At 39.8% G+C, this 72,089-nt stretch overlaps 1 protein-coding gene across 1 annotated transcript; it reads right to left on the bottom strand.

Annotated features, from left to right (window-relative positions):
* Positions 1–37,101: 37,101 nt before the first annotated feature.
* LOC131486231 (cystatin-C-like) lies at positions 37,102–41,157 on the bottom strand. Its single transcript, XM_058686354.1, has 3 exons — positions 40,930–41,157; positions 38,181–38,294; positions 37,102–37,314 (listed from the first exon to the last, which is right to left on the bottom strand). The coding sequence occupies exons 1-3, from the start codon at positions 41,155–41,157 to the stop codon at positions 37,231–37,233; spliced, it is 426 nt and encodes a 141-aa protein (XP_058542337.1). The 3' UTR covers positions 37,102–37,230.
* Between the last annotated feature and the right edge of the window lie 30,932 nt (positions 41,158–72,089).

Raw genomic sequence — 72,089 nt, 5'->3', positions numbered from 1 at the left:
GCCCTTGGAGAAAAGTATTTGGTGTGACTGAGCAAGAAGGGAGGTGTTTTAGTTTGATGTAACAAAGTACCACATGCTGAGTAACTTAAATCACAGAAATTTGTTGTCTAACAGTCTAGAGGCTGGAGGTCCAAGATAAAGGTGCAGGAAGTGTTGGTTTCTTCTGAGGACCATAAGAAGGACTCTGCTACTGGCCTCTCTCCTTCATTTGGCAGATGGGCTTCTTCTCTCTGCCTCTTCACATCATCTTCCCTCTATGTGTGTCTGTTTCTGTGTGTCAATTACACCTTTTCATAGGGATATCATTCATATTCTATTAGGGGTCATGCTAATGACCCTATTTTAACTTGATAACCCCAGTGAATACCCCAGATCCAAATACAGTTACATTCTGGAGTAATGACTTTGGGGATTAACATACAAGTTTGGAGTGGAGCTCATAATACATGTAAGGGAGTTGGGGTGGATCCATCTGCTCCAAGACTCAGTTATGTGTGATGATTCTGCTGTGATCCTGGGCAAGTAATTAGCTTCTCCAACTTTCAAAGTATTTTTTCTGTAGTATGACCTAAACATTTATATTGGTCTCAATTCAGTTCATCAAATAATCTTTGTATGTGACGATGAATTTACCAAAAGTTCACTCTTTGTTAGCTCCAACTCAGAGTATTTTTTCATTTTAGCATTCTTTTTTATGAATTTTAAGGTAAAACTATATAAATATGCCCCAACATTTCCTAAACTTCATATCTATATTCCCAGCTCTCTGTTGGACATGTCCATCCAACTATCTGAAGCTTAAATCAAATTCAAAACATCCACAAATGAGCTCATTATCTCACTTAATAATATCATCACCAGCCAGGTGCAGAATTGAAGCTGTAATATTTAGCTATCACACATAGTTGGCAGATATGGCCTCCAAGTATTTTGCATCTGTCAGGTCCCCTTCCCTGGTCCAAGCACTAGGCTCTTCTATACCAAGTTTATACTGTTACCATAGCTCAATAGTGAAGCACTCTGAATCTCTGCTTACTTTAAGGTGTTGGGATGCATGTGCCCCATTGAATCAGCATTTTTGTATCCTTTGGATAAGTACCTAGTAGTGCTGGGTCATAGGGTAGTCCTATTTTTAATTTTTTTGAGGCTCCTCCATACTGTTTTCCAGAGTGGAGGCACCAGTTTGCATTCCCATCAACAGTCTAACAGTCTAACAGTCTACGAGCCTTTCTTTGCATCCTTACAAACATCTGTTGTTTCCTGAGTTATTAATTTTAGCCATTCTGAGAAGTGTGGGTTGGCATATCATTATTTTTTTTTTGATTTGTATTTCTCTGATGATGAATGATGTTGAACATCTTTTCATGTGTCTCTTAGCCATCTGGATGTCTTCTTTGTAAAAGTGTCTATTCATGTCTTCTGTCCATTTCTTAACTGGATTATTTATTTTTAGGGTATTGAGTTTGATAAGTTCTTTATAGATTTTTGATACTAACCCTTTATCCAATATGTCATTTGCAAATCTCTTATCCCAATTCTGTCATTTGCCTCTTAGTTTTGTTGACTGTTTTCTTTGCTATGAAGAGCTTTTTTCTTGGTGAAGTCCCAATAGTTCATTTTTTTGCTTTTGTATCCCTAGCCTCTGGAGACATTTCTAGTAAGAAGTTGCTGTGGCTGAGGTCAAAGAAGTTGTTGCCTGTTTTCTCCTGTAGAATTTTGATGATTTCCTGTTTCACATTTAGGTCTTTCACCCATTTTGAATTTATTTTTGTGCATGGTGTAAGAAAATGGTCCAGTTTTATTCTTCCACATGTCGCTGTCCAGTTTTCCCAGCACCATTTGATAAAAATACTGTCTTTTGTTCCATCGGATATTCTTCCTTGCTTTGTCAAAGATTAGTTTGCCACATATTTGTTGGTTCATTTCTGGGTTCTCTGTTCTGTTCCATAGATACGTCTGTTTTTATGCCAGTACCATACTATCTTGATGATTACAGCTTTGTAATATGGCTTGAAGTCGGAATTGTGATGCCTCCAGCTTTGGTTTTCTTTTTCAAGAAAAGTAAACTTTGGTTCCTTGGGGTCTTTTGTGGTTCCATACAAATTTTAGGATTGTTTGTTCTATCTCTGTGAAGAATGCTGGTGTTATTTTGATAGGAATTGCATTGAATGTGTAGATTGCTTTGGGTAGTATAGACATTTTAACAATATTTGTTCTTCCAATCTATGAACATGGGAGTTTTTCTCCATTTCTTTGTGCCTTCTTCAATTTTTTTTTTCCATAAGCTTTCTATAGTTTTCAGCATAAGATCTCTTATCTCTTTGGTTAGGTTTATTCCTAAGTATCTTATAGTTTTTGGTGCAATTGTAAGTGGGATCAATTCCTTGATTTCTTTTTCTGCTGCTTCATTATTGGTGTATAGAAATGCAACTAACTTCTGTACTTTGATTATATACCCTGCAACTTTGCTGAATTCGTGTATCAGTTCTAGCAGTTTTTTGGTGGAGTCTTGGGTCTTCCACATTGAGTATCATGTCATCTGCAGAGAGTGAAATTTTGACTTCGTTGCCAATTTGTATGGCTTTTGTTGTTGTTTTTGTTTTTGTTGTTCTTGTTGTTGTTGTCTGACTGCTGAGGTTAGGACTTCCAGTACTATGCTGAACAACAGTGGCGAGAGTGGACATCCCTGTCATGTTCCTGACCTTAGGGGGAAAACTTTCAGTTTTTCCCCATTGATGATGATATTAGCTGTGAGTCTTTCATATATGGCCTTTATGATGTTGAGGCATGTTGCTTCTAACCCTGTTTCCTTGAGGGTTTATAGCAGCACTATGAACAGTAGCCAAATTCTGGAAAGAGCCCAAATGCCCACTGACTGATGAATAAAGAAGATCACATCTTCCTTATCTCACACACACACACACACACACACACACACACACAACGGAGTGTTACTCAGTGATAAAAAAGAATGAAATCTTGCCATTTGCAACAACATGGATGGAAACAGAGTGTATTATGTTATGCAAAATAAGTCAGTCAGAGAAAAACAAATGATTCCATTCATGTGGAATTTAAGAAACACAGCATATGAACATAGGGGAATGGAAGGAAAAATAAGATGAAAAGAGAGCGGGAAGCAAACCATAAGAGACTCTTAAATGCAGAGAACAAAGTGGGGATTGCTGGAGGGGAGGTTGGTGGGGGGATGGGCTAAATGGGCAATAGACATTAAGCAAGGCACTTGTTGGGATGAGCACTGGATGTTATATGTAAGTGATGAATCACTGGGTTCTACTCCTGAAATTGATACTACACTGTATGATAACTAGGTTGAATTTAAATAAATAAATTTTTAAAAAGATGTTTTATTCGTCTTAATTTAAGAAATAGAGAAACGTATAAGAAATGTTTATATACCCACACCAAAGAGAACTTTATGTCAATATCCATCTGCATGCAGTCGATACAACCGAGTCCACCTCTGGACTTACATACCCCAGAAAATAAACCTCTTAAGTCTGGTGCAGGGATCTGTGGATTCATTGTTTCTTATTCAATTTGCAACCAAACGTATTTTACCTTTTTCCCTCCTTCACTCCAGAGGTAACTGACACGATCAGTTTTCATGTTGTAAAATTGTGTTGTTCTTTTTTTTTTTTTTTTTTTTTAACATTTTTCTACTTCTGGCCAGGATTTTGTTTCCTGTGGAGTAAGTCAATTACTTTCATACACTTTCTTCTCAGTTTCCAAAATCCCTTGGTACTATTTTATCTTCTACTCATCCTTGTGGATTTATTCTTTAAAAAATATGTGGGGGACATTGTTCTCAGTTTTTGGGGATTCAGGAAGGAGCAAGATTAGATGCATATTAGTAATCTCTAATTTTAATTCAGCAGTTGGTTTACTTTCTTACACAAATAGCATAAGATACAACACAAGAACTCATCCACAATCATAAACAGTCTTCATCAACCATTAATTTTGACTCACATGTCTGAGGGTGGCTGACTGTTCCAGCCTAATCTATTCTGAGTGTGCTGGGCAAAGTTTTGAGGTGCTAGTTGGACCCATATCAGTGCCTCTGTGTTTCTCAGCCTCTTTGAAGCATTGGGATACCCAGGGCATGTTCTAGTGACGATGGCAGAATGTGTGAGAACATTTCAAGTCTTTGCTTGCACCATGTGTACCTACACATCATTGGTCAAACTCAGCATCCTATCTCTGGTAGGGGTCCTTTAAATGTCACATGGCAAATGCTCAAATATAGGGAGGAGTGAAGACTTGGGAACTCAGTACAATCTACTATGGATGGTTGGGAAATCATAATACAATCTGCTCACTATGATTAAGAATCCATGATACAATCTAATATAGAAGATCACATCATACCTGCTCTGTTAAATGACCTCTGATTATTGTCTACTTCCATGAGCTGTCCCCCCCCACCCTAGATATGATCCAAGGAATTTTTATTTATTGTTTTATTACACTTAGTGCATGCTTGCCAATAAGTTTTATGTAAATGAAATCTCTTATGATCATGGGTTTTTGAGAAATGTTTCCATAAACAAAATAAATTATCTTTCATTCCTGTAGAAGATCATTGAGAGCTTTTAGTCGTTGGGGAAAGTTTGGTGACCCTACAAAAGCGGGGAGGGGGAATAATGTACATTATTTCTCACATTTGGGGTGTAGATTACCCTTCTCTGAATCATTGCACACCGTTGGTGTTCCAATGAAAGCATCTACAAAGTGAGGGTTGCATGCTGATATTCAAAGCCATTGGTGTGGAATGAAAGTCGTGTCATTATACCACTCCACCTACATGTTCCATGTTATTTTTTGTAGCTGTCACTGGACTACTTGCTCAGATTACTCAGAGCAGGCCAAGTAGGCTGGCTTAGACCATGGGACAGGATAACTTTATAGATAGCTGCATGACTCCAACCAATTCCCTTGAACCTCAAAGTGGGGCCATGATCTGGAATCTGATCACTTGCCCCTCTCTCTTTCATTTCTCCAAACCTCACAGTGCTGTCTCTTAACTACATGTTTAAATAGTTTGTTTCTTTGCTTAAAAGTTGTTTGGGACAACAACCTCTGACCTCACTGGTGTGGCTTATAGACCTACTGTCACACATGCACTGTTCCTTCTCCAGTATGACACTTCCTACAATGGAATCCCTACAGGTCCCTGTATACTGTACTCTCCCCAACCTCTTTCTTATCTTGGGCGGGAATATCTGCCTTGGTTCTCTTTGTCATTATATCCCCTAGCCTGAAATTGCAGCACAGGTGGGATAGGTGCCCCATCTGTGGCCCCTGCCACAAGGGGAGCTCAGGACCTTGTAACTGTTGCTGTCTTCAGCTTCCCCAGAGCCATGCCTGGCACACAATAGGTAGGATTTCTTAGAAGGGAGTATGAACTGATGGCCAAGATGTGGGACAAGAAAACAGATTGTGTCTAGTGTTTATTTTTGCATCATTACTATATGGTTTAATTATATAATATGACACGTTATGACAGATATTTTCTAAATGTTCTTAGCTATTTCTGTTTATTCTTCCAAGTGACTCTTAGCATCTTAAAAATGGTTGAATGTATTATGAATGGAACAATTTGAAACAAGTGAACATCTTTATCATATTTATCCTTATCATAAAAATATTGTGAAGCTCTAGTTATATAGATCATTTTATCTTTCTTCTCAGTGAAGAGTTATATAGATCATTGTATCTTTCTTCTCTTATTCTTCATAAAGAACTCACATGTTTCTTTAAGAAATTTTATTATGGTAAAATATATATAACATATAACTTGCCATTTTAACCATTTTAAAGTGTATAGCTCAGTGGAATTAATTACATTCACATTGTTGGGCAACTATTACTACCATTCTTCTATAGAACTATTTTCTTCCCCATCCTGAAACTATATATCCACTAAACACTAATCCTCTATCCCCCTTTAACCTTCCTCCCCCAGCCCCTCATGAGCTGGACTACTCTAGCAACCTCATATAAGTGGAATCATACTGTAGTCATCATTTTCTGAATGATTTATTTCAGCATAATGTCCTCAAGGTTCAGCCATGTCACAACATGTCTCATAATTTTATTCTTTTTAAGGTTGAATAATATATTCAGTGTACATATATGCGCATACATATATGTATATCTGCTGGTATACACCTGGGATGTTCCCACCTTTTAGTTTATTGTGAACAGTGATGTTATGAAAATTTCTGTGCAATGAAGATTTCTTTTTAAGGATATTGCTAGGCTTTTTGTTGACTCTAAAAGTAGATTTTTTTCCTTATAAATTCTAATTTTTTTCTAGTATCTAGGAAAGGTGTTTATTGATGTCTAGATTTTTGTTATTGATTCAGCCATGTTGCACAACAACTACATTAATTCTCATAATTTTTAAGTTGATTATTCTGAGTTTTCCAGACATAGGAGAAAAAATCTTCTAAGATAAGGATCATCTATTTGTCTTTTCATTTCCCACATTTGTAGCTAACTGTGTTATACATTTGTTTGCATTTGCAGAAGACCATGCCTTATGTGTCTATTTATTCCCAGGACTTAGAAACACAAAAGGCAAGTAGAGCCAGTTAACAAGCATTCACAGAGTAATTCTGTGCCTCACATGGGGGCATGTTAAATGTCATGTGATGCCAATTTTATTTCTTTTGTCTTGAGCATTTTTAATTAACAACAACTATATAATATCACTTATTATTCAATTCCATTTTCAAAAACATTATTTCATTTTTTGAAAAGTCTTTATTTATTTTGAAAGAGAGAGAAAGCATGAGCAAGGAAGGGGCAGAGAAAGAGAAGAGATAGAGAATCCCAAGCAATCCCTGCACTGCCAGGGCAGAGCCTTTGCTGGAAGTGCTCAAACTCAGTAACAGTGAGATCATGACCTGAGCTGAAGATGGATGCTCGACTGACTGAGCCAACCAGGTGCCCTTCATTTATTTCTTAAATGACAATATGCAGTAATAGTTATAACTGCCTTCATTATACAGATAAGTTGTGGCACTTGGGTACCTCAGTAGGTTAAGCATCTAACTCTTGATTTTGGCTTAGGTCATGATCTCAGGTTTGTGGGGTTGAGCCCCACATCACACAACACGGAGCCTGCTTGGGGTTTTCATTCTCTCCTTCCCTCTACCACTCCCCACTTGCTCGTGCTCTCTCTCTCTCTCTCTCTGTATCTGTCTCTCGTGTTGCCCTCTCTCCTCATCAGCCAGTCTTCATTCTCTCAGCTGCTGGGAGTGTGGCTACTGGTTACTCACAGCTGAATTTTTCTGTAGGCATTGATCTGAGCTGAATAAAGCTGCTTTGCCAAGATCATGTCTTTGTCTCCAATGAGTGGTCTATATGGGGGAACAAAGCCTGACTCTTCTGCCTGCATATGTAACACGTCTGAGGGTCCGGTTCCTTGAAGTTCTAGACTCTCTGTGAGGCTAGCTGTGGCCTCTGTGGAGCTGCATCCTTGGGTCCCTGCATCCAGAGCACACTCTGCCATCAGCCTCCTGATCATTGAGCTCCACCCCAGAATCCATCTCCAGGGAACCCTGACAGTGTGGCAGAGTCGGAACCTAAACCGTGTCCCACAGCCCTTTTAACTACAGTGTGTATTTGGTCTGTAAACCCTTTGAGTAGAGGGTGATTTTTTTGTAGGCCATTCCATATTTCCCTTCTAAGGATGATAGGTGTGATGATCCAAATGTTCTCACACTTGAGACTTGCTCAAGGGAAAGTGCCTCATCTGGGAAGTTACCTGTTTTTAAGTCACTCATTCTGGATGTTTTCCCCTCTTATATCCTCTGTAAAACAATAACCAAAGCTTCCATCTGCATTGGGCTTTGGGGACAATTTCACTTACCTAATCTTTGATCCATGCACAGAAGAAGGCTGGATAGGTACCTCAAACCCCTTTCACTCATGAGGAAATAAGTGCAAGGGAGGCTGAGGCAAGGCCTGTGATTTTAAATTAAGACCCTATTCCCCCACTGCACAGTGAGTTTCAGTGGAGTCTCTGGCACTGGGACAGTAACCTAGGGTGTGTCACCTTCATCTTTCATAGGAACATCCTGGCTTCCGAGGGCAGGAATTTTGGAAAAACTGACTTCTTCCCTGAGGACACTGACCATTGACCAACAGCCCATGGGAATGCATGGCCACAGAGCTGGGCAGAAGGGGCAATGAGGTCAGTAGAGTCCAGGCTGTTTCTTTTCACCTACTCCAGCTTTCTTGGTCCTCTGCCCCTGACACAATGCACATGGCTGAAGGATGGTTGTCATAGCCCCAGGCATCCTATCCACAGGCCAGGAGGAGGAGGAGGGGGTGATCATGGGGACACAGGGAGGGAAGAGAAAAAGATTTACCCCAGGGCCTCTCTCTCTTTTTATCCAGAATAGACACTTTCTTAGAAAAGCCCCAGAAGACATCTTAGGTGTCATTGGCTGGAACTGGATCCTAGGTCCCTAAGAGAGAGGAAAGCTATAAATAATTGTCTCGCGCTTTCAGCCTTTGCACTAGGAGGCAGGCAGGAAAAAGGAACTTGGGAATGGTTGAATTGTTTTCAAAATCAGTTTCTTAGTATTAAGGTCCACAGAGTGCATCTAGAAGCACCATTGAATTCTGAGAATTTTGAATGTTTGTGAGTGCATGTGTGTGTGCACACATATATGCACACATACACACGGTTCAAAGATGATGTCCCACAGCTTTAATCAGATTCCTGATAGGATCATGGCAACAAACTATGACCATTTTTAGGTAGCAATACTGAAATGTAGATGTAACACCTTAAGCCTGCCCTGAAATTAAATGCAGACCTCATCTGGAGATGTATATCCTTTATTTTCAAATTCATTGGGCAACAGGTAATTTCCTTTTAACATTCAACATAAGTAAAAATAAGGGGATAAAAAAGGATGAAATTGAGCATTGTGGAGTCATGTAAGAGACTACCTGCTAATTCCAGCCATTTAGCCAGCAGCAATTATGTGCTCCTTGCTGAGATGGGCAATGTGGGGATTGTGAACAGGCTCCCTTTCCCCCAGGGACATATAGGATCAGCAAGAAAGGATATACCCTAAAACATTCAGTGCCACTAAAACAAGAAGAGTTGTATTGAACACTAAATGGATGCCATAATTTAAGGAGCACATTATGTAAGGTGTAAATACCTTATGTTAAAAACCAACCCACAGGTTAATTTCTAGCTAATTTAAGACACTGTTAAACATATTCAGGCATATCAAACATGCAAGACAGAGCATTCAGCTGCAGCATTGTTTAGTTTGTAAAATACAGACATGCAAAGAATAAGATGAACAATAACATATAATGTCATCACCCAAACACCATGGTTGAATTAAAAATACATATACATTCCAGCTAGGTATTATGCTGAGTGAAATAAGTCAGTCAGAGAAGAAGAGGTATCATATATTTTCACTCATATGTGGATCTTGAGAAACTTAACAGAACACCATGGGGTAAGGGACGGGGAAAAATAGTTACAAACAGAGAGGGAGGGAGGCAAACCATGAGACTCTTAAATTCAGAGAGCAAACTAAGGGTAGAAAGAGGAGGGGAGGGAAAATGGGTGATGGACATTGAGGACGGCACTTGTTGGGATGAGCACTGGGTGTTGTATGTAAGCCAATTTGACAATAAATCATATTAAAAATAAAAAAAAATACATATGAATTGCTATAAATTTCAAAGAAGAGCAAAAAGGGCAAAAAATTTGAAAAGAAAATCTTGCCACCCATTCTCCTACCACTCTACCTGTCTTCAAATATATGCACTTTTGATAATTCCATCTGCTTTCTTCCAGGAAATGACAAATGCTATTTTACCACCCCTGCCCCAGCCCACTCTCTCAGATATGTTATATTAACACATTCTATGCTCTTTGGATTCAATAAAATATTTAACAATTTTTCCCAGTTTGACATGTATATTGCTATCTAATTCTTCCCAATGGCTGGGTAGTGTTCTAGCATATGTGTGAAGCTTCATTTCCTTAACCAGGCCCCAGTGATAACGTCATTTTACAACGATGTTGCGGTCCTGACCCACAGGTGTTATTGAGTGCTGGTGATAATATCTATGATGTCATCCCTAATAGTGATTAATTTAGGGGGCAATCATGTGACCCAGCTCTGGTTCAGGAGACACACATAGTTTCTTTTGCAAGCACCTGAATGCCTCTCACCTGGTCTGATGCCTGTGAGCTTCTCTTCTGCAAGGTTTTTTCCTGCCCTTACTTCTTCCTCAGGTCTCTTCCCACTTTTGTGGCTGGTGGATATGCATCATCACTTGTATCTCCACTGCTTGCCCCACTCTTGCAAAATAGCGGAGTCTGTTATTATTGTCACGGCAGGATGGTCCATGAAGCTAATGGTGTTGAAGGGCATGGTTCCTCACAAACCTCAGTGAGGCTGAGAGGGGCCTGAGCAGCAGATTTCCTCCAGCATGGGTTTTTGTTGTTGTTGTTGTTTGTTTGTTTGTTTGTTTACAATTTAAAAAGGTGAGATATTTCTACTGCAGTCAATTAAGAACAGTGTATTTCCATTTTGACTTCCCCCATCAAATTCTCCTCTCCTGAGGTGGTCACAGGCATTGTTGGCATCTAGTTTCGAGTTGAGTTGGGGATGCATTTAACTAAGGGTTATTAGAATATATTTCTGTGTTTCTATCACTCCTGTTTATAGTTATGTATCTTTAGCTGTCCCAATGTAGGGATATCCTCCAGACACAGGGTTTTGACCCAAAGGCGCAGGGTCAGAAGATGGATCATGATGGGGAAGTACTCTGTAGCACCTCATAAAGGAAATATAGGCTTCCTGGTATGGGAAAATAGAGCATTGCTACAGAAAATTTTGTACACAGAAAAGGTGATAGGACCTGGGTGCACCCAATACAGATGTCTTTACATGCCATGCGTTGCTCTGAGTCCCTCAAAATACTGCTTCAAAGCCCCTTCCCCATAGCCTTTAATAACTCTCTTCTCCTGGGCTTGGTGAGGTGTTCCACATTCTTCTGGTGCAACCTCATTCGCTTATTGGAATATGTCAGTAATTGTGACTTTGTCGACTCTAAGCCAGTTTTTGGTGAGCTGATTGTGCTACAACATATTATTATTTTTCTGGATGTGGTGACGTTTGCGGTATTTATGAGCATTTTAGAATTTGTAATATTCTATGATTTATTTTATCCTCTATATTAATATAACTTTTGAACTTAGTTTTATATTGGCAATATTGTGGCATTTTTTTTTAATCAGGTGAATATTGATGCTATTAACTTCCCTCTAGTGCCTTCTACTTTCATGCAGGAATTTTGAAAACTGTTGTTGATATCCTGAGCCATAGTGAGATTAACTAACATTAAATACTCATTAATTAATTGAGAAGGTCACCAGAACAGAGGAACCAAGTGCCCGGGCAGGGCCCAGGATGTCAAGGTCTTAACTGTGGTTCAGATCCAGATAAGGTCCTGATTTCAGGTGTGTGAAGGTGGCTCTGAGCTGGAGGGTCCTGAAGGAGGAGCTGCCTTGATGCAGTCATCCTCCCTTCCTAACAAAGTATTCTGTTTAGATATTTGAGTTTTCAATTTCCAACCCGGATGGATGTGACTAAAAACTGGTGCTGCCATAAGTATCAGGGCTGAACAATATGATGTCTTCTTTATCTTCAGTTCCAATCCAGGGGTACCTTGACTTCAATGTCAACATCTAGTTTGTTCAAGGGAGATACATTTTACTTTGGCAGCTTTTCTCATCTCCCAGAGAAACAAACAGACTTCAAAGGGGCTTTTTTATACCTATGAGACTCCTAATCATGTTAGGTCATCATGTTCATGAGTCATCATTAGGGATGTGAACCACTCCTGTTGTTAGAGTTCATGCACAACTTTGTAACTGGTGGTTTTGTAGTTTGTGATTGTGTGTGAGAAAAGAATCAGTGCATGGTAGATAATTTTAAATTTACATGTTGCTATAAGAAATAATATGGAGAGTTCCATGTTCCCTGCATCTATTGTGCTTATGGTACTATATCACACTCAGGATCTTACATTGATAAGGTCAAGATACAGAATATGTCATGATCCTGAGGATCCCTCTTGTTGCCTTTTTGTAGCACACTGACTACTCTCAGTCCTTCCCCTCCTCCTTAACCCCTCGCTATCATTATTTCATTCTCTGATTTTGTCAATTCAAGAATGTTATATCAATGGAATCATTATATTATAAGGGATATGGTATGTTTTGGGATTGGTTTCTTTCATACAGCACAATTCCCTTGAGAATTTATTTAAATTGTTTCATATATCAGTAATTGCTTCTTTTTATTGTTGAGTAGGAATTCATGTGGAGTTGTCTCAGTTTGTTTAAACTTTCACCTGTTGAAGGACAGACTTTTTTTTTTTCAGTTTGGGGATATTGTGAATTAGTAAGTCTGCCATAAATATTCATGTACAATTTTTTTCTGTGAACATAAATGTTTATCTATCTAGGATAAGGGCCAAAGAGTGCAACTGTTGGATCATATGTAAGTTGTATGCTTGCTTTTATAAGAAACTGCCAATCTGTTTTCCAGAGCAGCTAAATTATTTTCAATTTCCACCAGCACTGTATGGGTAATCTAATTCTTATGCATCTTTGTAAACACTTGATATTGTCAGTAATTTTTTAAATGTTTATTTATTTTTGAGAGAGAGATAGTGTGAGCGGGGGAGGCGGGGGGGTGGGGACTGAGGACCCAAAGCTGGCTCTGTGTTGACAGCCGAGAACCCTATGAACCACGCGATCATGACCTGAGCAGAAGTTTGATGCTCAACCAACAAAGCCACCCTGGTACTATTGTCTGTAATATATTATAGCTGCTCTTATAGGTGTGTAGTAATATATCATTGTGGTTTTAATGGGCATTTTATATGGTTAATAATTTGACCATCTTTACCTGTGCTTTTTTGCCTTCTAAAGATGCTCTTTTGGAAGGTCGGTTCCGGAAGATGGCGGCGTAGGAGGACGCTGGGCTCACCGCGCGTCCTGCTGATCACTTAGATTCCACCTACACCTGCCTAAAGAACCCAGAAAACCGCCAGAGGATTAGCAGAACGGAGTCTCCGGAGCCAAGCGCAGACAAGAGGCCCACGGAAGAGGGTAGGAAGGGCGGCGAGGCGGTGCGCGCTCCACGGACTGGCGGGAGGGAGCCGGGGCCGAGGGGCGGCTCGCCGGCCAAGCTGAGCCCCCGAGTCTGGCTGGCAAAAGCGGAGGGGCCGGACGGACTGTGTTCCGACAGCAAGCGCGACTTAGCGTCTGGGAGGTCATAAGTTAACAGCTCTGCTCAGAAAGCGGGAAGGCTGGAGGACAAAGGGAGGGAGAGCTGCTGAGCCCCCGGACGGCAGAGCTCAGCTTGGCGGAGAACAAAGGCGCTCGCCAGCGCCATCTCCCTCGCCCATCCCCCAGCCAAAATCCCAAAGAGAACCAGTTCCTGCCAGGGAACTTGCTCGCTCCGCGCAAACACCCAACTCTGTGCTTCTGCGGAGCCAAACCTCCGGCAGCGGATCTGACTCCCTCCCGCTGCCACAGGGCCCCTCCTGAAGTGGATCACCTAAGGAGAAGCGAGCTAAGCCTGCCCCTCCCGCCCCCGTGCACCTTGCCTACCCACCCCAGCTAATACGCCAGATCCCCAGCACCACAAGCCTGGCAGTGTGCAAGTAGACCAGACGGGCCACACCACCCCACAGTGAATCCCGCCCCTAAGAGAGGGGAAGAGAAGGCACACACCAGTCTGACTGTGGCCCCAGCGGTGGGCTGGGGGCAGACATCAGGTCGGACTGCGGCCCCGCCCACCAACTCCAGTTATACACCACAGCACGGGGGAAGTGCCCTGCAGGTCCTCACCGCTCCAGGGACTATCCAAAATGACCAAACGGAAGAATTCCCCTCAGAAGAATCTCCAGGAAATAACAACAGCTAATGAACTGATCAAAAAGGATTTAAATAATATAACAGAAAGTGAATTTAGAATAATAGTCATAAAATTAATCGCTGGGCTTGAAAACAGTATACAGGACAGCAGAGAATCTCTTGCGACAGAGATCAAGGGACTAAGGAACAGTCACGAGGAGCTGAAAAACGCTTTAAACGAAATGCAAAACAAAATGGAAACCACGACGGCTCGGATTGAAGAGGCAGAGGAGAGAATAGGTGAACTAGAAGATAAAGTTATGGAGAAGGAGGAAGCTGAAAGAAAGAGAGATAAAAAAATCCAGGAGTATGAGGGGAAAATTAGAGAACTAAGTGATACACTAAAAAGAAATAATATACGCATAATTGGTATCCCAGAGGAGGAAGAGAGAGGGAAAGGTGCTGAAGGGGTACTTGAAGAAATTATAGCTGAGAACTTCCCTGAACTGGGGAAGGAAAAAGGCATTGAAATCCAAGAGGCACAGAGAACTCCCTTCAGACGTAACTTGAATCGATCTTCTGCACGACATATCATAGTGAAACTGGCAAAATACAAGGATAAAGAGAAAATTCTGAAAGCAGCAAGGGATAAACGTGCCCTCACATATAAAGGGAGACCTATAAGACTCGTGACTGATCTCTCCTTTGAAACTTGGCAGGCCAGAAAGGCTTGGCACGATATCTTCAGTGTGTAAACAGAAAAAATATGCAGCCGAGAATCCTTTATCCAGCAAGTCTGTCATTTAGAATAGAAGGAGAGATAAAGGTCTTCCCAAACAAACAAAAACTGAAGGAATTTGTCACCACGAAACCAGCCCTACAAGAGATCCTAAGGGGGATCCTGTGAGACAAAGTACCAGAGACATCACTACAAGCATAAAACATACAGACATCACAATGACTCTAAACCCGTATCTTTCTATAATAACACTGAATGTAAATGGATTAAATGCGCCAACCAAAAGACATAGGGTATCAGAATGGATAAAAAAACAAGACCCATCTATTTGCTGTCTACAAGAGACTCATTTGAGATCTGAGGACACCTTTAGATTGAGAGTGAGGGGATGGAGAACTATTTATCATGCTACTGGAAGCCAAAAGAAAGCTGGAGTAGACATACTTATATCAGACAAACTAGACTTTAAATTAAAGGCTGTAACAAGAGATGAAGAAGGGCATTATATAATAATTACAGGGTCTATCCATCAGGAAGAGCTAACAATTATAAATGTCTATGCGCCAAATACTGGAGCCCCCAGATATATAAAACAGTTACTCATAAACATAAGCAACCTTATTGATAAGAATGTGGTCATTGCAGGGGACTTTAACACCCCACTTACAGAAATGGATAGATCATCTAGACACACAGTCAATAAAGAAACAAGGGCCCTGAATGATACATTGGATCAGATGGACTTGACAGATATATTTAGAACTCTGCATCCCAAAGCAACAGAATATACTTTCTTCTCGAGTGCACATGGAACATTCTCCAAGATAGATCATATACTGGGTCACAAAACAGCCCTTCATAAGTTTACAGGAATTGAAATTATACCATGCATACTTTCAGACCACAATGCTATGAAGCTTGAAATCAACCACAGGAAAAAGTCTGGAAAACCTCCAAAAGCGTGGAGGTTAAAGAACACCCTACTAACGAATGAGTGGGTCAACCAGGCAATTAGAGAAGAAATTAAAAAATATATGGAAACAAACGAAAATGAAAATACAACAATCCAAACGCTTTGGGACGCAGCGAAGGCAGTCCTGAGAGGAAAATACATTGCAATCCAGGCCTATCTCAAGAAACAAGAAAAATCCCAAATACAAAATCTAACAGCACACCTAAAGGAAATAGAAGCAAAACAGCAAAGGCAGCCTAAACCCAGCAGAAGAAGAGAAATCATAAAGATCAGAGCAGAAATAAACAATATAGAATCTAAAAAAACTGTAGAGCAGATCAACGAAACCAAGAGTTGGTTTTTTGAAAAAATAAACAAAATTGACAAACCTCTAGCCAGGCTTCTCAAAAAGAAAAGGGAGATGACCCAAATAGATAAAATCATGAATGAAAATGGAAATATTACAACCAATCCCTCAGAGATACAAACAATTATCAGGGAATACTATGAAAAATTATATGCCAACAAATTGGACAACCTGGAAGAAATGGACAAATTCCTAAACACCCACACTCTTCCAAAACTCAATCAGGAGGAAATAGAAAGCTTGAACAGACCCATAACCAGCGAAGAAATTGAATCGGTTATCAAAAATCTCCCAACAAATAAGAGTCCAGGACCGGATGGCTTCCCAGGGGAGTTCTACCAAACGTTTAAAGCAGAGATAATACCTATCCTTCTCAAGCTATTCCAAGAAATAGAAAGGGAAGGAAAACTTCCAGACTCATTCTATGAAGCCAGTATTACTTTGATTCCTCTGAAGGGAGTTCTCTGTGCCTCTTGGATTTCAATGCCTTTTTCCTTCCCCAGTTCAGGGAAGTTCTCAGCTATAATTTCTTCAAGTACCCCTTCAGCACCTTTCCCTCTCTCTTCCTCCTCTGGGATACCAATTATGCGTATATTATTTCTTTTTAGTGTATCACTTAGTTCTCTAATTTTCCCCTCATACTCCTGGATTTTTTTATCTCTCTTTCTTTCAGCTTCCTCTTTCTCCATAACTTTATCTTCTAGTTCACCTATTCTCTCCTCTGCCTCTTCAATCCGAGCCGTCGTGGTTTCCATTTTGTTTTGCATTTCGTTTAAAGCGTTTTTCAGCTCCTCGTGACTGTGCCTTAGTCCCTTGATCTCTGTAGCAAGAGATTCTCTGCTGTCCTGTATACTGTTTTCAAGCCCAGCGATTAATTTTATGACTATTATTCTAAATTCACTTTCTGTTATATTATTTAAATCCTTTTTGATCAGTTCATTAGCTGTTGTTATTTCCTGGAGATTCTTCTGAGGGGAATTCTTCCGTTTGGTCATTTTGGATGGTCCCTGGAGTGGTGAGGACCTGCAGGGCACTTCCCCTGTGCTGTGGTGTATAACTGGAGTTGGTGGGCGGGGCCGCAGTCCGACCTGATGTCTGCCCCCAGCCCACCGCTGGGGCCACAGTCAGACTGGTGTGTGCCTTCTCTTCCCCTCTCCTAGGGGCGGGATTCACTGTGGGGTGGTGTGGCCCGTCTGGTCTACTTGCACACTGCCAGGCTTGTGGTGCTGGGGAGCTGGCGTATTAGCTGGGGTGGTTAGGCAAGGTGCACGGGGGCGGGAGGGGCAGGCTTAGCTCGCTTCTCCTTAGGTGATCCACTTCAGGAGGCGCCCTGTGGCAGCGGGAGGGAGTCAGATCCACTGCCGGAGGTTTGGCTCCGCAGAAGCACAGAGTTGGGTGTTTGCGCGGAGCGAGCAAGTTCCCTGGCAGGAACTGGTTCTCTTTGGGATTTTGGCTGGGGGATGGGCGGGGGAGATGGTGCTGGCGAGCGCCTTTGTTCCCCGCCAAGCTGAGCTCTGCCGTCCAGGGGCTCAGCAGCTCTCCCTCCCTTTGTCCTCCAGCCTTCCCGCTTTCTGAGCAGAGCTGTTAACTTATGACCTCCCAGACGCTAAGTCGAGCTTGCTGTCGGAACACAGTCCGTCCGGCCCCTCCGCTTTTGCCAGCCCGACTCGGGGGCTCTGCTTGGCCGGCGAGCCGCCCCTCCGCCCCGGCTCCCTCCCGCCAGTCCGTGGAGCGCGCACCGCCTCGCCGCCCTTCCTACCCTCTTCCGTGGGCCTCTCGTCTGCGCTTGGCTCCGGAGACTCCGTTCTGCTAATCCTCTGGCGGTTTTCTGGGTTATTTAGGCAGGTATAGGTGGAATCTAAGTGATCAGCAGGACGCGCGGTGAGCCCAGCGTCCTCCTACGCCGCCATCTTCCGGAACTCCCTCTATTACTTTGATTCCTAAAACAGACAGAGACCCAGTAAAAAAAGAGAACTACAGGCCAATATCCCTGATGAATATGGATGCAAAAATTCTCAATAAGATACTAGCAAATCGAATTCAACAGCATATAAAAAGAATTATTCACCATGATCAAGTGGGATTCATTCCTGGGATGCAGGGCTGGTTCAACATTCGCAAATCGATCAATGTGATACATCACATTAACAAAAAAAAAGAGAAGAACCATATGATCCTGTCAATCGATGCAGAAAAGGCCTTTGACAAAATCCAGCACCCTTTCTTAATAAAAACCCTTGAGAAAGTCGGGATAGAAGGAACATACTTAAAGATCATAAAAGCCATTTATGAAAAGCCCACAGCTAACATCATCCTCAATGGGGAAAAACTGAGAGCTTTTTCCCTGAGATCAGGAACACGACAGGGATGCCCACTCTCACCGCTGTTGTTTAATATAGTGCTGGAAGTTCTAGCATCAGCAATCAGACAACAAAAGGAAATCAAAGGCATCCAAATTGGCAAAGATGAAGTCAAGCTTTCGCTTTTTGCAGATGACATGATATTATACATGGAAAATCCAATAGACTCCACCAAAAGTCTGCTAGAACTGATACATGAATTCAGCAAAGTTGCAGGATACAAAATCAATGTACAGAAATCAGTTGCATTCTTATACACTAACAATGAAGCAACAGAAAGACAAATAAAGAAACTGATCCCATTCACAATTGCACCAAGAAGCATAAAATACCTAGGAATAAATCTAACCAAAGATGTAAAAGATCTGTATGCTGAAAACTATAGAAAGCTTATGCAGGTAATTGAAGAAGATATAAAGAAATGGAAAGACATTCCCTGCTCATGGATTGGAAGAATAAATATTGTCAAAATGTCAATACTACCCAAAGCTATCTACACATTCAATGCAATCCCAATCAAAATTGCACCAGCATTCTTCTTGAAACTAGAACAAGCAATCCTAAAATTCATATGGAACCACAAAAGGCCCCGAATAGCCAAAGTAATTTTGAAGAAGAAGACCAAAGCAGGAGGCATCACAATCCCAGACTTTAGCCTCTACTACAAAGCTGTCATCATCAAGACAGCATGGTATTGGCATAAAAACAGACACATAGACCAATGGAATCGAATAGAAACCCCAGAACTAGACCCACAAACGTATGGCCAACTCATTTTTGACAAAGCAGGAAAGAACATCCAATGGAAAAAAGACAGTCTCTTTAACAAATGGTGCTGGGAGAACTGGACAGCAACATGCAGAAGGTTGAAACTAGACCACTTTCTCACACCATTCACAAAAATAAACTCAAAATGGATAAAGGACCTGAATGTGAGACAGGAAACCATCAAAACCTTAGAGGAGAAAGCAGGAAAAGACCTCTCTGACCTCAGCCGTAGCAATCTCTTACTCGGCACATCCCCAAAGGCAAGGGAATTAAAAGCAAAAGTGAATTACTGGGACCTTATGAAGATAAAAAGCTTCTGCACAGCAAAGGAAACAACCAACAAAACTAAAAGGCAACCAACGGAATGGGAAAAGATATTTGCAAATGACACATCGGACAAAGGGCTAGTATCCAAAATCTATAAAGAGCTCATCAAACTCCACACCCGAAAAACTAATAACCCAGTGAAGAAATGGGCAGAAAACATGAATAGACACTTCTCTAAAGAAGACATCCGGATGGCCAACAGGCACATGAAAAGATGTTCAACGTCGCTCCTCATCAGGGAAATACAAATCAAAACCACACTCAGATACCACCTCACGCCAGTCAGAGTGGCCAAAATGAAGAAATCAGGAGACTATAGATGCTGGAGAGGATGTGGAGAGACGGGAACCCTCTTGCACTGTTGGTGGGAATGCAAATTGGTGCAGCCACTCTGGAAAGCAGTGTGGAGGTTCCTCAGAAAATTAAAAATAGACCTACCCTATGACCCAGCAATAGCACTGCTAGGAATTTACCCAAGGGATACAGGAGTACTGATGCATAGGGGCACTTGTACCCCAATGTTTATAGCAGCACTCTCAACAATAGCCAAATTATGGAAAGAGCCTAAATGTCCATCAACTGATGAATGGATAAAGAAATTGTGGTTTATATACACAATGGAATACTACGTGGCAATGAGAAAAAATGAAATATGGCCTTTTGTAGCAACGTGGATGGAACTGGAGAGTGTGATGCTAAGTGAAATAAGCCATACAGAGAAAGACAGATACCATATGGTTTCACTCTTATGTGGATCCTGAGAAACGTAACAGAAACCCATGGGGGAGGGGAAGGGAAAAAAAAAAAAAAGAGGTTAGAGTGGGAGAGAGCCAAAGCATAAGAGACTGTTAAAAACTGAGAACAAACTGAGGGTTGATGGGGGGTGGGAGGGAGGGCAGGGTGGGTGATGGGTATTGAGGAGGGCACCTTTTGGGATGAGCACTGGGTGTTGTATGGAAACCAATTTGACAGTAAATTTCATATATTAAAAAATAAAAAAAAAAAAAAAAAAGAAAAAAAAAAGATGCTCTTTTGTGAAATGCCTGTTCATGTATCTTGCCCATATTCTCATTGGATTGTTTGAGTTTTGTAAGTGTGGGGTTTGAGAGTTCTTTATATATTCTAGATACTAGTCTTTTGCAAGATATACTCTTAACTGAATCATTCACATATCCAATGTTTTTAATTTCCCTACTGTCTGTTTTTTGATCTTTTGTAGTCTGTACTTTTTGTGTAAAGGCTAAGAAGTCCTGGACTAATTTCGCTTAGCATAATACACCCTAGCTCCACCCACATTGTTGCAAATGACAAGATTTAATTCTTTTTTTTAAATTTTTTTTTTTTCAACGTTTTTATTTATTTTTGGGACAGAGAGAGACAGAGCATGAACGGGGGAGGGGCAGAGAGAGAGGGAGACACAGAATCGGAAACAGGCCCCAGGCTCCGAGCCATCAGCCCAGAGCCTGACGCGGGGCTCGAACTCACGGACCGCGAGATCGTGACCTGGCTGAAGTCGGACGCTTAACCGACTGCGCCACCCAGGCGCCCCAATTCTTTTTAATCACTGAGTAATATTCAAATATTGATAAAGAAGATGTGGTATATATATATAATCAATTCATCATTCAATGGGCATTTGGGCTCTTTCCGTAATTTGTCTATTGTTGATAATGCTGCTATAAACATTGGGATGCATGTGCCCCTTTGAATCAGTTATTTTTTATCCTTTGGATAAATACCTAGTAGTGTAATTGCTGGATTGTAGGACTAGTTCTAGATCCCAAAGATACACTATGTTTTTTTGTTTTTTTGTTCTAAGAACTTTGTACTTTTAATGTTTTATATTTATATATGTGATCCATTTGGAGTTAAGTTTTGTATAAGTTATGAGGTTCAGGTTAAGGCTCTTTTCCTTTCTTTTGTTTGATTTCTTTTCTTTTTTCCTTTATGACCTCTGAATGTCAATTTGAGCACCACTTTGAAAAAGACTCTCTTTCCTCCATGGACTGAATCTTTGCTGTACATAAGTTGGGCATGTTTACTGGGTTTCTTTCTGGGTTCTCTGTTGTGTTCCAGTGATCGATGAGTCTATCCCTCAACCAACACCTGTCTTGAATACCTTAGGTATAAATTTATCCTTAATTTTGTACAGAGTTATTCCTCTCACTTTGCTATTCTTTGTCAAGAGTGTCTTAGTTCTCCTACTTCTTCTGAGCTATTTCTTATACATTTACAATAAGCTTTTCTGGGCCTATAAAAAACCATACTGAAATCAGAATAGCCAAAACAATCTTTGTAAAAGAAGAGTAAAATTGGAGGACTAACACTTCCCAGTTTCAAAACTTACTATAAAAGTACAGAATTAAGACAGGGTAGTCCTGGCAGAAAGAAAGACATATAGTTAGATGAAATAAAAATGAGGCCAGAAATGTTACATTCTCCACATTTATGGTCAAATGGCTTTTGACAAGGGTATCAAAACTATCCAAAAGGTGAAAGAACATTTTTTCAACAAATATTGCCAGAACAACTAGATAAAGATGCAAAAGAATAATTTGGGGCTCCTTTCTTATACTACATACGAGAATTAATTTAACATGAGAAAGAATGAAATCTGGCCATTTATAGCAATATGGATGGAAGTGGGGGGGCGGTATTATGCTAAGTGAAATAAGTCAGGCAGAGAAAGAGAGATACCATATGTTTTCACTCATATGTGGATCCTGAGGAACTTAACAGAGAACCATGGGGAAGGGGGGGGAAGAAAAGTTATAGAGGGGGCAGGAGGCAAACCATGAGAATCTTAAATACCGAGAACAAACTGATGGTTAATGGGGGGGGTGGGGGACAGGGGAAATTGAGTGATGGGCATTGAGGAGGGCACCTGTTGGGATGAACACTGAATGTTGTATGGAAACCAATTTGATAATAAATTTCATATAAAAATATGAATCAAAAACCCAAATATAAGTGCTAAAACTGAATCTTTTAGTACAAAACATAGCCATAAATCTTTGTCATTTGGGTTTAGCAATGTTATTTTTAAAAATATGACTCGGGGCGCCTGGGTGGCGCAGTCAGTTAAGCGTCCGACTTCAGCCAGGTCACGATCTCGTGGTCCGTGAGTTCGAGCCCCGCGTCGGGCTCTGGGCTGATGGCTTAGAGCCTGGAGCCTGCTTCCGATTCTGTGTCTCCCTCTCTCTCTGCCCCTCCCCCGTTCATGCTCTGTCTCTCTCTGTCCCAAAAATAAATAAAAAACGTTGAAAAAAAATAATAAATAAATAAAAATATGACACACACAGTCGACACAGGGAAATATAGATACACAGAACTTCATCAAATTAAACATGTTTTGGGGCGCCTGGGTGGCGCAGTCGGTTAAGCGTCCGACTTCAGCCAGGTCACGATCTCGCGGTCCGTGAGTTCGAGCCCCGCGTCAGGCTCTGGGCTGACGGCTCGGAGCCTGGAGCCTGTTTCCGATTCTGTGTCTCCCTCTCTCTCTGCCCCTCCCCCGTTCATGCTCTGTCTCTCTCTGTCCCAAAAATAAATAAAAAAACGTTGAAAAAAAAATTTAAACATGTTTTTGTGCTGCAAACAAAACCAATAATAAATTGAAAAGACCAAACCCATAGAATGAAAAGAATGTATCCAGAATATATTAACTTGTATTGATCAGTTATAAAATATAGAAAATCCAATTAAAATGAGCAAAAGTTCTGAATATACATTTCTTCCAAGAGATATACAAATGGCTAGTAAGCACATGAAGAGAAACTCAACATTATTACCCATTAAAAAAGACAAATCAAAATCACAAAGAAATACCACTATGTACCTACACTAAATAGGACATTATAAATATATATTTATGACATGTTGGCAAGGGTATGGGGGAATTGGTACATTGCTAGTGGGAATGTAAAATGATGCAGGTGCTTTGGAAACTAGTTTCTCAGTTCTTCAAAATGTTAAACATAGGGTAGTCATATGACCCATCAATATGTTATTTCCATGTGATAGAATATTTTTCATGATGAAAAAGGAATGAAGTTCTGATATATGATATAACTTGGATAAATCTTAAAAACATTTGCAAAGTTAAAATAAGCAAGTCACTGAAGACCACATATTATATGATTTTATATATATATAAAATCTTCAGAATGGACAAATTTAGGGAGATAGAAAACAAATTAGTGGTTACCTGGGACTTGGGAGTGGAGAAAGTGGAATGGAAAGTAATGAGTTCTAGGTCTCTTTTTGAGTGATAAAATATCTCTTGAAATTAGATTATTGTGTTAGTTGTACAATTCTCTGGATATACTACAAATGATTGGACTGCACACTTTGGGAAAATGACGGGGTAATTGAATTATTATTCAATAATAATTGAATTCCATGTATAATTGAACTATACATTGGTAAAACTGCCCAAAAGCTTGCTGTATTTTTTTAATTTTATTTTTTTAATTTTTTTTAAAATTTACATCCAAATTAGTTAGCAACAATGATTTCAGGAGTAGATTCCTTAGTGCCCCTTACCCATTTAGCCCATCCCCCCTCCCAAAACCCCTCCCGTAACGCTCAGTTCATTCTCCATATTTATGAGTCTCTTCTGTTTTGTCCCCCTCCCCTTTTTATATTATTTTTGTTTCCTTTCCCTTATGTTCATCTGTTTTCTCTCTTAAAGTCCTCATATGAGTGAAGTCATATGATTTTTGTCTTTCTCTGACTAATTTCACTTAGCATAATACCCTCCAGTTCCATCCATGCAGTTGCAAATGGCAAGATTTCATTCTTTTTGATTGCCGAGTAATACTCCATTGTATATATATATACCACATTTTCTTTATACATTCATCCACCCACTCTGAAAACAGTATGGAGTTTTCTCAAAAAACTAAAAATAGAACTACCTATGACCCAGCAATTGCACTACTAGGCATTTATCCACGGGATACAGGTGTGCTGTTTCAAAGGGACACATTCACCCTCATGTTTATAGCAGTACTATCAACAATAGCCAAAGTATGGAAAGAGCTCAAATGTCCATCGATGGATGAATGGATAAAGCTTGCTGTGATTTTGATAGGAATTGCATTAAAACTATAGATTAATTTGGTGAGAATGGACATCTTTACTATGTCAAACCTTTTAATCTAGGAATTTAGCATATTTCTCCATGTATTTAAGTCTTCTTATTATTAACTTCTTTCACACCAATTTTGTAATCTTCAGAATACAGATCTTGGATATGTTGTGTTAAGATTACATCTAAGTATTGTATTCTCATTGAAGTGATTGTAAGTGGTATTTTTAAAATTTTTGTTTGTATATGGTCCTTGTTAGTATGTGATTGTTTTGTTTTTTTTTAAATATGAAATTTAGTGTCAAATTGTTTTCCATACAACACCCAGTGCTCATTCCAATAGGTGCCCTCCTCAATACCCATCACCCACCCTCCCCCCTCCCCTCCCTCCCACCCCCCATCAACCCTCAGTGTATTCTCAGTTTTTAAGAGTCTCTTATGCTTTGGCTCCCTCCCTCTCTAACTTTTTTTTTCCCTTCCCCTCTCCCATGGTCTTACCATATGAAAACATATGGTATCTGTCTTTCTCTGCCTGACTTATTTCACTTAGCATAACACTATCCAGTTCCATCCACATTGCTACAAGAGGCCATATTTCATTCTTTCTCATTGCCAAGTAGTATTCCATTGTGTATATAAACCACAATTTCTTTATCTATTTTTGGGACAGACAGAGACAGAGCATGAACGGGGGAGGGGCAGAGAGAGAGGGAGACACAGAGTCGGAAACAGGCTCCAGGCTCCGAGCCATCGGCCCAGAGCCTGACGCGGGGCTCAAACTCACCGACCGCGAGATCGTGACCTGGTTGAAGTCGGACGCTTAACCGACTGTGCCACCCAGGCGCCCCCACAATTTCTTTATCCATTCATCACTTGGTGGACATTTAGGCTCTTTCCATAATTTGGCTATTGTTGAAAGTGCTGCTATAAACATTGGGGTACAAGTGCCCCTATGCATCAGCACTCCTGTATCCCTTGGGTAAATTCCTAGCAGTGCTATGGATTTTGGATATTGATCCTGAGTCCTGCAACATTGCTGAGCTCACCTGTTACTTTTGGTGTTTGATTGTTTGCATGTGTGCATTTTTGTTTGTTGTAGATTCCTTGGATTTTTTGATGTAACCAATGATATTATCTGCAAACACAGCTAGTTGTATTTTGTCTTTTCTGATCTGTATGCCTTTACATCTTTTCCTTGTCTAATTGTTGTAGGTAAATTCCCATTACTGTGATGAATAAATGTCATCAGAGCAGATACTCTTGCCTTAGTCCCAACATAGACGAAAAGATTCAGTCTTTCATTTTCCGCATGATATTAGCTGTTAATTTTAATAGATTTTTTTAATCCAGTTAAGAAATTTCCTCTTCTGATTTACTAGAGAGAATTTCTCATGAAGCACCATTATATTTTGTCAAATGATTTTTCTGCATCAGTTGATGTGATAGTAATGATTTTATTTGTTAATCTGTTAATGTAATGGATGGATTGATTTTCAAATGTTGAATCAGCTTGCATACCAGGGATAAATCTCATTTGTTCACGGTGAATATATTTTCCTACATCGTTGGGTAAAATATGCTAATATTGGTATACTCCAGAAATGTGGCAGGTTCATTTCCACACCATGGCAAGAAAATAAATATGAAAAAAAAACAATTATATACATATTTGGCTTTCTACTACACATAAAAGTTGTGTTTATGCTTACAGCAGTTTATTAAGTCTGCAATAGCATTATGTCTAAAGAAAAGCAATTAGAATACTTTAGTTAACAAGTAAGTACTTTATTGTTAAAAAATGTTAACCATCATCTGAGTTTGTGGTGAGTCATAATTATTTTGCTGGTGGAGGGTCTTGTCTTGGTGTTGACTGATAAGGGTGTGGTTATTGAAGGTTGGGGTGGCTGTGGCAATGTCTTAAAATAGGACAGCAAGGGAGTTTGCCACATTGATTGACTCTTAATTTCATGAACAATTTCTCAGTAACAGGCAATGCAGTTTGATTGCATTTTACCCACAGTAAAACTTTTAGAAATGGAGTTGATCCTTTAAAATTCTGCTACTGCTTTATCAGTCTATTCATATGTTATTCTAAATCCTTTGCTGTCATTTCAACAGTCTTCACAGACTCTTCACCAGGAGTAGATTCCTATATATTAATTTTGTATTTTGCAAACTTACTGAACTCATTGATCATTTCTAAGTGTTTTGGTGGAATCTTTATGGTTATATATACATAGTATTATGTCATTTGCAATATGAAAGTTTTAGTTTCCACATTTCAGTTTGGAACCTTATTATTTCTTTTTCTTATCTGACTACTGTGGCTAAAAATTTTATTGCCATGTTGAATAAAAGTGGTGAAAGTAGACAAATTTGTCTTGTTCCTGATCTTAGAAGAAAATCTCTCCATTTTTTTTATCCCATGTGGGGAAATGATATAACCAATAAGAGGTTAATATCTAAAATATTTAAAACATTTATATAAATCAGCACTAAAATGCCAATAATCTTATTAAAAATGAACAAAGAACTGAATAGACATTTTTTTTCAAAGAGGACACATATATGGCCATCAGATACATGAAAAGGAGCTCTCATCACTAATCATCAGGGGAATACAAATGAAAACCACAATGAGATACCTTACACCTGTTAAGATTACTGAAGTAAAAAAAAAAGGCTATAAGAAGTGTTAGTAAGGGTATGATGAAAAACGAACACTCCTGCACTATTGGTGGGAATGTAAATTGGTGCAATGTGGAAAACAATGTAATGGTTTCTCAAAACATTTCAAAAGGAATCAGCACATGATGCAGTACTTTCACTACTGTTTTTCCAAAGGGGAAAAATTCACACTAATTTGAGGAGATACATGCACCTCTATAATGATGGCAGCATTATTTACAATAACAAGGATATAGAAGCAACCTCATTCTTCAGCCATCAATGAGTATGTGTATATATATGTAATCTCATATCTTCTTTATCTATTATCTATCTATCTATAATGAAAAAGAATGAAATTTTGCCATTTTCAACAACATGGATGGACCTAAATGGTGTAATGTTTAGTGAGGTAAGTCGGTCAGTGAAAGACTGACCACATGATTCACTCACATGTGGAGTTTAAGAAACAAAACAAAGAGAGACATAAAAAAAGAGACAAAAAAACAGACTTTTAAATACAAGTTATTGTTTGCTAGAGGGAAGTAGGTGGGTGGATGGGTGAAATAGGTGAAGGGGATTAACAGCACTGAAAAATGTATAGAATTATTGAGTCATTATATTTTATACCTGAAATGCTAATTATACTTCAATTAAAAAATAATAAAGCAAGAGACATGTGACTCTTCCTTTTACTAGAACACTAAAGGCCATTGTAGAATTATTAACTGACTATTATTGAATTAATTCAGTATCATTGTGTGTCAGGGAATACAGAAACTTGGGAAGGAAAAGAAAGATGGGCATGTCATTGGAGCAGTCAGAACACACACAAAATTTATTGATTAAGTTTGCCATCTTATGTAAGCATGGTTCATGGTGCCGCAAAATAATTACAATAACATCAAAGATCACTGATCACAGGTAACCATCACAAATTTAAGAATAAAAAAAGTTTCAAATGTTGCAAGAATTACCAAAATGTGACACAGAGACACTAAGTGAACATATGCTGTTGGAAAAATGGTTCTGATACACTTACTTGATACAGGGTTGCCATAATACTTTAATTAGTAAAACACACAATATTGTGATGTGCGATAAAGCATGAGGCAATAAAATGAGGTATGTTGGTACTTGGTATTGGACTTTGTGCCTAAGCTTGTAAAAGCTATTTGACTGTGTTTTTCTTTTTTTCTATTGTCATTGTCTTATTTTGCCTTGTAGATGAGTAGCTTTTACTCCTTTTCTTTTTCCGGAAGAAATTGTGCAAAATTACTGTTAATTATTCTTTAGATGTTTGTTATAATTCATCAGGGAGACAATCTAGACCTGGGGATATTTTAAGTGGATTTTAAATTATGAACTCAGTTTCTTCAAAAAAAATTTAATGTTTATTTATTTTTGAGAGACAAAGAGCATAAGTGGCAGAGGGGCAGAGAAGGAAGGAGACACAGAATTCATAGCAGGCTCAAGGCTCTTAGCTGTTAGCACAGAGCCCAATGCAGGGCCCAAACCCACAAACTGTGAGATTATGACCTGAGCTGAAGTCAGACACCTAACCGACTGAGCCACCCAGGCGCCCCTGAACCCAGTTTCTTTAACGGTACAGGGCTAAATTATATATGGTTGCTGTTTCATGTTGGTTGAGTTTTGGTGTTTGTGGGTTTTGCAGTATTGGTCTATTTGTTCTCAGTTGTGAAAGTTGTAATCATAAAGCCATTCATAGAATACTGTTATTATCCCTTTAATGAATGTAGGTCTGTAGTGATAGCTATTGTGCTTATCTTGTGTGAATTAGCTCGCTGCTCCAGAGGTTGGACCACTAAGCTTGAGGCTGCACTTGGCAGCCTTCAAGAGAACTAAGGGGTTTCTGCCAATGTACCATGGCTTCAGAACTGATATATCTCCTTTCCCCTAGGAGACAATAATGGAGACCCTACCAAGGTCTCAAACTTCACTAATTTTCTCACTCACATAATTAGAGTCCCAATGCAGCTGGACATTGTGTTCTGCAGGAAACAGCTTTTTTTTTTCAGATGATATGTGAAAAATGCAGCTGGGCTAAGGCCATGGCCTTGCCCAAACTGTGATATCCAGGACTGATTCTCCATGGAAGATCTCAGATCTGAGGACCAGAAGCTGCTCGGTCTTCAGATGTCTTTCTTTTGACTTATTCTTCAATCAGTGGCTGAAACAAAGGTCTTTTTTTTTTTTTTTTTTAATTTTTTTTTTTTTTAATGTTTATTTATTTTTGAGACAGAGAGAGACAGAGCATGAACAGGGGAGGGGCAGAGAGAGAGGGAGACACAGAATCTGAAACAGGCTCCAGGCTCTGAGCTGTCAGCACAGAGCCCGACGCGGGGCTCGAACTCACGCACTGCGAGATCGTGACCTGAGCCGAAGTCGGCCGCTTAACCGACTGAGCCACCCAGGCGCCCCTGAAACAAAGGTCTTTTATTTTTTATTTATTTTTGAGTTCTGGTCTTTTTGTTTTCTTCCTTTGCATATCAGGTTCCCCCCTGCCCCCAGGACATCTGTCCTCTCCAGGGAAACTTTAACTAAGTAACCAAAGTGGTCCAGGATGGAGGATAAAAAAAAATGATGAGAAGTGATAGCTGTCTTACACTGTGTAGCACAGGAGGAGAGTCAGAAGTGTTTATTATTCCATCTAATTTCCACACAGATTCCAACTACTTCAACCTTGGGTGGCCCTCGTTTTAACCAGGGGATCATCTCTTATACTGTTAGTGTGGAGACTTCTGGGTCGGCAAACACGTTCTTTTGCCTAACAGATAAGAAACAGAGTATGTGTGTTCCTAGGCATGTTAACCTGGATGCTTTACTTTGGGAGCTGTGTTGGGTCCATTGTATATGTTAACTCACCCAATGAAAGTGGGCCTTTTTCAAGTGTCTACTATGTGCCTTAGCACAGGCCCTAGCCTGTTTTAGGTACATTAGTTCAGGAGCCATTGGGTAAAAGAGACATGTTACTACACTTCAGCAACTGAAAATGTCAGGGGAAAATTTAACAAGTATAGATGAGATTTTAAAACAATTATGGCTTCCTCAGGCCACAAGAGTAAGAGCTTGCTGAGTGTAGGGTTGTGGATATTAGAGTGTTACCTAGAATATAAAGAGTAGTAAGTAGAGCTAATATACAGGGAAACAGACAAAGTGTATGGTGGTGTTGGAATGTCCAAGTGCTCACCATGATATCCACACCACTCAAAGGAAAGTTCTAGCAATGTCCTTCATGACAAGCATAAAATATCCTACTTTAGATGTCTTCTAATTCTTCCATTGAGATCCTTGGTTTCCATACTCTCTGGGTTTAATGGCACCATCTGTGTTATTTCCTAGTTAGGCTGACATGGCATAGAAGAAAATATATATATATATGTTACAGTTAGAATGGGCCATGATCTCATTAAAAATATTTCACCTTGGGGCTCCTGGGTGTCTCGGTCGGTTGGGTGACTGATTTTGGCTCAGGTCATGATCTCGCGGTCCGTGAGTTCGAGCCCCGTATCGAGCTCTGTGCTGACAGCTCAGAGCCTGCAGCCTGTTTCGGGTTCTGTGTCTCCCTCTCTCTATGACCTTCCCCCATTCATGCTCTGTCTCTCTCTGTCTCAAAAATGAATAAACACTACAAAAAATTAAAAAAAAAATATTTCACCTTGTTAAACCTCAGTTTGCCCATCTAACAAATGGAAATCATAGTCATGCCGGCTTACTACGATTGCAGGATATCATGCTAATTATCCTCTGATATGTGGAATGTCTGGCCATAATTCTCCACTTACTATGAAAATCTTAGGACTTGCCTACAGAGGTGTGGTTTGTTCCTCACCACAGTGTGGAGCCCCTCTTTCATTTCCTTTGTTTTGCCTTTCCTGTGCTCCCAGGGAGACAGAATTCACAGCTGGTTATAGCCCAGTGATTAGCAATGAAGGAGGACTTAAGAGGAAAGATCAAGTCAGAATAAAATAAATTCTTGGTTCACTTCCTGAAACATGGACAGGATCTTGCCAGCTCTACTAAAGACTCTACTAAATTCTCTAAGCCCTTGAGAGCTTTATCCCATCTCTGTCTGCCTAATTCATTCTCTAGGAGACCAGCATGGTGGCATTTCTGACAATCAGGTTTAAAATTCCCTTTTTTTGTCGCATATTTCTTTTCCATGTTCATCTTGCTAAATTTAGTTTACTTCATAAAGCATTCCAACACATGAACTTCAGTTTCACAATGGGACATCTCAGATACAAAATGGAATGGTTAATGAAACTCATTAATTTTCATGGCCAATGAAGGAAACAGACATATCACACCTTAGTAAGAGGCCATTATTCTGTTATGATTTTCAAATGATGAGAAATTTTATTTAAGAGACTTGAAGTCAGCTATTCACCATGGATTTCCTTTGGAAAATTATAGTCACATAATTTATTGTTATGTTTTTCCTTAAGCAGATCAATTTGGTTTTCTATTGGGAAAAATGAAGACATTCATTGAGTCTCTTCTGAGAAGCATTCTTTGTTCCCCGCTCTACAAATACATTTACTGAAATATTCAAACATATTTCAGATCTGGCTTACTAATGAACTCCATCAGCTACTAGCAAACCTAATATTCCAAATCTGTGATATGTAATGCTGACTAAACCATATGCAATTGTGAAATGCCATGTGTATGCTACTAAAATATACTCAATTACAGTGTCATGAGAAAGCCTTTGCTAGGACCACCCTCCTAAACCATTTCTGGATTCCTGACACTATGAAATGATTTGTTGTTTGGAACTGCTATGTTTTGGTCTATTTTTATGTATACATGGGTATAGATGACATATCCAGATTTTGATTATGCAAAAGTGGGATACTTCTATAACAGACAATCTAAACTGTGGGGATGTATCTGGAACTGGGAAATAAGAGTACACTTTCAGAATTTGCAGAGACCAATGGTGGAAGGCTAACCTGCCTTACTGGTACTAGAGTTTTAGACTTTGAGGAGCTCCCAGGGAAGGCAAAAAATAAAATAAGAAACTATATTGGAAACTAAAGGGAGGAAATTCTTATCCTGCAGGGGCAGAAAGTTGACCAAAAATAAAGCCTTCACTAATGTGGAAAGTCAAAGACATATCTAATGAACTGATGATTTAGCTGAAGATATTTCCAGCCAGAGAGTTAAAGGTATCATCTGAAATTTTCTTGCTGTTTATTACATGCATGATGAAATACCTAATGGGCAGGATTAAAAAAATGAAATAAACAAATGAAAATATTAGGTGTTTCCTGGTTTTGAGGATTTGCAGCATCCAAATATGGGAAATGATGCTAAAATGAAGCCATGTCTTCCTAGCAGAGATCAAACCCAAGACACTATCAGGAAAGCATGATCAAGTATGAGACTAAGGAGATGACCGTGAAATTATTAAAACCTCAGGAAGACTATAGCTGGTTCCTCATGGTATTACTCAGTCACACAAAAGGCCCAGTACATGTTTAGTGGTGTGGGCATCTCACAGACATTTTTAATCAACCAAAACATCTCTAAAAAGTTGAGGATATTGTCTGTCAGCAGAAGCCTAAATTCTAATTTAAAAGAATGGTTTCTTTTTAACATATTTTTGGTGTCACTTTTGTCTAACATTTGAAAAGAACCCCAATAAGAGTCATAAAATTTAAGAGAATTCTTTCAGGTGAAGCACTGTCTGCAGGGACTGAATGAGATGGAGACTGTACCATACACAGTAGTCTGTTTGTCCCCACAAATTCCACCAGTATGAAGTAAGCTGAGAAAAACACTCAACTGCAAATTGATGCTACTTTTGAGGGAAAAAGGACAAAGGACTCAGAGTTTGGACCAAGGATCCAAAGGGCAGAGTCAGCAGCCATGTAGAATGACATCTGGGCAGGAGTAGAATTGAGTACTAAGAAATGAGCTTCCAGTATTATTTCAGCTAGATTTCAGATCTATTACCCAGTGGTTTCTGTGTCCCTCCCATTTCACTCATTTTTTTTAATAGACCATATGTTTGATGTTATAAACTTTACCATTTATTTTTTATTTTGTTTTTTTAAATATGAAATTTATTGTCAAATTGGTTTCCATACAACACCCAGTGCTCATCCCAAAAGGTGTCCTCCTCAATTCCCATCACCCACCCTCCCTTCCCTCCCACCCCCCATCAACCCTCAGTGTATTCTCAGTTTTTAAGAGTCTCTTATGCTTTGGCTCCCTCCCTCTCTAACTTTTTTTTCCCTTCCCCTCCCTCATGGTCTTCTGTTAAGTTTCTCAGGATCCACATAAGAGTGAAAACATATGGTATCTGTCTTTCTCTGCCTGACTTATTTCACTTAGCATAACACTATCCAGTTCCATCCACATTGCTACAAAAGGCCATATTTCATTCTTTCTCATTGCCAAGTAGTATTCCATTGTGTATATAAACCACAATTTCTTTATCCATTCATCACTTGGTGGACATTTAGGCTCTTTCCATAATTTGGCTATTGTTGAAAGTGCTGCTATAAACGTTGGGGTACAAGTGCCCCTATACATCAGCACTCCTGTATCCCTTGGGTAAATTCCTAGCAGTGCTATTGCTGGGTCATAGGGTAAATCTATTTTTAATTTTTTGAGGAACCTCCACACTGTTTTCCGAGTGGTTGCACCAGTTTGCATTCCCACCAACAGTGCAAGAGGGTTCCTATTTCTCCACATCCTCTCTAGCATCTATAGTCTCCTGATTTGTTCATTTTAGCCACTCTGGCATGAGGTGGTATCTGAGTGTGGTTTTGGTTTGTATTTCCCTGATAAGGAGTGATGTTGAGCATCTTTTCATGTGCATGTTGGCCATCTGGATGTCTTCTTTAGAGAAGTGTGTATTCATGTTTTCTGCCTATTTCTTCACTGGATTATTTGTTTTTCAGGTGTGCAACAAGACAGCATGGTATTGGCACAAAAACAGACACATAGACCAATGGAATAGAATAGAGACTCCAGAATTGGACCCACAAAAATATGACCAACTAATCTTTGACAAAGCAGGAAAGAATATCCAATGGAAAATAAAGACAGTCTCTTTAACAAATGGTTCTGGGAGAACTGGACAGCAACATGCAGAAGAATGAAACTAGACCACTTTCTTACACCATTCACAAAAATAAACTCAAAATTGATAAAGAGCCTGAATGTGATACAGGAAACCATCAAAACCCTAGAGAAGAAAGCAGGAAAAAACCTTTCTGACCTCAGCCGAAGAAATTTCTTACTTGACACATCTCCAAAGGCAAGGGAATTAAAAGCAAAAATGAACTATTGGGACCTCATGAATATAAAACTTCTGCACTGCAAAGGAAACAATTAACAAAACTAAAAGGCAACTGAATGGGAAAAGATATTTGCAAATGACATATCAAAGGGCTAGTATCCATTTCACTCATTTTGAATGGAGGTGTTGATGGTAGTTACCCCATGGTATGATGCAGGTGTGTGAGCACAAAACTCACCTCTTCTGTTCACAGGTTGAGAGAAACTATACGTGAGGGGTCTCATTCTCACCTGGGTCTGTTTTAAAGGACAAATAGGTATGCGTCGGGCTCTGTGCTGACAGCTCGGAGCCTGGAGCCTGTTTCGGATTCTGTGTCTCCCTCTCTCTGACCCTCCCCCATTCATGCTCTGTCTCTCTCTGTCTCAAAAATAAATAAACGTTAAAAAAATTATAAAGGACAAATAGGTAGATGTAAGCTGATGGGATAGTGTCAGTCTTATGAGAGTACTAGAAAGGCATGAGTTATTTTACATGCCTTAATGATGTGTATCAACCAACATGTCACAGAGGTCAGGCTATGGTATGGATATCATGGTTCCCAGTTAATATATACATCTTAATATTTATATCCCTGATCAGTTTCCTCCCACATTGTCCTAGAGTTGGGAGGGAAGACGTGATGGCATGGACTTCTGAGATTAAGTGGTGAGAGACACTAAGGTGGTGAGGTGGACTCACTTCTATGCCTGCTGAAGAAATCCATCTCACTGTTGGGCATGTGAGCAGGTGACCTTCTCAAGCTCATCAGGGTTGCCATGGTGGGTATCACTCCCTGAGGGAAAGGGTTAGAATGCCGTAAAGCAGTACATTGCAGAAGAACAAACTAGGGCTAGTACATAGTTCATTGGAACCATGTGGTCATTCTGTCATAATTAAGGGATAGTGACTAGTTTGGAATTGATTGACTATAAATTCAGGTATTTACTCAGTAGCACTCAAAAGCTGTGTGACATGGTTTCCACCTGGGTGGTTGAGCCACTGCACTTGAGCATTACATGGGTATAGAGTAGCATCTGTCCCTTGGTAACAGTGGCTACCATTTCCCTATCCTCAAGGTTACATGGACACATTCTGCATTTCACTGGTATGATCATTTGTCTGCTGTCTTTGTTGCCTCCATAGCCAGGAAGATGTTGTTGCACATATAGAAGTCCTTAGGATATATACTCAGCAAACTCTGAATGGTAGCCAGCAACGTCTGTCCTTACTGAACACTGAAATGACTCTAATGAGAAATGTTATCCTACAAAGTAGGATGGCCTTGGATATTACTGCCTCCAAGGATGGAACCTATGTCATCATGCAAACAGGATGTTGTATATTCATAACTGATGAATCTGCTAATGTATCATCTTTATTAAATCACATGAAGATACAAGTTAATGGCCTGAGAGATCCAATCCCAATTTCAAGGGACCTAATAAATAAATTATTTGGGTCCTGGTGCTCTTGGTAGAAAAAAACTTCATTGATTTTGGAAATTATTGTCTTAAATGTGTTTTGCCTTGCATGTGCCTCTATTTTTGCTATGGCATCTGCCTCTAATGCAGCCAGAGATCCACCAAAAGAATCATCTCTAGGCTAATGAAACCCTTTGCTAACATCTGTGTCCACTGCAGAAGAAAGGACTATGAGATTGTAAGAGAGGGTCATGAGGGGTGGAGTGTTGGAGAATGTCATAAAAAAGACAGGACCACCAATTGATCCATGACCTGAACTTGAGCACTCAGAAGACTCAGCACACCTACACCTGTCCTTGGATATGTGTTCCTCTTGCTTTTCTTGATCCCAGAGGCAGCTCTAAGGACACAGTCTTGAGACAGTGATGTGGAGTTGGTTTTACTCTTTCTAATGTAACCGAGCTGATTCTGACCTTGATTGACCTTGATCCTAATTGATATTTCCACAATCAGTTACATATACATACTTAAACTTTTAGTCTTTGTCTCCTGTAGGTGCCTGAGCAAAAAGGTAGGCATAAATCAATATTTATTTTGTCTCTAGGGTATTTTACCAGTGAAAATCACAACAGGAGTGTGATAGGCTCAGCACACATGGTTGAACTTTATTTCCTGGCCGAGCCCTGTTCAGGGTGGCCGTAGGCTATGGGTTCTATCTGAACTCTTCCTTCTGCCCATTCCTGTTCTGAATTCTTTTCAAACACAGCAGTCAAGTCTCCAGAATGAGCAGCTTATGTCCCCTCCTTTTCCCTGTGTGATTACCGTAGCTGAAGGGCTGGTTTCCCAGCCTGTCTCTGATTCAATCATCCTAAGAAATGGTAGCATGCTCCCCTCACAATCCCACCACCATGGCCCTGTCAGCTTTCAGCTCTTCCTCTGCCTTCTAGAGCCATTGGGACCAGGAGCTCTTTTTAAAGGAATTACTCAAACCCTTCTTCTGTGTATATATCCAAGATAATGAATAAGCCAAAATTAGCTGATGTTAGTGTTTATTGATTAAGATAGAGCAGAACACTTGCACTATATCTGGTGCATTCGGAAAGCAATTAAAAGAAAGGAGGTAGAGTCACTAAGCTGTCCAAAAATGCCCCAGAACCCTTTATTTGTCTCCTGGTGCTGGCACACTAAGGGGACTTTCACCTGGGCAGGGTCAAAAGCTTAGCAGCTCTACAAGGAGGATGATAGTGTGAAGGGGCCTGTCACGGGGTCCTCTATGCATCGTGGCAGCGGGACTTCACCAGGGATTTCTCGCTCCGCCAGGGGACAGTGTATATCTGGAAGGAGCAGAGCTTTTTCTGTGAAAAGGAAAAGAAATGGGCAGTTATGGTTACAGTCCAAAAGGAAAATGCCCAGGCTGATGAAGTCAGAAGAGCAGATGGAGAATGGTGGAGGTTGGACATTCAGCTCCCACCCTACAAAACCCCATAACACTATGCAGGGCTCTGCATTACCTCCCAGTCACCATGCCCATGGCTTCAAATCCAGGAGGTTGGATCCTGCCCCCACCCCCACCCGCAGGTTGCTACATGGTCAATGTACCCCCACAGCCCTTTTGGGAGAAGACTGTGGAAGGCCCCAGAGCCCCTGATAGACAGGGCACTGCCCCCAAGTTCCCTGACTTCCAGTGGGCCACACTAGGACAGGTGCAGAGGGAGGGATCCAGGGACTGTGACCAAGACTAAAACACACACACACACACACACACACACACACACACAGGTGTGTGTGCGAAGGAAGTAGGGTGTGGGGGCTGGCAGACAAAAGAAGTGCAAATTTCATGCAAAGACAAGATCCCCAAGAACCAGCCAGGCCTAGGCAGCATCAGAGGGTTTCTGCCCCTCACAGGCCTCGAATTTCCAGTCTTTTCAGGCAGCTGAGGCAGAGATTAAAGATCTCTTTCTCCCCAGCAAACACCCCACAGCTGCTTCCTCTGTCCCACCAGCAATGGCCCAGAAACACATGAAGCTCCACTTTTCCAGGCAAAGTTCCCCATATAAATTCGAATTAGTAGCATGCAAACACATGCACCCTTCCCCTACCCACACACTGACACCTGCACACCCCTAGCCCGAGCACTCACACGTGATGCACCCCACAGACACAGGCTCACTCCCACCCCTCCTCCCTGCTTGGCTGCCCCTGGCCCCCATCAGGCACATACCCTCAGCAAGTCTGGCTGCTCATAGAAGGGACAGCTCTCTTTGTTGGGCTCGGACTTGGTGCATTTGGTTCGGCCTATCTCCACATCCAGAAAATAGTTTATTCCAGCCACAACCTGTACATGGGGAGAGCAGGGTTTGCTCACAACACCTGATAATTTTACATACACAGTTACCCTTCTGCTATCGGGCCCTCACACCAGCATTTATGCTGCCAAAACAGGTACCCCAGAAACTCACAGTCACCTCCTGAGGGCTGGCCCAGTGGCTATAAACAACCAACTTTGTAACTGATTCACAGAGAAGTTCCACAAGGTCTCAGGCTGACAGAGGGACAAGAAGCAGTAAGATGGAAGGTGGAAGCCAGGGACCAAAATTCTGTTAACTGGGTTTGGAGAGGGAGGCTCAGTCTGGGGAGCCAGCAGGGCTTGGGTTAATAAACCTCTCCCGCGCCAGGAGCCAGGGCAGGGACTAAGCCCACAGTAAGGGCTCTTGTGCTGCAACAGATTCTGGATCAGGTTCAGGAAGATGGTCATGTAATGGATACATGTAAGCTAAATTCCAGTTACATGGGTCAACCCCATAGATATTTACATTTCCTCAATGCAGCTAGGTTTATTTATTTCCTCAGTTCACACTAGGAAATGAGACGCCTCTTTCCCTTTGTCTCTATGCCTCTGTCTCTCTGTCTCTGTTTCTCTCTCTCTCTCACACACACATGCACACATACATACACACATTTTAAGCTAATAAAAGGCTGGCCCTGCCGTCGTATGTTTTAACTTTTATATATGATGGGGATATTTCTAAAGTGTGTCACACATCTGCCTGTCTTTTACATTTGGGGTTGCAGGAGAGAATGAATCCTGTCCTCATACAGGGCATCTCACAGACATGCAGATCAGAACTTGGAGAAGCATGGGATGAGGGCCCGGGACCAGGCTCCACACACTACCTGATGGAGTCACAGGTATATCCTGGGATCCCTCTGGTGTCAGTTTTCTACACGGACCCATGAGCTGTGATGCCAAGATAGTGTCACACTTAAGAGGAGCAGACTGGCAGGGAACCAGTGAACAGGGAGCACATGCCCCATTCAAAGGACACAGTGCCAGCCAAATGCTGCAGGAGAAGAAATGGTCTATTCTGGGCCCACCTTTTGAAGTTTCAAGAGAAGGAGGATGAGCCCTAAATGCTGGCATGCACTACCAGGCTTTAATTGCTGTGAGGTTCTATTCTACTCTCAAATGGGCCCCAGGTCAGCTGGCCCAAATCCTCACTGTCCTTAGAGTCTGCAAAGCCCAGTGGCCCTTCCTGAGACTCCCTCTCACCCCCTTTTGGACTCTGATGACTATACTCTTTATCTAACCAGATCTCCAGGACAGGTTAGAAGAGGCAGGGTAGTTGTGGTCCTTTCTACCCCAGTCATGACGCCTCTACCTCTGGATGTTGGTGATGATGAGGCAATATTTGGATGGGGAATGAGATGTCACATCCTCTGAGGCTGCTGCCATGGATGTGACCTGTCAAAGGAAGCAACACTTTGGGCCTTTCCTCCAGGATCTGAGGACAGGTTTGGATTTTTACGCCAGTTCCTCTGCTCAGGGATACATTGGGTACCACAGGCTAGCTCATCACCCTATCTGTCTTTGCTGACAACATGGGTGCTCAGGGAACAAAGGGCCCTGCCTAATGGAGGATGATTGGTGTGGGCCCTAAACTCCATTACACAATGAGGACATAGAACGTAGGTTAGTTTAGAGGAACCTGGTGAGGGGAGGCAGGGAGGACAAACCACTTCTTCATGACCTGAATCTCATGTCAGGGAAACATCAGACCAATCCAAACTGAGCCCCAGTAGGAAAAACAATGGGCCAGACCCTTCAAAAATGTCAAGATCATAGATGGAGGGGCTGCTCCAGAGTAAAGGAAGCTGCAGGACAGAGGCTGCTGCACATGACCTGGCAATCCTGGGTATAAGGGACATCAGTGTGACAATCAGTGACATATAGATGAAGTCTGTGGATTGGAGGATTGTATCAGTGTTGATTCTGATTTCCAAAACTGTTGTGGTCATGTGAGAAAATGCCCTTGCTTCTAGGAAATGTACACTGAGGTGTTAATTCAAAATGTTCAGAAAAACAAATGCATATATCCCACATACAACATTTGATAATCTAGGTAGGAATATAAAGAGATTTTATGAACTATTGTTGCAATTGCTCTGCAAGTCTGAAACTGTGCTCCAATAAAAAGTTAAAGGAAAAAGTGCTTAAAAATTCATTCAGTGGCAGAGCCAGGAGGGCAGCCAAGTGTGGGGCCTGATTTTCCTCTGCTTGTGATCATTTAATTGACAGCTAACACTGAAGTCCGTGTTCTATGAGGCTGGGGCACAGATCTAAGGGGACTGGACAGGGGTCCTGACCCTCACACTTCTGTTCTCTGGCCAGGTTGGCACTTGAAATCACCAAAGAAGGCTATTGCTGTGACCTGGTCTGCAGCCTGGGTCCCAGGCACTCTGGTGTCCTTGTAGGGGAAGGGCTGTGGTGAACACAAAAGACTGGACACAGCCTGCTGAGAAGCACTGGAGTGTCCTCTGTCCCAGTACTCCTGCTAGGGTTTCAGAGAGCAACCCCTCCAGCCAGACACAGGGACAGAAAGGGATGGCCATGCCATGAGGCCACACCCCTCTGCTCAGGGCCCAGTCCCCACAGGTCTACCAGGGGCACTTGGGTGGTGGAGGGGACTCACCTGCTTTTGGGCACCCTTCACCTGCAGCACACGGCTGTAGTTCTCATCGTTGCTTGCCTTGTTGTACTCGCTGAGGGCAAATTTTAGTGCCTTCTGCACATCCTTGTCATTGACATCTGCATCCCATGGGGCTCCGACTTTGGAGTTTCTCTGGGAGTTCACAGCCAGGGCCAGGGCCAGGGCCAGGGCAGCCAGAAGGAGCAGGGGACTGTGCAGGCGCTGGGCCATAGCGTGCTGAGAGGCAGAGGAAGCTCAGAAGGGAGAGATCTAGAGCCAGTGATCACCACCTCTCTGGTCACCCTGCTTTTATTCCCCCATCCCCACCCTGGGGCTGCCCACCCCTCCCAGGCTCCTCCTCTTCCACTCCCTTCCACTTCACCTTCAATCTGTCCCTGTCAGGACTTGTTGTCTGTCCTCTCCTATTTTTTTATTCCCTAGCCAACCTGTTATTAAATTGTTTTATTATTATTATTTTGTTCTCTACTGCTAGACTTTTAGGCTGTTACCATTTTGTGTGTATTTGTGTGTTCTTCCTTTTGTTTCAGTGGAGGTTTGTTGTCATTGTTTGTTTTTGTAATAAGTAATCCTGTCATACACATTATTGTAGGAAATACATTTCTTTGGGCATATGTTGGATTATTTTCTTCCTAGAATTGGCATTACTCCTTCAGGCTACAAAGATATTTGGATACAGGTGGTAAAAAAAGAAAGAAATGCCTTACTCCAAACCAATAAATGGACTCTTAACTATGGAGAACAAACTGACAGTTACCAGAGGGGAGGTGGTGGGGGGATGAGGGAAATAGGTGATGGGGATTAAGGAATGCACTTGTGATGTACACTGGGTGATGTATGGAAATGTTGAATCATATTGTACACCTGAAACTGATATTATACTGTATGTTAACCAAATTGAATTTAGATAAAAAGTTAAAAAAAAAAAAGATATCCCTGACTCAATCAGGTTCAAACAGTGAAGAGAATGTTCTTGGTTCACTGCAGCATTTTGTGCTTCATTTTGTTTGTAAATATCTATAAGTGCAGGTGTCCTCAGTGGTGTGATGCTTGGCCTGAGACCCTGGGTGGTGTCCCCTGATGGTCGCTTCTTCTTATATATACTAGTCTTGTACCTGAATCACACCATGGCAGATCCACTTTGCACTTAGTTATCTTCCATGAAAAATGGTATCAGTTCCTGAGCTGTGCTATTCATCATTCACTGATATAGTAGGTACTCACAGAACACTTGATGTCAGATACTGACTTTAGGAAGAAGGTAAAAGCTCAGTTCCTGCCCTCCAGAAGTCCTGGGTCTGATGAGGAGAAAGACATAAACAGGTACTTCAACATGACAAACTGACCCAGACTGCAGGAAGATAAGAGTCCAGGGCTCCAGATTCTGCCTGGCCTGTCTCTCCAGGGTTCTCTTCAGGTGGATTTGAAAGGGCAGTATGATCTTGATTCTTTCCTTAATTCCAAGACACGGGGAGAATTGTTTATCTCTCCTGGTCTAGATATGAAGAAATTCCAGTCTGGCCTCATCCCCAAGAACCTCATCCAGGCCTCTCCTAAGGGGTTCACCCAGGATCAGGCCTCGTACCTCTTTTCTTTTCTAGGTGTGCTCCTTCCCTCAGAGTCTTGTCCAGTCTGGTGACTTTAATACCAGCTCTGCACCCACAGTGCCACCAGATAGCTCCAGCTCAAAACTGCCACCTTAAGTCCTGTGATGTTCTGATTTATAACAGGATGTGTATTTGGTTTTAGTCCTTGATTCTGGCACAGAGCTCCTAAAACCCTGGAGATTTCCTAAGTGATGACAGCACAAAAGTGTCTCCTGTGATGTTAATTAAGTGACTTTTGGACCCACAGCAAAGGAGTGCAGGGAATTGTGATTGGAGAGTTGGAAATTTCAGTCCCACCCACCCAGACATCCAGGGAGGGGAGGAGTTGGGAACTGAATCAGTTCCAATGACCAAAGATTTAATCAATCATGACTATATAATGAAGTCTCCATAAAATCCCCAAATCTCAGAACTGGGTCCTAAGAGCTTCTGGGCTGATGATTGGAGATTAGTCTACTTGCAGAGGCCATGGATACTCAGGGACCTTTCTCCACACCTTCCATGTACATCTCTTCCTTCTGGCTGTTCTGAGTTATACCGTTTTATAATAAGTCATTTAATGATAATGTTTCTTGAGTTTTATGCATCATTTCGGAAAATTAATCAATCCAAGGGGTGGGTCATCGGAAATTCCAATTTCTATCAGGGTAGTCAGAAGCACATGTGATAACCTGGACATGTGACTGGCATCTGATGTATGTGTGTGTGTGTGGGGGGGGGGTGATGTCTTTTAGGATTGAGTCCTTAACCTATTGGGTCTGATGCTATTACCAGGTAGATTGTGTCAAAATTGAGTTAAATTATAGGACACCCAGCTGGTATTGGAGCGTGGCTTGGTGTTGTGGGATAAATACTTACACATCTAAATTGGATTATTAGAATCTTATTAATTGGTGCCGGGATACTACCTCTGAATCCAGCTGATGGTCTTTCTACTTACTTGGGTGACCCAATACACCCTAAGCTACCCATGCCCCAAAGTGCACTATGGATTTATCTTTCCCTCCATTGCTCAAGTGTTCTGTACTTTAATAAGGGTTGTTACTTGGTCAGCCCTCCAGGGGACCATTCCTGACATTACCGTTTAAAATTGGGACCACTACGCAATCTTCTCCAACTCTCATCCTTTCCTGGTTTGTTTGTTTGTTTGTTTATTTATTTATTTATTTATTTGTCAATTGAAACTTCTGTTTTGTTGGGTTGTTTGTTTTTCTCCCTTTCTGTCTCCCATTAAAATGTGAGCTGATTTTTTTTTTTTTCTGTTTTGTTCACTGTAGTATCCAGTGGCTGGAACATAACTGGGGCAGGTTAGTATTGTCTGAATTAATGCATGAACTGGATTAGTGTTCTTAAGCTTATCTTTGTTGTTGTTGAGAAAATGGTGTCAATATAGCTAATGTCTTATAGAATGAAAATTCATTTAAGTAATACAGGGAAGGAGAATCCACAGGGATGTAGAAAAAAGAGGTAAAGTTGAAAAGAGCAGGTTCCCTTCCTCTGAGCATATGTTACATTTTTTCTGTGAGTTTTGTTTTGAAGCCTCTTTCTGAGACCTGATTGTCTCCTGGCAAATGTAACTTGTAATGACAGCTTTTTGATGTAACCATTGTCATAGTCTATGGGCATTAAATATGTACACTGGTAGTGTGAAATGGGTCAAGACACTAGTTTGAAGTCCACAGTTAGAAGCCAGTGTTTTGGCTGAATTATACCAGAGTAACTGATTTGAAAAGTGTCTAGTTAAGAGCAATGGGTGGTTGCTTGTGTCTAGGCAGCCTGGCCCTGAAGAGGATTCAGAACAAATCTCAGAGGGTCCCCAAGAGGGGGCCTGATGGCAGAGCATATGGGAGAGTCCAAGGCACCCACACACCACCCAGACTCAGCTTGGGATGTTTTCACCTGTTGCTTCCTGCTGTTGAGTCACACTTGAGGATCACTGTTCCTGCAGTACTTGGTGAAGGAGAACCTCATCCTAGCAATAGATCTTAGGCCTTTCTTCCTTCTCTCCCTCCCTCCCTTCCCACCCCAATTCTATCTTCTCTCAATCATTGATCTCTGTCTCCTGCATAAGTAGGCAGAATTGCCCCTTGACCCCATTCTGTGGCACAGGACCTCCCTCCTCTGTAGCCTTGGGGTCAAGACAAGGGGAACAGCACACAGCCTGCCTGAGGGTGACATCCATGATAGTTGTGTCTCTGAGAGGCTGGCTCACAGTCCAGCCAGCAGTTCTCTCCCTGGTCATGAAGCAGAATCCTCTGGCTGCCATTGAAAGCCAGGCACTACCTCAGAGTTTCTAGTCACTACTCCATGGTGGGGGTCAGGCATCCATAGAGTTAATTGTCTGCAGGTGATTCTAGAACAAAGCAATGGACATCAAGGGCCATGGGCTAAAGGTCAAAGCACATGAGTCAGGGAGTTAATCCTTCCTGGGTCTGAAAATCACACCAAGGTATCTGCAATCAAGGATGCCAGGGATCTGTGGCTGCAAAGTTTCTTTTAAGCTTGTGCCAGAAGGACTTTGAGGTTTTGTTTGGGATGCTACCAAGCCCTCTGGTTGTAATGGAAATTGAACAGCAGAGGCAGGTGAACTCAGTGTCCATGGAACAGGGATGAAGCTGTGGTTACAGGTCACTGGTTGGATCCAAATGCCACATAGAGCTTGACTGAAGTTGCAGAACAAGTCAATCCTTCTAACCTATTACAATGCATACACTCACATCATACCATATATTTTTATTTTTACCAAAAATCAGCACTCAGTGAATTTGGGCTGCAAATCTTATGAAAATCATAACAAGTTTGGCTCCGAAGTGCAAGCTACTCAGGGACTTCTGTTTGGAGTCAGAGGGAGGGTGGGGAGTCAGGACCAGTCTCTGAAATACCAGCCTTAAGGCAAACATTGTCTCAGAATGCTGCTTGTCTTTGTTGACCAGCTGAACACTCACCAAAGATTACCCATAATTTACCAGTCAGAAGTCTCATTCTGGCCCCATGGCTGTACTCCCCCAATTCCTTTGGTGGGTAAGAGTCCAAGGGCTCTAATGGAAAAGTGTGGTCAAAAGATATGTGGCAGAAAGGTCATCCTGTGACTATGTGGGTTTCTTCCTAAATTTACCACCAACATGTTTAGGAAATTTAATTCCCTCTGGCTCTGAGGCCATGAGAATGTGTCAGAAGAGGGTGATGATGCAGGGCAAGGGTGGGAATAAAGGGTAGGAGGCTTGATCTGAGGAGGCAGGGAAGTGAATGCTTTGAAGGTAAGCTCTTGTTTACAAAACATTGCACCAGATCTTCTTATATATGCTTCCTTATTTCATTTTCAGACACTCCTAGTCTATTACCCATGTTTTGGAGATATCAAAATGGAGAGGTAAAGAAAGTCAGTACATCCCTCACACCCATTCAGACAGAAAGGAGCTGTTAATTCTGCTCAACACCACACAGTACAAAATGTATGCATTTCATATAATATAAAAGCAATAACTGTAAATTAGTCATTTCCAATGATATGAAGACTCCAGTTAATTTAAACCTAGCTATCCTGGTTGTCTTTCAGAAATGCATTGATAAAAAGCAACTGCAACAGCCAAAACCAACCTATTTCAGATAGCTTAGTGAACTTTTTGCTAACATATGCTACCAAAGCAATCAACTGTTTACGTTTGTAGCCAAACATAATATTTTAATTTAGGTTTCTGTACTTGACATTTGGAGATTATTTGTTTACTTTTTCATGCTGTCTAGTACCTGAACCAGCTTCCTATTTGGGGTTTCCCCTTGGGTGAGTTGTAGAGGAAGTCAGGGCTCCATCTCCTGCTATGTAAGCTGAGCAAGCCACTCAGATTTTTTTCCAGGAACAAGATAAATGCTAGTCTGCTCCCACTCCCACCATTCTTTCAGATGTGTGTGATTGTCTCTATCACTCCTGTGTGTAGGTATATATCCTTAGCTGTCCCAGGTGTTGGGATGTCCTCTAGACACAGCTCTACATCCACGCAATTTTTGACTCAAAGGAGCAGAGTCTGAAGATGGATCTTTATCGGGAAGTGTCCTATCCAGTCCTAACCTCGCCCTTGGAGTACAGGTTTCCCTGTATAGGAAAGTAGGGCATTTATGTGAAACCTTTTGTAAACTGAAATGACATAAAGCAAAAATCAATTACTATTAATTTATATGGAAAAAATTTTTTTGAGGATTCTGAGACCCTAAAAATAACCTCTTAAGCTTTTCTGATTCCGTACAATACATTTTGCTAACAGATGCACAAAATAAATCAAGATAAAGAACTAATGCTCACAGACTCAGTTCATGTCTGTGCTGGTTTCATGCTGAGATGCTGAGTGTAGTTTAGGGGGAAGGAGATGGGTGGTGACACTCTTATTGCTTGGGGTGTGCTCTGCCTCTATGAGGGCTCACAGCAAAACACTGAGCACTGAATGCTATTTCTGATTTTAGTATTTTTTCCTAAAGAGAAAGATTCTGTTTTGATTTTTTTCTAGTTAGTGAAAATAAGCACTAATGTAGATCTTTGATAGAAGTACAGTGAAGTAAGTGGAACTTTTGAAAAGTGGGGGATACCTGTATGTGGTCAGTCAGAAAAAACAGGTTGAAATACATGAAACCAGAAGCTGGTTTGTGGCAAATTCTTCCCTTCATAAGACAGGTAAAATTATGAGTGGAAAATTTGTTCCTTTTTGATACCTTGTCAAACTGGGAATTTTTCTCCTGTTGTAAATATGCTCACTAACGAATTATATGCAGTAATTCATGCACTTTGCCTGGTATTGATTTTTGATGTGAATTGAATGAAATGCAACTTCTCAGACTTCACATTTGTAGGCCACAGACCTGTAGAGTGTAACTACTGACAGCAAGGACATGTGTGGGTGAAGTGGCATAGATCCAATATACAGGATCTGTTCTCTCACACCTCTTTATCCTGGTGAATTCCTGCAGTTACAGACATAATAGGTGTAAAAAACCTGGACAGTAAGACTCCTGAAGAAACACTTGTTTCAGTACAAAATCCTCATGCAGAATTAATAAGCTAATCAATGTTATTTGACTATACAATTTTATTTTATTTTTTTAAGTTTACTTATCTTGAGAGAGAGAGATGGAGAGAGTGATGGAAAGATGAAGAGAGATGGGTAGAGACAGAGTGAAAGAGAAAAAAAAAATCCCAAGCAGGCTCTGCACTGTCAGCATGAGCCCCATGCGTGAGATCATGCTCTGAGCCGAAATCAATAGTCAGACGTTCAGCCAGGCATCCCTGACTACACAGTTTTAAAATGCTGTATTTAATGAGCATTGTCAATACAAAGTGTCTTTTAGGTTTAACAATTGTAGGAAAAAAAATAGAAAATACTAAATCTTAGAGCTATGTATGAAAAAACTTAAAGAAGCTTGCTCAAATGTGATAATAATTTGAACAATTTGCATGAAATTACACATTCTGAGTTTTAAAGCTAAAAGAAAACATTATATGCCATCACATTTTAAAGTGATCAATTGTGTTAGTGGAAGCACTGTTTTATCTTTCCATTATATTTATAGTAAATGATGTTACAAAATCAATTCCATGTTATGAGGCAATCCAACAGTCATTCATTAGCTGAGGATGGAAACAGAAGAGAGACAGTTATTATAACAGAACTGTGTCAGGAAGTTATTTAGTAAAAATATTTTGTGACAAGGTAAAAATAACATGGGTTAAAGAAAAAAAAAAACCTGCCCTTTCATCCACAGGATGGGTGAATGGGTAAAGGAAAAAGTCCATTGCAACAATAACAGGAGTAATAATTCCCCCATCTTGCAGTTTAAAATCAAAACAATGTCTTCTTTGATGACTGCTTCTCTCTCAGTGAAAGACCTTGTTATTTAGATTCATGGATCATCAGAAACTTCAGTCCATCAGTAGGAAAACATCCCATTACCTGGAGGACTTAGTCACTTCCACCCAGAGAAGTAGCCTGCACACAGAGGTACAGAATGTTAGAGAAAAGATTCTGAACAAAACACCCCCCATCTGGCTGCACTTTATGTTTTCCTAGAAGATAGGGTCTGGGTGCACTTTTCACTGAAGACCTGACATTGATGCCTTTACACACAGCCGTGCTTTGCTCTGAGTCCCTCAAAATACTGCTTCAAAGCCCCTTCCACAAAGTCTGTACTTGGTGAGGTGTTCCAGGTTCCTCTAGTGTGACTTTATTCCCTTATTGCAACAGGTCAATAATTGTGATTTGGTTGACTCTAGGCTAGTTTTTGGTGAGATGATTGTGCTACAACATATGTTATTGGTCTGGATGTTCTAATGTTGGTGGTGCTTTTGAGCATTTTAGAATTTGTAATATGCCATGATTTATTTTATCCTCTAAATTAATGTAACTTTTTCACTTTGTTTGATATTGGCAATATTGCGATTTTTTTTTTTTTTTGTAGACCGGCCCATAAATTGTCCAACCCTCAGGCCCTGCAGCACCTGGCCAGCCTTTGGTCATCACACCCAATGTCCACCCAACCAAGGAAGGACTACACCTGCTTGTGCTCCTGTCCTTCAAGGACTCCTGCCTCCTTTGCCAGGGACTTGTCTACACTAAATTGAGGGAATTTCTAACCTCCTGAGTTTCAAAATATTACAACTGACTTGTGACAATATTTTTTGCTCAGGTAACTCTTATAAAGGCACAATATTTCTGAAATATTTGTCTGATGGGTCCTCCTTTACATTACTCCAAAGTAGTGAGGGCTCCAGGAGGTGGCTCAGTGCCTGTAGCTTGAAAAGCAAAATGAAACTGTTTACCCTCTGGCTTTCCCTCTCCCTGCTCCTCTCCTAGAGCACAGCCCTGTGGCTCAGCTATGAAGCTGTACAGGCAGCCTCCCAAATCTGCCATTGGATGCCTCTGCACCAGCTGTCTCATTTACTATCTGGATATGATTGCCTCTGTGTGACCCTGGGAGGGCTAAGAAACACCAGCACATGACCATCTTTGTCAAGCAGCATTTAACCCTACAGAGTATTGGGACCGTCGCTTATATGTTTTCCTTCCCAAAGCCTTGCATAATTAATGCTGGTCATAAATGGTAATATTTTAGTATCAAGTTTATTAAGACCATTATTATTTATTAAGTATAATGGAGACAATTAGATATTGGGGAGTCAGACTCAGTAAAAAGAGAAACAGCAATGACCCTTGTGTAATCTGATAAGACTTGAACTTTGCAATGTCTTTTTTTACAGAAAGAAATACATATTATTACATTGGGATTCATTCTGCATCTCTGTCTGGTGGTAATATTATTGCAAATAATAATGACATTGTATGATGATAACTGCCCCTCACTACTCGTGAGTCAGGTGGTTCATAAGGTGGGCTGGGTAGGGATGAGGGCTTGGACTCAGAAGGCTGATACTCTACTCATGTGACAGCTGGGTTATTATAAGTCTTGGATTCGGTGTCAATGGAACAGGTGCAGTGATGTTACCACCTCACCAAGAAGAGTAGATGAAGTAATGGATGCAGAGCACTATCTTGTTGGACCCATCAACTGAGCTTGCTGGTATTTTCTTTTCCTATTTTGGTTCTGCAGACACCAAACACATTATCTCACATGTCTTCAAGGTTCACAAGGATTGGAGAATGCCAAGACTTGGAAATGACTTTTCAATCCAGGTAAACCCTCTGTTGTGCAATCGTGGAATCTGCTTTCCCTGTTATCATGCAAAGTCAGGTACATCTACATCTTGCAAGGAATTCAGAAAGCTGTTGTTGAAATCCTGAGCCATGGTGGGAGTAATTAACTGACATTAAATAATTGTTAACTAATTGAACGGTGTTTGGGTGATTTAGTCGGTTAAGCCTCTGAGTTCCGCTCAGGTCATGATCTCATGGCTTGTGAGTTAGAGCCCCGTGTGGGGCTCTGTGCTGACAGCTCAGAGCCTGGAGCCTGCTACGGACTCTGTGTCCTCTCTGCCATTCTCTCTCTCAAAAATAAATAAACTTTAAAAAATTGTTAGGCACCTGGGTGGCTCAGTCGGTTGAGCCTCCGACTTCTGCTCAGGTCATGATCTCTCAGCTCGTGAGTTTGAACCCCGCATCCGGCTCAGTGCTGACAGCTTGGAGCCTGGAGCCTGCTTCAGATTCTGTGTCTCCCTCTCTCTCTGACCCTCCCCTGATCATGCTCTGTCTCTCTGTCCCTCTCTCTCTCTGTCAAAAATAAATAAACATTCAAAAAAAATTTAAAAAATGTTAATTAATTGAAAAAGTCACCGGCATGGGGAAACCAAGTGCCCGGTCAGGAACAAAGATGCCAAGGACTTAAATTTGATAAAAGTTTTGATTTCGTGTGATGGTGGTTCTCAGCTGGATGGTCCTGGAGGAGGTGCGGCCTGCAATGTTACTGTCTTTACCAACAAAGTGTTCTGTTGAATTATTTGTGTGTTCTTTTTTTATTGTTTTTATTTATTTTTTTAAATTTACATCCAAGTTAGCATATAGTGCAACAATGATTTCAGGGGTAGATTCCTTAATGCCCTGTACCCATTTATCCCATTTCCCCTCCCACAACTGCTCCAGTAACCCTCTGTTTGTTCTCCATATTTAAGAGTCTCTTATGTTTTTCTCGCCCTCCCTGTTTTTATATTATTTTTGCTTCCCTTCCCTTGTGTTCATCTGTTCTGTGTCTTAAGTCCTCATATGAGTGAGGTCATATGATATCTGTCTTTCTCTAATTTTGCTTAGCATAATACCCTCTAGTTCCATCCATGTAGTTGCAAATGGCAAGATTTCATTCTTGTTGACTGCTGAATAATACTCCATTGTATATATATATACCACATATTCTTTATCCATTAATTCATCGATGAAGATTTGGCCTCTTTCCATATTTTGGCTACTGCTGATAGTGCTGCTATAAACATTGGGGTTCATGTGTCCCTTGAAACAGCATACCTGTATCCCTTGGATAAATACCTAGTAGTGCAGTTGCTGGGTCATAGGGTAGTTCTATTTTTAATTTTTCGAGGAACCTCCATACTGTTTTCCAGAGTGGCTGCACCAGTTTGCATTCCCCCAAGCAGTGCAAAAGAGATCCTCTTTCTCCGCATCCTCGCCAACATCTGTTGTTGCCTGAGTTATTACTGTTAGCAATTCTGACAGGTGTGAGGTGGTAGCTCATTGTGGCTTTGATTTGAATTTCCTTGATGATTAGTGATGTTGAGAATTTTTTCTTGTGTTGGTTGGCCATCTGGATGTCTTCTTTGGAGAAGTGTCTATTCATGTCTTTTGCCCATTTCTTCACTGGATCATTTGTTTTTTGGGTGTTGAGTTTGATAAATTCTTTGTAGATTTTGGATATGAACCCTTTATCTGATATGTAATTGCAATTATCTTCTCCCATTCCATTGGTTGTCCTTCAGTGTTGCTGATTGTTTCGTACGCTGTGCAGAAGGTTTTTATTTTGATGAGGTCCCAAGAGTTCACTTTTGTTTTGTTTCCCTTGCCTCTGGAGATGTGTTGAGTAAGAAGTTGCTGTGGCCAAGATCAAAGAGGTTTTTGCCTGCTTTCTCCTCGATAATTTTGATAGTTTCCTGTCTTACATTTAAGTATTTCATCCATTTTGAGTTTATTTTTGTGTATGGTGTAAGAAAGTAGTCCAGGTTCATTTTTCTACATGTCGCTGTCCAGTTTTCCCAGCACCACTTGCTGAAGAGGCTGTCTCTATTACACTAAATATTCTTTCCTGTTTTGTTAAAGATTAGTTGGCCATATGTCTGTCAGTCTATTTCTGGGTTCTCTAGTTTGTTCCATTGATCTGAGTGTCTGTTCTTGTTCCAGTACCATAGTGTCTTGATTACAGCTTTGTAATACATCTTGAAGTCCAGGGTTGTGATACTTTGGTTTGCTATGTCAAGATTGCTTTGGCTATTCATGGTCTTTTCTGGTTCCATACAAATTTAAGGATTGCTTGTTGTAGCTCTGTGAAGAATGCTGGTGTGATTTTGATAGGGATTGCATTGAATATGTAGACTGCTTTGGGTAGTATTGACTTTTTAACAATATTTATTCTTCCTATCCGGGAGCATGGAATATTTTTCCATTTTTTTGTATCTTTAATTTCTTTCATACTTTCTATAGTTTTCAGAGTATAGATTTTTTTACCTCTTTGGTTAGATTTATTCCTAGGTATTTTATTATTATTATTATTTTTGGTGCAATTGTAAATGGTATCAATTCCTTGATTTCTCTTTCTGTTGCTTCATTTTTGGTGTATAAGAACACAACTGATTTCTGTGCATTGATTTTATACCCTGCCACTTTGCTGAATTCACGAATCAGTTGTAGTTTTTTGGTGGAATATTTTGGGTTTTCCATATAGACTATCATGTCATCTGCAAAGAGTGAATGTTTGACCTCCTCCTGGCTGATTTGGATGCCTTTTATTTCTTTGTGTTGTCTGATTCCTGAGGCTAAGACTTCCAATGCTATGTTGAATAACAGTGGTGAGAGTGGACATCCTTGTCTTGCTCCTGACCTTAGGGGGAGAGCTCTCAATTTTTCCCCAGTGAGGATATTAGCATTGGGTCTTTCACATATGGCTTTTATGATCTCGAGGTATGCTCCTTCTATCCCTACTTTCTTGAGGGTTTTTATCAAGAAATGATGTTGTATTTTGTAAATGTTTTTTCTGCATCTATTAAGAGGATCATATGGTTCTTGTCCTTTCTTTTATTGACGTGTTTTGCTGATATTGAACCAACCCTGAATCTCAAGTATAAATCCCACTTCGTCGTGGTGAATAATTTTTTTAATGTATTGTTGGATCTGGTTGGCTAATATCTTGTTGAGGATTTTTGCATCCATGTTCACCAGGAAAGTTAGTCTATAATTCTCTTTCTTAGTGGGGTCTTTGTCTGGTTTTGGAATCAAGGTAATACTGGCTTCATAGAAAGAGTTTGGTACTTTTCCTTCCATTTCTATTTTTTTGAAACAGCTTCAAGAGAATAAGTGTTAACTCTTCCTTAAATGTTTGGTAGAATTCCCCTGGAAAGCAATCTGGCACTGGACTCTTGTTTTCTGAGAGATTTTTGATTACTAATTCAATTTCTTTACTGTTTATGAGTCTGTTCAAATTTTCTATTTCTTCCTGTTTCATTTTTGGTAGTGTGTTTCTAAGAATTTTTCCATTTCTTCCAGATTTCCCATTTTATTGCTGCATACTTGTTCATAATATTCTCTTATTATTGTTTTTATTTCTGTTGTGTTGGATGTGATCTTCTCTCTTTCATTCTTGATTTTATTTGGGTCCTTTTATTTTTATTTTTGATCAAACTGGCTAGTGGTTTATCAATTTTGTTAATATTTTCAAAAAGCCAGCCTCTGGTTTCATTGATCTTGTTCTAATGTTTCTGTTTGTTTGTTTGTTTGTTTGTTTGTTTGTTTTTGGTTTTGATAGTATTGATTTCTGTATTCTGCTGTTTTGGGGTTTTATTTGTCATTCTTTTTCTACCTCTGTAAGTGTAAGATTAGGTTGTGTATATGAGACCTTTCTTCCTTCTTTAGGAAGTCCTGGATTACTATATACTTTCCTCTTATGACTGCCTTTGCTGTGTCCCAGAGGTTTTGGGTTGCGTTGTGATCATTTTCATTGGTTTCCATGTACTTTTTAGTTTCCTATTTAACTTCTTGGTTAGCCCATTTATTCTTTAGTAGGATCATCTTTAGTTTCCAAGTATTTGTTACTTTTCCAAATTTTTTTTCTTTTGGTTGATTTTGAGTTTCATACTGTTGTGGTCTGAAAATATGCATTGTATGATCTGAATCTTTTTGTACTTGTTGAGGGCTGATTTGTGTCCCAGTATGTGGTCTGTTCTGCAGAATGTTCCATGTGCACTGTAGAAGAATGTATATTCCACTGCTCTAGGATGTAGTGTTCTGAATATATGTTAAGTCCTTCTGTTCCAGTGTGTTATTCAAAGCCATTGTTTCCTTGTTGGTTTTCAGCTTAGATGACCTGCCCATTGCTGTAAGTGGAGTGTTGAAGTCCCTACTATTATGATATTTTTACCAATGAGTTTCTTTATGTTTGTGATTAATTGATTTATATATTTGGGTTCTCTCACATTTGGAGCATAAATGTTTACAATTGTTACATCTTCTTGGTGTATAGACCCCTTATATGATATAATGCTCTTCTTCATCTCTTGTTACAGTCTTTGTTTTAAAGTCTAGATTGTCTGATATAAGTATCGCTACTCCAGCTTCCTTTTGTTGAGCAATCACATGATAAATGGTTCTCTACCCACTCACTTTCAATCTGAAGGTGTCTTTAGGTCTAAAGTGGGTCTCTTGCAAACAGCATATAAATGGATCTTGTTTTCTTATCCATTCTGTTACCCTATGTCTTTTGATTGCAGCATTGAGTCCATTGATGTTCAGAGTGAGTACTGAAAGATATGAATTTATTGCCATTATGTTACTTGTAGAGTTGGAGTTTCTGGTGGTGTTCTCTGGTCTTTTCTAGTCTTTGTTGCTTTTGGTATTTATTTATTTATTTACTTATTTATTTAATCTTCTCTCCCCTCAAAGAGTCCTCCATAAAACTTCTTGCAAGGATGGCTTAGTGGTCAAAAACTCCTTTAATTTTTGTTTTTCTGGGAAACTTTTAATCTCCCCCTTCTATTTTGAATGACAGTCTTGCTGGACAAAAATTCTTGGTTGCATATTTTTCTGATTCAGCACATTGAATGTATCCTGCCACTCCTCTGTGGCCTGCCAAGTTTGTGTGGATAGATCTGCTGCAAACATGATCTGTCTTCCCTGAATTTGAGTATGATATGCCTTGTTGATGGTCAGTTTTTGTTGAATCTAATGGGAGTCCTCTATGCTTCCTGGAGTCTGATGTCTGTGCCTTTCCCCAGGTTAGGAAAGATTTCCACTATGATTGGCTCACATAACCCTTTTACCCTTTTTCTCTCTCTTCATCTTTTGGGACCCCTATGATTCTGATGTTGTTCCTTTTTAATGAGCCACTGATTTGTCTAATTCTTAATTTGTGCTCTTTTGCCTTAGTGTCCCTATTTTTTCTGTTTCATTATTCTCCAAAGTTTGTCCTCTATATTGCTGATTCTCTGCTCTGTCTCATCTATTCTTGCTGCCATATCATCCATTCAAGATTTCAGCTCAGTTATAGAATTTTTTTATTTCATTCTGACTAGCTTTTACTTTTATCTCTGCAGAAGGGGAATCTAATCTATTTTCAACTCCAGCTAGTATTATTATTATCGTGATTCTAAATTCTGGTTCAGACATTTTGCTTGTATCTGTGTTAGTTAAGTCCCTGGCTGTTGTTTCTTCCTGTTCTTTGTTTTGGGGTGAATTCCTTTGTTTCATCATTTGAAGGAAGAAAGGGAATTAATGAAGAAAAAAAATAAAATTAAAATATTAAAAACAACAAACACACACAAAAAATCAAATAAATTATTTGGATCCTAGGCATGTTTTGGTCTGGGTGTTGAAAGGGGCTTGATGTATTAGAGAAAAAAAGGAAAGAAAAAAATAGGAATTCATTTGAAATTTTGAAAATATGAATACACTGACATACCAGAAAATGAAAAGATGGAAATAAAATAGAGTTTTAAAAATTTACACAAAAGTAAAAAAAAAGGTAAAAAAAAATAATGAAACATATTTTTAATAAAAATTGCAATTAAAAATATTTTTTCTGTTTCTTTATTCAAGAGAAAGAAAAGAAACAAAAAAGAGAAAGAAAAAAATGAAAATTGAATAGACTGACCAGTGAACAGACTGAAATACGATTGAAATTACTTCATTTTACCCTAGAAGTCAAACTATGAAGTGCTTTATAGTCTGTAAACTAAGCAGGTAGAGAGACTTGTCTTCCTGAAGAGCGAGGTTGGTCCAGTTAGGTGGGTCTTGGTGTAATGGCTCCATTCTCCACTAGACGGCACTGCTTAGCTTTCTTGGGTGGATTGTTGTGGTATTTGTAGGTGTGTGTGCGCATGCATGGCAGCGGTGAAATGGCGTCACCCAGCTACCCAGTCTCTAGAATTGGAACTCTGTTCTCCCTGAGCAGCAATCACACACCTGGCCTTTGTCTTCAAGCTTCTGTCCACTCCCTGCTTTTACACTGTTCGTGACCAAGCCCCAGGCAGCATCTCCCTCCTAAGTTTTATCTCAGATGTGGCTGTGTTTCCTGACCCCTTACTTCTGAGGGACTGTGGCTTTGACCTGTTCTGCCCCTCTGTGGGAGGGTCTTACTGAGCAATGGCCGGGTGCCAGCTGCACCAAGGAATGTTCATAGGATCGTGCTGCTGCTGATGCCCAGAGACTGTGGCTAGGTGACAGTCTGCCCCAGAAAAAGTTCACATGATCGTGTGACAGCAGTGTTTCAGGGATTATGGCAAATTACAACACTCATCCGGCACCAGGCTTCACCCCCAATGACATTGTCCCAGCACCAGCAAATGTGGCTGTTCTCCCAGGTCCACTGGGGCCTTTGCCTTTTGGGGAGCCACACAGTGTCTACCAGATGTACTGTCAGCAGGGAAACTCCCCTTCCCCATGTAGCCCAAAGCCCCTGCACTTCACTCTGCTCCTGAGGATTTGCCCCACCAGACCACCACCAGATATTGAGCTGTGGAGTTTCTTACTCTGTTCTCCCCCCCTGTTTATAGTCTTAATGGAATTTAAACCCTCTCCTTTCTCCTTTCCCCCTTTTTAGTTCAGTCCCTATGGCTGTTTCCACTTTTTCACTTTCTCTCCAGCTGCTTTTGCGGTGGGTGCTTTTCCTGTATTCTCCACCCTCTCCCCATCTCTGTCCTCTCTGGATGCAAAAACAGGTCCCTGCCCTCTGTGGCTTCTCTCTCCCCCAGTTCACCTCTCTGTGCCACATAGTTGCTGAGTTCTGTGGTTCAAGTTTTGAGATTGTTGTGTCAATCCTCAGATCAGTTTTCTAGGTGTGCAGGATGGTTTAGTGTTGATCTGGCTGTGTTTCATGGATGTGAGACACAAAAAATCTCCCCCACTGTTTTGCCATCTTGGCTCCTCTCAAGAGACTCTTACAGACAGCAGATATATGTGTTTTCAATTTGCAACCCAATAGGATCTGATTAAAAGCTCGTGCTGCTACAAGTATCAAGGTTGAACAATATCTATTTTCATTCAGCTTCAATCCAATGGTACTATGACTTCTGTATCAACATCCAATTTGTAAAATTTAAGAAAGGATGGAGAACAATGCTTTCTAGTAGTTGTCCCAGAGATGCTGCCCTCAAACAGGCACAATCACATATTCCATATTTCATCATATTGAGTCATAAAAACGATCATAGTAGGTTCTATTATTAATCATCTTCCCCTCCCTAACCCCAACACACACAGAACAATTAAATGAGGCTTCCTGATGAATCCAGGCCACCCAGCTGTAGACACTGTATTGTAAAACACTACTGAGTATATACTTCTCTCAATTAGAATGCTTTTAAGACTTTTGTGTCATGACTCCTTGGCTGCCAATCCTGCTCCTCACTGTGCTCTGTCTTGTAGGTTCCTGCCCTGCTCATTTTCATTCCTTCCCTTTGCTGAAACCTCAGCTTAAATGTAGCTTCCTTACAGGTGTGTCCCCATCCTGGCCATCTATATAAGGGTCCTCAAATTCCATCTGTCTTTATAAACCCCAGATTTTTAATATGGTGATGTATATATTTATGTATTACTATTTATTTATTAAAAAATTTTTAAAAGGCAAACTGATGTCTTCCACACTATGTGGAAGAATTTCAAATTATGATGTCAAGTGAAAGAAGCCAGACTCCAGGCTCCATACTGTGTGGATCCATTTACATGCCATTCTGGAAAAGCTAAAGCTGCAGGGAATAGATACAGATCAGTGATTTCAGGAACTGGTGTGAGGAAATTGGGTTTGACTGAGAAGCATCTAAGGGAATTTTTGGAGGTGGTGGTACTGTTTTTTCTTGTGGTGATTCTACCATTGTATGTGTTTGTCAAAACTAGTATGGTAGGCAGACAGCTGAGGGTAAATTTTCTTGTAGGTAAAGTATACTTCCAAAATCTTAAACAACTCCTTATCCCAACTTAGGTTTCAGATTTTATTGTTTGCTTTCAGAGTCTCTCATAGCATAAAAACAAAGAAGAAAATTACAAACCATGATCTGTGGAATTAACTTATAAAAACATTTTGGAAAATATTTGCAAAACATGACAGTTTCTATACATGACAGTTTCTATACCTAAAGAGCTTATAGGAATTAAGAAGAAACACCCTAACAACATAATAAAAAACATGAATGGATGCCTTGAATAGGGACTATTGTTTCAAAAGTGTCAGAAACAAACTGTTCTGACCAATTATATATTTTTAATTAAACTTTTTATTTTGAGATAATTGTAGATTCACGTGTTTCTGTAAGAAATAATAAGAGGGACACCTGGGTGGCTCAGTTGTTAAGCGTAGGACTTTGGCTCAGGTCATGATCTCATGGTTTGTGAGTTTGAGCCCCACACCAGGCTTGCTTCTATCAGCTCAGAGCCTGTCAGATCCTCTATACCCCTCTATCTCTGCTCCTCACCTGCATGTGCTCTCTCTCTCAAAAAGAAAATAAACATTAAATTTAAAAAAATAATAATAAGGGATCCATGTTCCCTTTACCTATTGTGCTTATAGTACAATAACACAACTAGTATATTGACAGTGATACCATCAAAATACAGAATATTTCCATCACCCCAATGATCCCTCTTGTTACCTTTCATAATAACACTGACTTCCTTCAGTCCTCCACCTCCTTGTTAATACCTGCAACTTTTATTCCATTCTCTTTTTCATCATTCTGTCATTTCGAGAATGTTGTATCAAGAGAATAATTATATTACATGCAGTATGTCATCTTTTGGGATTTTTTTTTCATGTAGCATAATTCCCCTGAGAATTCATTCAAATTGTTGCATATATCAGTAATTGTTCCTTTTCATTGTTGAGTAGGAATCCATCATGTGGAGGTGCCCCAGTTTGTTTAAATATTCACCTATTGAATTCACCTATTTAATTGTTTCAATTTTGGAGTATTATGAATAAGGTAGTCTTCTGTAAATATTCATGTACAGATTTTTCTGTGAACATAAATTATCATCTTTCTGGGATAAGTGCCCAAAAGTGCAACTGTTGGATCATATTTAAGTTATATGTTTAGTTTGATAATAAGCTGCCAAACTGTTTTCTAGAGTGGCTGTATCATTTTTCCATTTCTTCCAGTATTGCATAGTAATCCAGTTCTTACACAACCTTGTTAGCACTTGATATTGACATGGAATTTTATTTTAGCTATTCTGATAGGTATGTAGTAATATCTCATTGCATTAAAGTTTTTTTTAATTTATTTTTAATAATAAATTAAATGAGAGGGGAAACAAGAGAATTTAAAGCAAGCTCTGCCCTGTCAGCACAGAGCCTGACGTGGGGCTCCATCTCAACAACTTTGAGATCATGACCTGAGCTGAAATCAAGAATCAGATGCTTAACCAACTGAGCCACCCAGCCACCCCTCTCATTGCATTTTTAATGAGCATTTTACTATGGTTAATTATGTTGAACATCTCTTCATGTGTGTTTTACTCCCTATAGATGACCTTTTGTGAAATGTTTGTTCATGTATTTTGCCCATACTCTCATTGGAATTTTTGTTTTTTTGACATGAGTCTTGTGAGATATTTATGCATTCTAGATGCTAATCCTTTGCAGGAATTGGGGTTTACATATTTTTTTCCATACTCTTAACAGGGCTATTCATAGTACAAATGTTTTTATTTTCCATATAGTTCTTTTTTGTTTCACTTAATAAATCATACATTTTGGCAAGTCTAAGTCAGTAGCTCTACATCCCAAAGATATGCTGCTATGTCTTTTTTCCTACAAGCTTTGTAGTTTTGTGTTTTATATTAAGTCTGTGATCCATTTGGAGTTAATTTTCATATAAGGTATGAAGTTTCGTTTCAGATTTCATACAAAGTATGAAGTTTGGAGTTAATTTTCATATAAGGTATGAAGTTTGGATTAGTTTTTTTTTTTCCTTTTGGCCTCTGGATGTTAATGCCAACACCACTTGTTGAATAGCCTCCTTTTCCTCCATTGAGTGGCTTTAGCACCTTGGCTGTACATCATTTGGGTATATTTGTGGACCTCTTTCTGGGTTCTTTAAAATGTTCCATTGATCTATTGATCCATTGTTCCATTGATCTAAGACTCTCCCTTAGCCAAACTTGTCTTGAATACCATAAGGATACATTAGGTCTTAATACTGGGTAAAGTGATTCCTCTTTTCTTCTCACTTTGCTATTCTTTGTCAAGATTGTCTTAGTTATTCTAGAGCCTATGCTATTCCATACAACTTTTTTGAAATATTTATTTATCTTTGAGAGAGAGGGGGAGAGAGAAAGAGGGAGAGAGAATGCGAGTGGGGGAGGGGCAAAGAGAGAGGGAGACACAGAATCTGAAGCAGACTCCAGGTTCTGAGCTGTCAGCACAGAGCTTGACACAGGGCTTGAATTCACGAACCATGAGATCATGACCTGAGCTGAAGTTGGATGCTTAACCGACTGAGTCACCCAGGTGCCCCACCCTACATACAAATTTTTAATAAGCTCCTCTGTATCTGCAAACAACCTTATTGAAACCAGAATAACCAAAACAATCTTTGAAAAAAAGGGCAAAATTGAAGGAGTAACACTTCCCAGTTTCAAAACTTACTGCAACACTACAGAATTAAGTCAGTATGATAGTGGTACAAGGGTAGACATATAGGCCAATAGAATAGAATTAAATTCAGAAATATTACAGTCTCTTAATTTGTGGTCAACTGGTTTTTGACAAGGTTGCCAAGATAATCCAAGGATGAAATAACAATGTTTTCAACAATTACTGCCAGAAAAATTAGATAATCATGGAAAATAATCATGTTGGGCTCCTTCCTTATACCATTTACAAAAATTGACACAAAATGAATCATAAACTTAACTGTAAGAGCCAAAACTTTTAAATCCTTAGGTAAAAACATACCAGCAAATCTTTGTGACTTTGGGTTAAGATTTTTGTTTTAAAAATTATGACATCAAAAACATAAGCAACAAAAGTTAAAAGAGATAAACTAGGCTTCATCAAATTAAACATTTTTGTGCTGCAAACAAAACCAGTAAGTGAAAAGACAACCCACAGAATTAAAGAAAGTGAATGCAGAATATGTAAATAACTTATACCATACAGAAAAATAATCAGAAAATAATTAATATAGAAAAATTACATATAGAAAAATAAATAATAAAGAAAAATAAAAATCCAATTCAATGTATGAAAGTGTTGAATCACTACATGGTACATCCGAAACTAATATTACACTGTATGTTAACTAACTTGAATTTAAATAACTTAATAAAGTAAAGTGGGCAAAGTATCTGAATAGAGATACACAAAATGACAAATAAGCACATAAAAAGATGCTCAACATCATTAGCAATTAAGAAAATGAAAACCATGATTAAGATATTGTATTTGTCAAGAGGTGGTGAGAAGATGGCAGCTCAGTAGGAGAACCCTAGGCTTGTTTCATCCCAAGAGCACAACAAAATAACTACCAAATCATTCTAAATATGCCAGAAACTCACCTGAAGACTGACAGAACAAACTGCATAACTAAAAGGAGAGAAGAGAAGGTAGGGAGTATGGAGACATAGTTTAGGGGAGAAACAGCCCATGGGTGCTGCATAGTGTAGGGAACCTTGGCTGCAGAAAAGGGCAAGAGGGAGAAGAGCACACAAGGGAATGTACAAGGACAATGTTTTCCAAACCTATTGGTTTGAAAACAAGAGGAGCTGAATTTTGAGAGTTCTTGCAACCAGTGGGGCTTAAAGCCTAGAGTTTTAAATGTCAGTGTACTTGTATGGGATAGAGCTTGGATGGAAATGCCCTACTCCTTGACAGAAGGCAGGTAAACAACCCAGGAGCAGAGAGCATGGAAATAGTGATCTGAAGAATACCTGGGGCACAAAAAGTGGAGATTATTCACTCTTCTTAGAGAACATCCTGGAGAGGCAGCATTCACAGAGATGCCTCTCCGGGGACAAAGGAGCTCCCAGATTAATTTCCTTCCCCCACCACTTAGCATAAACAGAAAACCACCTGCAGGAAGCAGTGCAACTATGGCTCAGGCTGCCTAAATTGTTTACACGAAGCCCCACCACCCTGTACTCTGGTGAGATTGCCCTCAGTCAAGTTTGTCTTAATCCTACTGCTGCAGGCCTCTCCCCCAGAAGACCAGCACAAATCTCCACCCACCCCAGGTCTCCCAACAGAGAGTTCTGTCAGGCCTCAGTTCTGGTGGAAGTGTTGTCAGGTTTCACTTTACAAGCACACCAGAATATATCTAGTTAAAACTTGCCACATTCAGGCCAAGGACAAAACACTGCCCACAGCAGGCAAGGAGACCCTCTGAAGATTACTGGCCTAAAGGATAAGATCAGCCAAAATACAACAGCAGAGCACATGCAACACACGCCAGAAACATTTCCTGAAGTGTCAGACCTTGGGCTGTACATGATCTCTTCTTCATAAGGCCATTAGTTTCAGGAGCGAGAGACATAAATGGCATTACTAATACAAAGAAGAAGGCAGAGGCTTAGACAAATGAAAAACAGAAAAATTCATCAAAAATGAAAGAACAAGATAAAGTCACAGTCAGAGATCTAAGCAAAACAGATATAAGTAACATATCTGATGGGGAATTTAAGTCGACAATTATAAGGAGATTCACAGGGCTTGAGAAAAGAATGGAAGACATCAGTGATATCTTTACCACAGAAATAAAATAATTTAAAAAGAATCAATAAAAAATGAAGAATATAATAGATGAGATTGGAAACAGGTTTATCTAATGAACAGCAGGGTGGAAGAGGCAAAGGAATGAATCAGTGACCTGGAAGACAAAATAATGGAAAATAATGAAGCTGAAGAAAAGAGAGAAAGAATCATGCAACTTGAGAATAGACTTAGGGAACTCAGTATGACTTCATCAAATACAATAATATTTGTATTATAGGAGTCCCAGAAGAGGAGAGAGAGAAAAGGGGGACAGAAAATGTATTTGAGAAAGTAATAACCAAAAACTTTCCTAATCTGGGAAAGGAAGCAGACATCCAGACAGAGGAAGCAAAGAGAACTCCTATCAAAATCCACAAAGTCAGGCTAACACCAAAATGTATTGTAATTAAATATGCAAAATATCATGATAAAGAAAAAAAAACCTTAAAAATCAAGGCAGAAGGGGTCTTTCACTTACAAGGGAAGAACCATAAGACTAGCTGCAGATCTCTCCACAGAAACTTGGCAAGCCAGAAGGGAGTGCCGTGATATATTCAATGTGCTGAATGGGAAAAATCTGCAACCAACAATACTCTATCCAGCAAGGCTAACATTCAGAACAGAAGGAGATATACAGAGTTTCCCAGACAAACGAAAACTAAAGGAATTTATGAAAACTAAACCATCCCTGCAAGAAATATTAAAGGGGACTCAGTGGAAAGACCAAAAGTGGCAAAGACAAGAAAGGATCAGAGAACGTCTCCAGAAACAACAACAAAAAAAAAAACAAGTAATAAAATGACCATAAATGCATATCTATCAATAATTACTCTGAATGTAAATGGACTAAATGCTCTAATCAAAAGACATAAAGTGTCAAAATGGATGAAAAAAAAACAAGACCGATCTATATGCTGCTTACAAGAGATTCATTTTAGACCTAAATACATCTGCATATTGAAAGTGAAGGGATAGACATTTATCATGCAACTGGACATAAGAAGAAAGCCAGAATAGCAATATTATATCCAACAAATTAGACTGTAAAACAAAGACTGTAACAAAAGACAATGAAGGGAATTATGACATCATAAATGGACAATCCAACAAGAAGATCTAATAAATGTAAATCTTTATGCAGCCAACATGGGAGCACCCAAATATACAAAGCAATTAATAACAAACATAAGGAAACTAATTGATAATAATACAATAATAGTAGGGGACTTTAATACCTCACTTACAACAATGGACAGATCATCTAAAGAGAAAATCAATAAGGAAACAATGGCTTTGAATGAAACACTTGACCAGATAGACTTAACAGATATATTCAGAACATTCCATCTTACAACAGCAGAATACATATTCTTTTCAAGTGTACATGGGACATTCCCCCAAATAGATCACATATTAGGTCATAAATCAGGCCTCAACAAGTACAAAAAGATTGAGATCATGCCATGCATTTTTTTTTACCACAACACTGAAACTCAAAGTTAACCACAAGAAAAAATCTAGAAAGAGCACAAATACATGAATGTACATCCATTAATTAAAAATACTTTGTTGTTAACCATCAAATGAGTTTTCAGTGAGTCATAATCTTTTCACTGGCAGGGTTTTGCCTTGTTGATGGTTGCCGACTTACCAGGGTAGTGGTTTCTGAAGGCTGAGGGGGCTGTGGCAGTTTCTTAAAATAAGACAATAATTAAGTTTTCCAGTTCATTTGATTATTATTTTTTAATAAACAGTTTCTCTGTGCCATGTGGTGTTGTTTGATAATATTTAACCTACAGTATAAAATCTTTCAAAATTGGAAACGATCCTCAAACCCTGCCACTGCCTTATCAAATACGTTTATGTAATATTCTAAACACTTCATTGTTATTCCAACAATGTTCACATCATCTTTACCAGGAGTAGATTCTATCTCAAGAAACCACTTTTTCAGGGATCCTGGGTGGCAGTTAAGCGTCTGACTTCAGTTCAGTTCATGATCCTGCTGTTCGTAAGTTAGAGCCCTGCATTGCGCTTTGTGCTGACAGCTCAGACCCTGGAGCCTGCTTTGCATTCTGTGTCTCCCTTTCTCTCTGCCCCTCCCCCGTTAACACTCTCTCTCAAAAATAAATAAACATTAAAAAGAAAAGAAACCACTCTCTGCTTATCCATAAAAAGCAACTTCTCATCCATCCAAGATTTATCATGAAATTGCACAAGTCAGTCACATATTTCAGCTCCACTTCTAATTGTTCTAGTTCTCTTGCTATTTCCACCACATGTATAGGTACTTCCCCCATTGAAGTCTTGAACTCCTCAAAGTCATCCAAGAGGGTTGGAATCAACTTCTAAACTTTATTTCATGTTGATATTTTGACCTCTTCCCATGAATCACAAATGTTCTTAATGACATATAGAATGGTCAAGGTTTTCCAGAAGGCTTTTAATTTACCTTGCCCAGATCCATCAGAGGATTTACTATCTATGATAGTTACAGCATAATGAAATATTTTTTAAATAATAAAATATAAAAGTTAAAATTGCTCCTTGATGCATGGGCTGCAGAATGGCTGTTGTGTAAGCAGGCATGAAAACAGCATTAATCTGATTGTACATACCCATCAGGGCTCCTGGATGGTCAGGTGTATTGTCAATGATCAGTAATATTTTAAGAGGAATATCTTTTTCTGAGCAGTCAGTGTTTACAGTAGGCTTAAAATATCCAGTAAACCAAGATGTTAATAGATGTTCAGCCATTCAGGCTTTCTTGTTCCATTTCAAGAGAACAAGGAGAATAGGTTTAGCATAATTCTAGAAGCCCTAGGATTTTCAGAATGGGCAATCAGCTTTGGCTTCATTTTAAAGTCACCATCTGTATTAGCCATCATCAAAAGAATCAGCTTGTTTTGATACTTTGAAGCAAGGTGTTGAAAGACCTTGATGGCATCTCCTTCAAATGGTTCTTTTTTCTACATTCAAAATCTGTTATTCAGTGTAGCCACCTTCATTAATGATCTTAGCTTAAATTTCTGAATAACTTCCTGCAGCTTCTACATCACCACTTGCTGCTTCACCTTGCACTTATGTGTTATGGCTTTTTTCTTAAACATCATGAACCAACCTCTCCAGCTTCAAACTTATCTTCTGCAGCTTTATCACCTCTCAACCTTCCTAGAAGTGAGGAGTTAATACCTTTCTCTGGCTTAGACTTTTGCTTAAGGGAATGTTGTGGTTGGTTTGATCTTCTATCCAAACCACTAAAACTTTACCCATATGAGCAATAAAGCTGTTTGGCTTTCTTATCATTTGTATGTTTAGTTGAGTATCACATTTGATTTCTGCTCATTTGATTTTCTGCACATTTGATTTTTCTTTGCATTGACAATTTGATGTTTGGCACAAGAGTCCTAGCTTTCAGCCTGTCTCAGCTTTCAACATGTCTTTTTTTGCTGAGCTTAATTATTTCTAGCTTTTGATTTAAAGCAGGAGGCATGCAATTTTTCCTTTCACTTTTTTTTATTTTTTTAACGTTTGATTTATTTTTGAGACAGGGAGAGACAGAGAATGAACAGGGGAGGGTCAGAGAGAGGGAGACACAGAATCTGAAACAGGCTCCAGGCTCTGAGCGGTCAGCACAGAGCCCGACGCGGGGCTCGAACTCACGGACCGCGAGATCATGACCTGAGCCGAAGTCAGCCGCTTAACCGACTGAGCCACCCAGGCACCCCTCCTTTCACTTTAATACTAGAGGTCATTTTAGGGTTATCAACTGACAAAATTTCAGTATTATTCTTTCGCAGGGAATACGGAAGCCTGAAGAGAAGGGTAGAGATGGGGAACAGCTGAGTGGTGGAGCAGTCAGAAGACATACATTTATTGAAGTTTTCCATCCTAGAATGAGCATTTTTTCGTGGTGCCAGAAAACAATTATAATAGTAACATCAAGATCACTCAACACAGATCACCATAGCAAATATAATAATGACGAAAAAGTTTGAAATGGTGTAAGAGTTTAAAAAACATGTGACAGAACCACAAAGTGAGCATATGCTGTTGGAAAATGGTTCTGATAGCCTTTCTCAATGCAGGGTTGCTACAATCCTTCAATTTGTAAAAAAAAAAAACAAAAACAATAAACTACACACACACACACACAATTTTGTGAAAAGGAATAAAGCAAAGTGCAAGAAAAGGAGGTATGTCTGTACTTTATGGAAGAATTTTGTATCTGAGTTAATGAAAGTTATTGGTCTGTGGATTATTTTGTACTGTTCTTGTCTGTACATAAAATTACTATTAGTTCTTTAGATTTTTGTTATGATACTCCAGTGGATCAATCTTAACATGAAGATATTTTAAAGGGGATTTTATATTATAATTTAAATTTCTTTAATTTTTTTCTGTTTCATGTTGTGTGGGGTTTGATAGTGGCTTTTGGAGAATTGGTCCATTTCTTCTAAGTTTAATTTATGAGCATAAAGTCATTCATAGAAATCCTTTTAATGGATGCAGGTCTATAGGGATATCTACTCTACAACTTGATTTCTAGTATCAGTGATGTATGTCTTCCATCTTTTTCTCTTTGTCAGTCTTGTTAGAGATTTACCAGTTTTACACACACACACACACACACACACACACACACACACACGAAGCTTTTTGTTTCATTGATTTTTCTCTATGGTTTTCTTCTTTTGAATTCCATTGATTTCTGCTTTTGTCTTTAGTATTTATTTTCTTTGGGTTCATTTTGCTCTTATTTTTATAGTTTTTTTTTTAATTCTAGTTTATTGAGCAAAAACTTATTGATCTAAGATCTTATTGTTTTCTAATATAATAAAATTTCCTTTCCACTTTTTTCTTACTCCTTCATATTTTGATATGTTGTATTTTTATTTTATTCAGTTGCATATATTTACAGTAAAACCTTGGATTGCAAGTAACTTGTTCTATGAGTGTTCCACAAGAAGAGCAAAGGTTTCTAACAAATTTTAACTTGATAAACAAGGGATGTCTTACAATATAAGTAGTACGTGATGCCGAATGTCACATGATCACAACTGAACCAATGGTTCTTAAAATTCACCTTGATAGAGAAGTGCTCTGGATTACAAGCATGTTTCTGAAATGAATTATGCTTGCAGATTAAGGTTTTACTGTATTTTCTTTAATGTTTATCTAGTTTTAAGAGATAGCAAGCAGGGGAGGGGCAGAGAGAGGGAAACAGAGATTCCAACGCAGGCTTCACACTGTCAGCGCAGAGTCAGATGCCAGGTTCAAACCCACAAATGGTGAGATCATGCCCTGAGCTGAAGTCAGACACTTAACCAACTGAGCCATTCACATGCCCCAAGTTGCATGTATTTTACATTTTTCTTTATCGTTTCTTCTTTGACTGAAGGATTGTTGCAAACTCTATTGTTAAATCTTCAAGTGTTTGGAGATTTTCTCATTTTCTTTCTGTTATTGATTTCTGCTTCATTCCTGTTAATATCCGAAAATTGTATCCTTATACTTAATGTATAATATTGATTATCCCTAATTGGCTGAGGTTAGTTTTTGGCCCAGCATATGCTCTATCCTGATGACTATTCCATAGGTGATTGACAAGCTTTATATTATAGACCTGTTGCACAGAGTGTTGTATTAGATCCATTAGATCCATTAGATCCATTAGTGTCCATTAGATCCTGCTGGTTGTCTATCCTGTTTAGGTCTTCTATATCTTTGATGATTTTCTGTCTAATATTTCTATCAGTAGTTAAGAGGGGGTTGTTAACATCTTGAGTTATAATTCTAGGTTTGTGTGTTTCTCCTTTCAGCTCTATCAGATTTTGTTTTATTTCGTGTTTTTAAGTTTGTGTTTAGTTCATTCATATTTAGGATGATTGTGTCTTACTGGTATATTGATTGATTATGTTTTAATATTTCTATCACTAGGGTCCGCGTTCCATAACAAAATGTCTCTTTTGTTTAGTAAAGAAAACTAGTTTTGCCCTTTGTACCTAGAGCAAGGCTTGCACTGAAGAAGAAACTACTATCTCTTTATCAAATGGAAGAATTTGATACATTTGATATATTTAATGTAAAAATAGTCCATTAATTTTATAGTGACGAAAATTTAGATCTCTGCGAGTTGTTTTACTTATTTATACTCTCAGAAATATCTAGTCAGAGAAAAAGGGGTAGACTAAAACTGCTTTGCTCCCAGGTTTACATTTTAGAAAATAGTGTAATGTCTGTGTACATATTCCATGTGTGTTCTGATCAATATCAAGAAAAAATGAGAAATATCCTAGGTCCTAAAATGTTATTGGTTGGCTTCTATTTCACTTTCACATTGTGTCTTATGCTTGATGTTACATATAATAAGTATTTATAGCTCAATTATGCGATGTTGCCCCTCACTTCCCTTTGGGTAAAATTTATTAGAAAACCATTTTGTTAATCAGGAAGCTTATTATTCCTTCCAGAGGTTAGTACTCTAGGCTTGAGGTTGCACTTGAGGAGCTTTCAAGATAGCTATACTGTATTTATCCTAGGTTCCCCTCCTCTTCCTTCTAGGAGACATTGACAGGGGTCTCAGCACTCACTAACTGGCTCACTTAAATAAGCATATTCCCAGACAAAAGCTCTTTGTGTTCTTCAGAAAACAGCTCATCAAATAATGTGTGAAACCTGCAGCTGCACCGTAGCCATATCCTTGCCTAACCAGTGATGTTCAAGGCAAATCTTCAAAGCAAGGTCTCAAATCTGATGACCAAACTCTGTCCTCAGATGTCTTTCTCTTGACATGTCCTTCAGTCAGTGGCTCAGATAGAGGGCTTATTTGAGTTTTTGTCTTTTTGTTTTATTCTTTTGTTTGCCTTTCCCCAACCGGGACACCTGTCCTTTTAAAGCAATCTTTAAGTCACTAACTAAAGTGGCCCAGTTTGGAGGATGAAAAATAATGAGAGCTGGTAGCTGTTCCAAGGTGTGTGATGCAGGAGAAAAGTCAAGAGTACTTGTTATTTATTCTAATTCCCACACAGTTTCCTACTACTTTATCCTGGGATGGCCCCAATTTCAAACAGGGGACACTTAAAAAAATTATTTGTTTATTTACTTATTTATTTATAGGACATGCAAGCAGGGAAGAGATAGAGAGAGAGGGAGTGAGAGAATCCCAAGCAGGCTCCACACTGTTAGTGCAGAGTCTGGCATGGGGCTCAAAGTCTCGAAGCGTGAGATCATGACCTGAGCCAAAATCAAGAGTCAGGCACTTAACTGACTGAGCCACCCAGACACCCAGGGGACACTTTTTATACTACTTCAGACTGAGAACTCTGGATCAAGAAATGTGCCCTTTTGAATAACATATAGTCAACAAGAGATTGTCTGTTTCCAAACACATTAGCCTGGATGCTTCACTTCGGGAGCAGTGTTGGGTCCATGGTACATGTGTTCATTCAATGGCAGCTGGGTCTTTATCAAGTATGTGCCTGCTATGTGCTAGGATCTGTTTTAGGTACATTGAGTTTAGGTGCTACTGGGTACAACAAACATCATACTACCATCTAGAAACTGAAAATGTAACAGGACAATGGAACAAGTGCAGATGAGATCTTAAAACAACTGTGTCTTGCTTGTGGCTTGGGCCAGAGATGCAAGAGCTTGCTGAGGGTGGGACTTTGTGTATCAGCCTGTTACCCAGAATACAAAGGTTGGCAGGCAGAGCTAAATCACAGGTAAGAAGAGGACATTTATGGTAGTGTCAGAACTGTCAGGTCCTCACCATGATAGTCACACCACTCCAAGGAATGCTGGAGCCATGTCCTCAAGACAAGAATGAAATCTTCTGCTTCACATGTCCTTCAATTCTTCCATGGAGAGCCTTGGATCCATATTTTGTGTGTTTATTTGGCATCATTTATGTTCTTTCTTAGTTAGGCTGCCATGACATAGCAGAAAGAGTGAGAATCTGACAGGTAGAATAGCCTATGACCTCAGTCAAAATTATTTACATTGTTCATCCTGAGTTTATTCACCTAGCAAATGGGAATCCTAGTCATCCTGTCCTTCTATGCTTGCATTTGATCATGCTAATTATCCCACTGATATGTGGAATACTATTGACATAATTCTCCACTACTGTGCAATTCTATGGGACTTGTCAGCAGAGGTATGGTGGTGTTTTTCATTTCAGGGGTGAGCACTTGTTCCAGTTCCTTTGCTTTGCCTTTCCTATGCTCTCAGGGAGTAGAAACTCAGTGTTAGTTTATATTAGTGGTTAGCAATGAAAGAAGACTTTGATGTCATTAATAAGAAAGACTGAGTCAGAATAAAAACTATGTTGAAAATTCTTAGCTCACATCCTGAAGTGGCTACGATGCCATCTCTATTAAAGGCTAAGATAAATGTCACTATCATGGTCACATTTTTGACATTCAGGTTTAAATTTCCTTTTTATGATGCTTATTTCCCATCAATGTTCATCTTGTTTGAAGAGGTTATTTTACTTCATATGGAATCCCAACACATAGATCCAGTTCACAGTGGGGTGCATAAGGAATAAAGTGGAATGACTGATGAAACTGATGAAGTAAATAGAAATATTATGCTTTAAAAAGAAGACACTCTTTTGTTATATTTACAATTTGCCCAGAAATTTCA

This window comes from Neofelis nebulosa, chromosome 9 (assembly GCF_028018385.1).
Source record: "Neofelis nebulosa isolate mNeoNeb1 chromosome 9, mNeoNeb1.pri, whole genome shotgun sequence".
In the NCBI taxonomy this organism is placed as follows: domain Eukaryota; kingdom Metazoa; phylum Chordata; class Mammalia; order Carnivora; family Felidae; genus Neofelis; species Neofelis nebulosa.
This window is presented reverse-complemented; position numbering and strand designations above follow the sequence as displayed.

What these genes read in the sequence shown, in the direction of transcription:
- LOC131486231 (XM_058686354.1), bottom strand. Translation starts at nt 41,157, where the DNA reads ATGGCCCAGCGCCTGCACAGTCCCCTGCTCCTTCTGGCTGCCCTGGCC. An exon ending in TGAAGGGTGCCCAAAAGCAG is followed by an intron (nt 38,295 to 40,929) that starts GTGAGTCCCCTC and finishes CCCCATGTACAG; the next exon opens with GTTGTGGCTGGAATAAACTA. An exon ending in AGCAGCCAGACTTGCTGAGG is followed by an intron (nt 37,315 to 38,180) that starts GTATGTGCCTGA and finishes TCCTTTTCACAG; the next exon opens with AAAAAGCTCTGCTCCTTCCA.